The 55,387-nt window shown below is 33.7% G+C and overlaps 8 protein-coding genes and 1 long non-coding RNA gene across 12 annotated transcripts; 4 read left to right on the top strand and 5 right to left on the bottom strand.

Annotated features, from left to right (window-relative positions):
* Positions 1-2,644: 2,644 nt before the first annotated feature.
* LOC118058429 (uncharacterized) lies at positions 2,645-4,967 on the bottom strand. Of its 2 annotated transcripts, none has more exons than XM_073408520.1 (7): positions 4,761-4,967; positions 4,561-4,658; positions 4,275-4,365; positions 4,052-4,178; positions 3,770-3,953; positions 3,118-3,262; positions 2,645-3,022 (listed from the first exon to the last, which is right to left on the bottom strand). In XM_073408520.1, exons 1-7 carry the CDS (start codon positions 4,851-4,853, stop codon positions 2,873-2,875), a joined length of 888 nt encoding a protein of 295 aa, XP_073264621.1. In that variant the 5' UTR covers positions 4,854-4,967; the 3' UTR covers positions 2,645-2,872. The 2 variants fall into 2 exon arrangements, with proteins under 2 accessions (XP_073264621.1, XP_034927026.1); XM_035071135.2 differs by having other exon boundaries at positions 2,645-3,026; positions 4,761-4,966.
* Positions 4,968-14,156: 9,189 nt separating this feature from the next.
* Positions 14,157-20,103, top strand: LOC118058385 (protein STRUBBELIG-RECEPTOR FAMILY 8). Of its 2 annotated transcripts, none has more exons than XM_035071091.2 (16): positions 14,157-14,571; positions 15,030-15,162; positions 15,251-15,322; positions 15,423-15,488; positions 15,578-15,649; positions 15,737-15,808; positions 16,395-16,466; positions 16,586-16,651; positions 16,731-16,796; positions 16,890-17,200; positions 17,574-17,830; positions 18,202-18,473; positions 18,591-18,726; positions 18,863-19,002; positions 19,129-19,285; positions 19,604-20,103. In XM_035071091.2, exons 1-16 carry the CDS (start codon positions 14,469-14,471, stop codon positions 19,754-19,756), a joined length of 2,148 nt encoding a protein of 715 aa, XP_034926982.1. In that variant the 5' UTR covers positions 14,157-14,468; the 3' UTR covers positions 19,757-20,103. The 2 variants fall into 2 exon arrangements, with proteins under 2 accessions (XP_034926982.1, XP_034926983.1); XM_035071092.2 differs by lacking the exon at positions 14,157-14,571 and adding an exon at positions 14,702-14,850.
* A 1,189-nt stretch (positions 20,104-21,292) lies between these two features.
* LOC118058428 (O-fucosyltransferase 15) lies at positions 21,293-25,551 on the top strand. The gene is made up of 10 exons (XM_035071134.2): positions 21,293-21,334; positions 21,640-21,729; positions 21,866-21,959; positions 22,147-22,208; positions 22,516-22,604; positions 22,918-23,038; positions 23,141-23,284; positions 23,394-23,728; positions 24,509-24,749; positions 25,117-25,551. Exons 1-10 carry the CDS (start codon positions 21,293-21,295, stop codon positions 25,423-25,425), a joined length of 1,527 nt encoding a protein of 508 aa, XP_034927025.1. The 3' UTR covers positions 25,426-25,551.
* A 2,801-nt stretch (positions 25,552-28,352) lies between these two features.
* On the top strand, positions 28,353-29,939 carry LOC118058380 (uncharacterized). The gene has a single exon (XM_073408652.1). The coding sequence runs from the start codon at positions 28,353-28,355 to the stop codon at positions 29,937-29,939; it is 1,587 nt and encodes a 528-aa protein (XP_073264753.1).
* A 153-nt stretch (positions 29,940-30,092) lies between these two features.
* On the top strand, positions 30,093-31,210 carry LOC140955500 (uncharacterized). The gene is made up of 3 exons (XM_073408651.1): positions 30,093-30,429; positions 30,525-30,681; positions 31,123-31,210. The coding sequence occupies exons 1-3, from the start codon at positions 30,093-30,095 to the stop codon at positions 31,208-31,210; spliced, it is 582 nt and encodes a 193-aa protein (XP_073264752.1).
* A 379-nt stretch (positions 31,211-31,589) lies between these two features.
* Positions 31,590-33,093, bottom strand: LOC140955461 (uncharacterized). The gene is made up of 4 exons (XR_012169533.1): positions 32,965-33,093; positions 32,441-32,856; positions 32,100-32,342; positions 31,590-32,021 (listed from the first exon to the last, which is right to left on the bottom strand). It is a non-coding gene; the product is annotated as an uncharacterized lncRNA (long non-coding RNA).
* A 1,669-nt stretch (positions 33,094-34,762) lies between these two features.
* LOC118058394 (chromatin remodeling protein EBS) lies at positions 34,763-38,746 on the bottom strand. Its single transcript, XM_035071102.2, has 5 exons — positions 38,427-38,746; positions 37,904-38,246; positions 37,727-37,795; positions 36,550-36,688; positions 34,763-35,059 (listed from the first exon to the last, which is right to left on the bottom strand). The coding sequence occupies exons 1-5, from the start codon at positions 38,524-38,526 to the stop codon at positions 35,033-35,035; spliced, it is 678 nt and encodes a 225-aa protein (XP_034926993.1). The 5' UTR covers positions 38,527-38,746; the 3' UTR covers positions 34,763-35,032.
* Positions 38,747-39,879: 1,133 nt separating this feature from the next.
* Positions 39,880-44,070, bottom strand: LOC118058392 (uncharacterized). Of its 2 annotated transcripts, none has more exons than XM_035071099.2 (9): positions 43,904-44,070; positions 43,499-43,677; positions 43,355-43,416; positions 43,035-43,161; positions 42,048-42,196; positions 41,632-41,739; positions 41,405-41,524; positions 40,792-40,965; positions 39,880-40,304 (listed from the first exon to the last, which is right to left on the bottom strand). In XM_035071099.2, exons 2-9 carry the CDS (start codon positions 43,608-43,610, stop codon positions 40,203-40,205), a joined length of 954 nt encoding a protein of 317 aa, XP_034926990.1. In that variant the 5' UTR covers positions 43,611-43,677; positions 43,904-44,070; the 3' UTR covers positions 39,880-40,202. The 2 variants fall into 2 exon arrangements, with proteins under 2 accessions (XP_034926990.1, XP_034926991.1); XM_035071100.2 differs by having other exon boundaries at positions 43,499-43,669.
* A 2,583-nt stretch (positions 44,071-46,653) lies between these two features.
* On the bottom strand, positions 46,654-51,939 carry LOC118058389 (homeobox protein knotted-1-like LET6). Its single transcript, XM_035071097.2, has 4 exons — positions 50,496-51,939; positions 49,846-50,089; positions 47,531-47,775; positions 46,654-47,101 (listed from the first exon to the last, which is right to left on the bottom strand). Exons 1-4 carry the CDS (start codon positions 50,910-50,912, stop codon positions 46,898-46,900), a joined length of 1,110 nt encoding a protein of 369 aa, XP_034926988.1. The 5' UTR covers positions 50,913-51,939; the 3' UTR covers positions 46,654-46,897.
* Between the last annotated feature and the right edge of the window lie 3,448 nt (positions 51,940-55,387).

The raw sequence follows: 55,387 nt of genomic DNA, 5'->3' as shown, positions 1-55,387 counted from the left end.
GGAGAGGAGATAATATAAACAGTGAGTGCTTTTCAAAGCCCCCTGGCCGGGCACTTTTAATTCGACTGTGAATGTTAAGGTTATCTTTACCTGGCACACAGGCCGCCATGTAGAGGGGGGTTCATAAGCAGAAGTAATTAGCTGAACCATCCGAGCTCTCATAATTTTTGGATGTCAGCAAGTTTAAGCATCACTTCCATGCCACTTTTTCCAGCAATAAGTCTCCCTACAGGTAAAAGTGTTGTTTATCGCAGCCTATAGCAAATGCCGTAATGTAAGTTTTTAACATGGTTCGATGTGATTTTTAGAAACATAATAGTAATCAATCCTTATTAGTTCCAAGAGGACAATGGATGAGGTTGTGCACAGACGCATTAGAGTTTTGAAGGAACGAGAGGCATCAAGGATCATGTATCCATTATTTTATATGCTGGGGACTGGACCTGCAAACTTTTCAATGTTGTTTCAAAGAGGTACTTTGCAGCTTGCTTTGGACACAAAGTACTAATTGTGTAAGACATAAGAGGAAGTACAAACTTAATTAGGTTACAGGGCTTTCAGAATCAATCCTGACTATCAGAAGCAAGCCATATTTGCAATACTCTGTGTATGTGTTTTGTGTAGCTAGGAAAACCTATAAAAGCAATTTGAGCCTAAAATTGGTGAAAGAACAAGTTTTAGGGCTTCTTTGGGATTTGCTTGCATTAAGAAATAGCAAAGCAAGATAGTAAAAAGGTGAAAAAATGAGTTGCTGGGTGAGGGAATTAGTAAGTCTCATTATGTGTTGAGGGTCCGGTAAAAAAAATGTAGGATAATTATGGTTTAGAAAAGATCTAATGGTTTCGTGTATGACCGCTAGGGGTGAATGAAGCAAGAAAAAAAGGAAAATTTGGAAGGCAGGCTGTATTTTTATAAGAATGGTATTCCAGGATGCTACTGGGGGGAAAATATGTTGAGGTTTGCGCAGACTATCTTGGGGATAAATGTAATCTGCTGAATAATCAAAAGATTCAAAGAGACAGATAGACAAATAGAAACTTACGGAGCAGAATCAAAAAAGCATTCTTTCTTCAATCAGGTTCAAGTAGTTATCCTGAAAAGGTGAGCCAGAGATTCCACCTGTTTTGGTGGGGTTCCATGTTGTCAAACTTTTTTAAGCATACTGATTGAGAACGTCCAACTTAGGATAGCCAACCATTTGCATGAATCCGGGTGATTGGGGCTAGGAGTTGCAAATTGTCTTTGTAGAATAAATGACAAATGTCAGCATAACTAAATAAAAATCTCACACAAAGACAAACAACTTTAAGATTAAACCATGGCATTCCAGGTTCCAGAAAATGACAAAGAAATCAGTGTAACTTCTTCTTTTCCAATCACAAAAGCAAACTAATATCAAAAGGACTTTAATCGAGTGAAGAGGGGAGGTTCATACGGCAAGTAAACACAGTTGCTTACGCCAAGAAAAAAAATGACAATATTCATGCTTCAAACTGAATGAAGCAACAATGCTTACAGGGAAAGTTGTTCAATAAAGATACCAGTTTTTTTTAATTTTAATAAGAAGCGAGAATGAAAAAATACTGTACAGATATTTGTGGCATATCTCTTTTTCACCAATGTAATCATGCGTTTAATTAAGAAATTTCCCTAGATTGATCCCTGCAAGCCAGGGCTGTTTAACTTCTGTAGTATGTGATCAGGTAAAAGGAAAAGGGCAGATAATCAAAAGTTTTGTTGTTCAACACTCTGTTATGGATAAACAATAGCTGTCAACAAAGTAAATACGAGTGGCAACACCAAAAAACAACTTGTATTCTACACAAAAAACACTTTATTTTTCAAATTGCCAACGGTCTTATAAGTCCTCAATCAGTAAAAAGGCGCATGTGGTAAACAAAAAACAGCAATTGCTACAGGGGCACAATCAGTGGAAAAGAAGAATAGGCTTTCTTTGTAGGCCAAGGGTAGGTATAAAATATGCAGTTTGCTCTCACCAAAAATATTCTGGAGTATAGTTCAACTAAAGGCAAAAGGGCTCAAGCAAAAAGGGAGCAGAAATACTAGGTGTGGTAAGGTTTATTTGAGCTTTATACATTCCTAATTGATAATCACCATCACATGGCTTGTCAAACTAAATCTTTGCAACCACACATGCCTTCAATCTGAAATAAAGAGAGAATAGGTAGAAGTAATTATTCTTACCTGAGTTGACGATATAGAATAAAATAATGCCAAGCCAGCCTCATGTTGCAGGTAATGGGAAGGAACTCCAGCAAAACTTCCTGTTTACATTTTAAAGAAAGCTGTCAGCAATGCTCTAAAATAGCAAATTTCAATTTGTGAAATGAACGCTGTATTGTCTGAGGCCACATTCTTCAAGAAGCGCAATTCTATGAAAATAAGGGGGCTCGCCCTAAAAGAATTTCAAGATTGAGGACCACAGTGAATAAATAGTTAAAAATTCTGTTGAAATTTGTTTTTTTAAATAAAAAAAAGTAGAAGTAATCTATTAACTTCCAACTTCATTATTTGTTAATCAAGTCTGTGATTTCTGGGTTAAACATTTTTTTTATTATTTGCTTGAGACAGATTTAAAGATCTTAACTCAATAAATTTAAGCCGCACTCCAAATCCCATTTACTGATAAAGACACTAATCAACACCATTTTTATTTGCGAGGTATCTGCCTTTCTCGCATTGGTGAGGTTAATCTCCATCAAAAAATTCCCAATGACATGTGCAGGATATGAAACAGTTTATTGAACATTTACTACCTTTACATTCAATTTGAATGGAAGCCAAATAATTTGCACCAATGCTTTGAGGTACAGACTTTCTATCACATGTATGAATAACATTAGCCAAATGGTTAGGTAAAAGGATAATGACTGCACTGTCCATGCATGCAGTGAAAGATTTTGCTTAACCTGGTATTGCTGGGATGGAAATATCCAAAACAACGGCGGCCAACACCCAACCTTCTTTTAAGATCCAAAATAACGATTGCTGATTGGATGCACTGCCTGGACAAAACAGCACTATTAGAATATACACAGCCCAGACAAGGAAACCATTAGATCCATGAGTAGTGCAAGACAGGTTAAAGAAACATACCTCATAAGTCACAATTTTCTCCAGCAAAGAAGCAGAATCATCCCACGTAATCTGATGAAGCTCCAACACAGCTGGACTAAGCCAAGTACTAAGTTTCTCCTTTAAGCAGGAATCTAATGCTCGCAACGAGGCAATATTTTCCTCTCTGCACACAAAGAATCAACTAATGAAATTCTGAATTCCATCACCATATATTGCTATCGGTATACCACTAACTTAGCATATATTAAAACTTAATGCCAGCAGTAACAAACTAACAATAATGATCAGTAAAAGTTCTTCAAGAAAAAAAATGATGCATTCTGACAGTCAATTAATTTGCAAGACCTTGTAAAAAGAACCAATTCATTGGATGGAAAATGAAATTGTGTAAGACTGATGGAAGTGCAACATTAATGCATCAAAAGGTAGAAGCTGCAGCACTTTGACAACAGTGTTTGTGGCTGCTTCTACACACAGACATCTAAAAACTCAAAAGACAATCAAAATGAGAAGCAAAAATATTAAAGTTGGTAAACAAAATCGTTCTCTCTTCCTTTTTTCCATATAAGTTTCTAATAAATATATGTTTCCAATGACTCGAGTCATGCCGAGCACATCGAAATCAAAACAGAAAATCCATGCAAATATGCAGAAAAAACCATAACCTTACCCAAGAAAGGACAAAATATCTGCTCGAAGAAGTGACAAGAACTTCAATCCCCCAGTATAGTTATTAAGTCGTTCAAAAAGAACATTGTATGTTGGCTTAAGAGCTTGTCTCAAGTTTCTCTCAATCCGATAGAATGCAGAAAACATGTTCTCGTCATCAACATTACTCAATTCACCTTCATTACCTGAAACTCAAAACACCTACACTCGTCAATCTCACAAAACATCCATACAAACCTCAACACAAACATGACAACAGTAACACATCCAACAAAAACCTCACCACTACGAAGCTCAAGTCCAAGATATTGCTTCAATAATTCACGAACTTGTATCCTATTAAGATCATACTCTTTTGCAAGCACAATCACCAATTTCTTCCGATTTTCATTCGAAAGACTAAAATAACCCTAAAAGTCACACACACAGAGTTTACAATCCTCAAATCAGTACATCAAACAAAAACACTGATCACAAATTTCTTAATTTTATATATCTATATCTACCTGTGAGAAATCATCAAGTACAACATCCAAAGATTCAGTTTTGTTCAGCGATATCGCCAAGCCCATGGAGTCCTTCACTACATCTAAAGTCCTATAAATCAATGTGATAATATAAATTAATAACAAAAAAAATTAAAATTATAAAAAAGCAATCGAATCCCACTAATAATAATAATAAACAAAAAATCAACATAAATGATAAATAAATAAATAAAACAATCAAATCCCACTAAAAATAAAAATAAAAAAACAACAAATCAACATAAAAAATAAATAAAATGAAGACCTCTCGTAATGATTCCCAGAAGCACTGAAGTTGCTGCAGGAATCATCAGTAGACCGTTGATTTCTTGGAGGATCAGTCATCATTTGGTTAATCCCGTTCTGTTTTTGAAACAAATAAATTAAGTATTTGCAATACTTAACGATAATTAAAAACAAAATTCTCAATAAATTAAAACAAAAAAAAAAATCAAAATTACTTACAGATAGAGAAGGCGAGAAAGAAGAGATCTTTGATGGGTCATTATTGGGTCTCATTTTAGTTCGCATTAAAATCGATAACCCTTTCTTGTTCATTTATTCATATTACAATTTACAGTTTTTTTCCCTAAATTTCAGTTTAGATAAATGACTTTCGAGACAGTTAAGGCTGCAGTTTGACTCCGTTGTTGATTGGTGACGCATTGCTGTCCACGAACCAACCTTAATAACTGAAAAACTATTGAACCCCAATCCACAGTAAAAATATATCTTGATTACAATAAAATTATTATTTTATTCTTTATTTTTTTTTATTTATAAGGCTTTGTTTAAGGGATAAAATGATATTTGCATATAGTTAATTCATCAATTTTTATTTGTTAAGGGGGCAACAATATCTTTTTAATTTTTATAAAGTAATTTTTATAAAGTACACTTATCATATTGTCCAGAAATCTTATAGTAATTTTGATTTTTTAATAATTATTTTATTATTTTATTATCCTTACCATTAAAATTTATTAGCCTTAACTTTTATGACTTAATTATAATTTTATTATGGTTTTTTTATTATTATTATTTAGTTAGAGAGATATTTTTGTTTTTTTACAAATTAATGAATAGTATGTTTACTCTTTATCTTTACCATTTAAAATTGTTAGTCTTGGTTTTATGGAGTTTGTTATAATTTTATAATATTTTTTTTTGTTATTATTATTTAATACTAAGGGCATTATCATTTTTGTACAAATAAAAAAATTGAGACAAAAAACTATTGGCGCATGTTTTGGAGTGGCGTGTGTAGCTGATTCTAGTTATTTGAATCATGATTCTGCTGTATAATTAGATTCTTAAGCATTTTTTTTCTGTCTGGTGGTGCGTGTGTATGATGGTTGGGTTTGGTTTGACACTAATTTACTTTACTTTTTTTTCTTTCTTTTTTCCTTTTTTTTTCTCACATTGTGTGTTGGACATATAAAAAATTATATTAGCCCTTCAATTTCTTTTTTTTTTCTTTTGATTCACTCATTCTTCTCTTAAGTGCAATTGTTTTATTTACATTGATTATTTCTAATTGAATTTTATTTTCGATTTCATCTCTAATTGTTTGATTTTGTTAATTTTTATCGAATCTGGTCCTCATTATTTTATTGCTATTTTTTTAATCATTTTCTTGGTTGATTTGTTTTTTTTTTCAATTCCATTCCTAAGCATTCGTATTCATTTAATTTTTATGTCATATTTGGTCCTGATTCTTGTAATTACTATTTTTCTTAAAAAAAAATTTTTTTTTTTCAATTCCATCCATAAAAATTTATTTTATTTTATTTTTTATGTCGAATTTAGTCTTAATTCTTTTAATTGCTATTTGTTTTGTTTTGCATTGTTGTTTTTATTGATTTTTTTTTTCTCAATTTCATCCTTCAAATTTTTTAATTAAGAATCTTGCTTCTTAGATTTTTAAGGTTTACCTTTAATTGGGTCACCTTGGTCTCATGACTCGAATCATAGATCTGAAAGATTAACTCAAGTTGATTTTGATCTTTTTTTAAAGCGTTGTTTTTCAAATATTTTTTTGCCCATATTTTTTCCAATTTTCTATTTATGGGGTCATCCAAATTTCATGTCCTATATCATGTATTTGATCTATTGACCTGGGTTGGTTGTCGGGTTCTCTTGAGACTTTTTTGTATCTCTTTTTTAATATATCTTTATATTATATTGACAAATATCCATTCCTTATATTTTGTTGATATATTAGGCCTTGCGTAATATGTTTTATAGTGTAAATTTATTCTGATAGTTTAATTTTTATTTATCGTTTAAGCCTTGGGTTTTTTTAGGATGAATTTAACTTTTATTTATTTTAAATAAATAAGTTTAATAAACATAATCGATTGAATATTTCATTTTATAGTTTGTTTTTTATTAGTGTTAACGATTTTTTATTTATTTAATTAGATAATTGCGTACGCTTTTCAATTTATTTTAAATTTTTCATGTAAAAAAAATACTTTGAAGCAACCTACATGTATACTTTGTATTTTTTTGAAAAAGAAAAAATTATAACCCGCGGTCAAGCACAAGTTAAATGGCTAGTTTTACTCGTATTTGCATCTTCAGTGTCCGAAAATGGAAAGGATTACTTTTGATCCTTATACTTTTTTTATTCGTCAATTTAGGCCTCATTACATTATTTCCCCTCGTATTAAATTTTTCAAAATTATTTAAAGATGATTTTAAAGTTTAAACTTGAGATCTGGAGGGAGCAAACCTACATGTCCCAGCTGATACCAAACCCTTGAGGTTAATAACCGAAGACGAGTATTTCTGGGGGACCTTGAAAACAACAACAATGGATGGCAGCTATGCAGTATCCAGCAGCTGCTATGGCGATGATGCAGCAGCAGATGATGAGCACCAAACCGCGTATCGTATTTTCCTCTTGAGCAGTGCTTTTGCTTATTAATGGGAGTACAGTGCCTTGCCATGTTTCCGCAATCAAGACAGCCCTCCGTCTTGGAGGAGATTATCTCTGGCTTGCGTGTTCTGAGTTCTTAAGTCAGACTAATTGCAACACTAACAAAAATAATTCTAAGACGAAGACATAATCTTAGGAGAAAAGTGTTCTGAGAGTTGTTGTGCTGTTCTGTTGTTAATGATTTTTCCATGAATCTCATCTCTTAAAGACACTTCTTGTGATTGTCTTGTAAACTGCTCCTAAACAAACACCATCTTTCTTGATCATGTCTTATAACTTCTCTGAAGAATTTGAAATATGAACTGAACCTGCAGTGTCTTTGAGATTGCTGCTGACTGCCAGGATGGAAGATGAACACTGGATCGTTGACACTTCCTTTACTATTCTGATCTCTGGTATTTTCTTTACTGAATTCAAAATACGTGAAGCTTATCCTGAGCACCATAAAATTCTCTGTGTTGTTATACTGTTTATATATTAACATATTCAAGAACCTAAAACCTTGTTCGGCAGCTTTATTGCTTGTTGATTAGGAACTGATTGTGTGCTGTGCTGCTGGGCCAATTCATTTAGTAAGATCAAGACACATGACATCTGAATTTAAACATGGGCCAATAATCTCTCTAGGGCTAGGTTGCGGCCATTTCTGAATCTGTGTGAATTTAATGTTCGAAAATCTTATAGATCCGATGCCAAGTACATGGGCCACACGTGTCCTGTCAATTTTTTCCTATCAAAATCATAAAAAAATATTTTTAAAAATATGAATTTAATATTTTTCCAATAAAAAACATTTTAAAAAATAAATAATAATACAAAAAATAAACACTAACAAAGCGGTCAATGGCCATTGCATAAGAAATAGTAGATTCAAAGATTATTCAATAATAAAAAAAAATACATAGCGGACAAAACATATGTATTGCATGTTTAACCAATAACTACACGTAGTTAATTAAATTGTTATTAATTATCTCTACTAGAATTAATTACTCGACTGCTCATCCATGCATGGCATTAATATGAGTGCATAACTTTTATAGCGGCTCGTTTTTCTTTTAAATTTATTAAATTAAACTTGCTGAGCCACGAAGCAATATGTTGATCAACGAGCTCCTTTCTCATTTCCTCTTCTTGATAATTTCGATGGAAGATTCATGGTTAAACAATCAATCTGTGCTTAATTAATTGTATTATTATATATTAATTCACGAGAAACTATTCGTAGACTACTCTTTTCTAGCCCAGGTAGAGTGTATATATGGTGTTCGAGTTCTAATATATACCGTTAATGGATATCTTACTTGAAACTCAAGAAAGTGACAGATTTTTTGCCAACTGGTAGGATTCTTTTGCCTCCTCCTCGTTGCATTAAAAAAGGGTTGAATAATATAAAGTTTTTTGTCACTTTAATTATGCCCTTTTTTGTAGTTTATTAATTATAAACATGGTTTCTTTCACCTCCAGCCAGCCTTGCTAGCAACTCTTTCTCCCTGCATAATATTGTCCAAAGTGATCATTACTGAGCTAGTGGTAGTGTGTCAATCATCACCCCACTTCGAATAAAAAAGATTACAATAGGAGATCAAATTAAATGTGCATGATATGAATTATTTTGATATTGTCATTTTCATGAAAAAAAAAAAAAAAAAAAGAAATTTCTTGGTCACCGTCCAAAGAGTTGAAAACATTGAGTTTCTACACTGTTTTGAAATGGGCGGTGGAAGATCTCGATAGAAATTAGTCACCGACAGCAGGCTTAATTTAATTTCATTTAAGGAACCTGTTTAATAATTTATAATCACTACTAGTTGTGAAGTAAATTGTATCATTCTCTTTTTTGGAAGTTACAGAGATTATTATTTTAAAAATAAATAAAAACAACAGGGAATTTTGAGAAATACCCAGCACTATTTAATTTATTAATTAGATAGATATCGAGCTGAGAATAATGTCCACAACATCGTTCAAAGAATGCACAAGTCACGTATCAATGTGGTCCTTTGAATTAATAGATATACAGAAGCAATTTAATTATTATAATATTGTAATATCAATTTAATTAACTCCCATGTTGTCTATCATTGAAAAAGAATAAGAGGATGCCAAATTTGATGCAGAAAGGAGGGGCTAGGCAGAGCCAATCACTTCAGGAATGCGTCGTCTACCTCCATGACCTGCTACAAATATATATAATAAAGATATTAATGGGGCCTAGAAGGCAATGGTGGGTGACAAATAATTACAACTACTAAATCAAATGATGAGACTAGAGACCTGCTACAATGGACCCTTTCTCGTGGTCGCTTGCCGACGTAGCTAGCTCCACCTTGACTAATTCTAGGATTTACACGCTACTTGCTACCTGAGAGACTTGCCAAGACACCTCTGATCAGCAACTCTATCTCCTGTGTAAAGTTTAATTATTCGAGTTTTAGATTTGTTATTGGAAATTATCAGCTTGTGTACGTACCAAGAATATATATATATATATATATATATATATATATATATATATGCTAATTAATCAATTATATGGTTGATACCCTAGCTAGAGTTATTATAGGATAAACAAGGGTCTTGTATATGCATGGATCTGTCTATATATTAAGAAATAAGGTCAACTAGTGAGATTAATTATCTCTTATTTGCGACTGTATTATTATTATTATTAGCTAGAGAAGGAATCTAAGGCAGATCACAAGCACATTTTTGCCTTTATATTCAAGGAAAAAAAGAATATGATTTTCAATATTAGCAAGCAATCTTTGATTCTGGAATATTAATAAGACTGTCCCGAATCAACATTAAGCACCTTCAAGAGATCGAAATAATGCTTCCTAATGTATTAATTATTATGGAAAATAAACAAGCACAATCAAAGAAAAAGCATAACTCATTAGATTGCGATCATAGATGTTGCGGGGAAGAACACAATTAATAATTCCTAGATAAATTACAGTACTGTTTGAATAGCGCAAATCATAGATATATGTGCTTTCTTTAATTTCTTCAAATATTTGTGAGAATAATACAGTCCACTTTACGTTTCCATGCCTCACCAGTCCTCCTTCGAAGTTTATGATTAGCAACTTTATATACCAAGATGTCAGAGCTCTTTTCCACCACCACCCACAAGTTTATTTTTAATAATGCATGCAGTTCTTCCAGCCAGCCAGCCAGCCAGCAACCACCATCTCCACCAGCTCCCCCACCACCACCACTATTCGATTCCAAGAATGCATGGAAATAAAGTAAGATGGATAATCATTCATGAAAGGCAGCTGTGCAAAGGAACAAGACAAAGAATTGAACATCTCATTTCACTCCTAAAAAGCCACGAAGCAAGGCAAGTCAAAAAAAGGTAATTTCGCAGCATCAGCTCACATGTGAAAATATTATAGTCATTCTCACAAATTCTCTGTTGCTAGCCTCACTTTCTGTCTGCTATGGGCCATGCCTAGCTAGGAGCTGGTCAGCCGATCTGCAACTATCCTCTTCTACCCTTCGCAACAAGTATTGAAAAAAAAAAAAAAAAAAAGTATTGCAAAGACTTTGCTTTTAACCCGCGCTCTTCTCTGGTTATAAATTATTTTCTTTTTAAAAAAATACTGTTTATACAAGATTTTTTAACATTTAAAAAAATTAAAATATAAAATAAAAAGTCTATAAAGTATATAATTAAATAAATCGATAACTATTTATATAAATAAAAAAATCACTAGCAATAACCAAGAGAAAAATAAAAAAATCGAGAGATAAATACAGATCAAAATATTCAATAACATAAAATGAGATATTCACCCGATTGTTTTTATTGAATTTATTTATTTAAATCAATAAAAAATACATTTATACCATAAAAAAACTCATGACTTAAAAGATAAATACAAATGAAACTCATTGAGTAACCTCACACCATAAAAAATATCACGCAAGGCCAAACACATCAACAATATAATTTAAAAATAAAAATATTTTATTTTAAAAAAATAAACTTCATTTGTTTAAAAAAATTATAAATAAATTAGAATAATATCTTGAAAAATCAAACAGAAATAGAACAACTAGAAAAAAACTTATATTTAAAAAAAGGCATGCAAAACTCGTGATCTAAATCATGAAACCAAGGTAAATCCATAGAAAAAATTTGAAGATAATCACAAAACCAATAAAAAAAACTAATGTATAACAATAAGATCATACGAAATCAAATCTCCAACAAATTAAATGTGGAAAAATGAAACTAGAAAAAAAATCAATTACATAAAAAGATCTAAAACAAATAAGGTGAAAAAAAATTAATTAGAGGGATACAAAATTTGAATCGGAGGGTTAAATTGAATTGAAAAATAACTTAAATAAAAGGGAAAAAAAAAAAATGAGGGTCAAACTGAAAAAAAAATAAAACAACAAAAAAATTGATCGAGAGATGAAATTGAAAGCAAAAAAAACTTCAACAAAAGTGCCAAGAAAAAAAAATTTAAAATTAAGAACCGAAATAAAAAAACAAAACATATGAGAAATTGCAATTGAAGAATTAAATTGAAAAAAAAAACTTCTATAAAAAGAGTAAGAATGAAATAAGAAATTAAAAGAATGAGGACTAAAATTGTTTTTTAAAAAAAAAATATGAAAAATTATAATTGAATGACTAAATTGAAAAGAAAAAAAACTTTTATAAATGCAAAAAGAACAAAATAAGAAATTAAGAGGATAGGGATTGAAATTGAAAAGTAAGAAACAAAGAGGATAATGTTGTACATTATCTATTAAGAGAAGAAAAATAAGGCTAAAAAATCAAACGATCATCGATGACAATCCAACTATCGTAAACTACCATGCATCACTCCACATGAAAGAGGATACAATGACGCATCTAAAGATGGAGGAAGGTTAGTTTTGGTTACTAGGTGGCGTCATATGCATCGTTTAAATGACACAAACTATAGCAAGTGAAAAATACGTAAATACCCCATGTGACTATAGCAAGTGCACAAAATACTCATCTGAAAGTAGAAAAATAACCCCAAATCCAAAGCTTATTTTTTGTTTTTTAATGTTAAAAATGTACTTTAATTGTATATGGATATTTGAAAACCAAGAAAAACCCTAGTCCAGAAGCCTAATATTTTTTTGACCTTGAAGGCAAATGAGTAATTTTATTATTAAGAAACCTATGAAAAGTTAAGAAAGCTCTTGGTCAACAATTATAAATTTTATCGACTTTAGAGGTAAAAGAGTATTTTTACCTTGCTGAAAATTTTAAAAAGATATAAACATTTCTGTAGAATCTTCTAATAACTAATAGGCTGGTGAAAAAGACCAAAACACACCTACCCTTAAGACTTCATCTTTTTTCACCCAAGGGTAACATGATAATTTCACTGTAACAATCTACAGTAACTTATGTATTAAGCTACAATGATGTCTTACCCTCTTCACAGGAACGCAACGACCTTTTCTGGGTGTGTTCATGAGGTCTTTTATTGGTTTAGGAGTTGCCATCTAATATTATGATTACTAAAAACCCTAACTAGTCTTTTAGAGATTCTAGACAAGGAACTCATTGCATAAATGGAAGATATTAACACTCATAGTATGCCATATCTGAGGCAAGTTGCATTACTTTTTTCTTTGTTTGCTATGATTTGATGATGTTTTTATTTCTATCTGCCGATTATGATGAGTTTGCTACGATGAACAAACTCTAGTTTTCTAGGTTAAAAACTCGGTCTGGGAAGATAAAATGTCCTCAATTATCACTGAGACTTTTTTTTTCCGGATAAACTTGAATTTTCTTACTATTGCGTCATTTCAAATAATATTTTAGATAAAATTTCTTATAATTTTTCTTATCCTTATATTATAAATAAATACATTATATTATTTCTAATAATATTTTAAATACTAACCTCATATGATTTTATTTATTCTTAATGAATTATTACTATGGCTTTTAGAGTTTTAGTAAATGGTTAATAATTTACGGTGAACTTAACATTAATCTTTAATTTTAAAGGTTCTGTTTGTTTTTGTGTTTCAAAAATAATTTTGAAAAAAAATTGAAAATTTTTTTATCTTTTTTAAATTAATATTTTTAGATTATTTTGATACATTAATATCAAAAATAATTTTTAAAAAATAAAAAAATATATTATTTTAATATATTTTTAAATACTAAATATTTAAAAAAACAATTCAGACTTTCAAATACGCCGTAAAAGCACCGATGCTACAACCTGCCAGGAATGAATATTTTAATCCTGTACAGTCGATTCTTCTGCATCCTTTTTCTTCCACTGCGCTGACACTTTGCTATGTACAATAAGACATGGTTTCTGTACGCAGGTACAAGCAAAAGGACCCTGTTCCATTCACTCTCCAGTACACCTTTGATTGAGAATATATTAATATTTATTTATTCGGATTTAAAATTAAAACCTTCCTCCAATCTCAAATTAAAAGAGAAAAATAAATATTTTTGTCACTCAAATCAGGCCCCTGCTTATTAATTGCATAACGTTGCTCTTAATGTAATATCTTCTCGCATTGTAATAGTTATCTATCAATAATCTACCACCAAATTCATTGTTGGAATATTAATCCTTAAAGTATCTTGTTTGAGATCAATTATTTCCCTTTTCAACCTTCATTTATTAAACTCAACTCGGAATTCGAGTTGAAATTATTTTCCCAACTCATATTAGTTTGACTAGTTAATTCTATAATAGATGACTTGGAGTATGATTTGGATTTGGATCAAATTTGTTTTTATATCCTTTTAGCTGATCCAACGAAGTTCAAGTAAAATCTAAAGGTTTTTTTTTTTTTTAAAAAAACAATTATTTAAAATAATAATATGTTTCCAGCTCTTTCCTTTTTCGCCGACACCCAAAACAAAACATAAACTACAACGAGTCACACTGTCAACAGCCCCACTCTCTCTTAATTACTCTCTCAAGCTTGGAATCTCTCTCTCTCTAGCTATCCCTTTCTTTAATGACAATGTCTCTTACTACTGACTCTGATCTCCACCTCATTAACACCTTCTTCTCTTCTTCCTCTTCTTCTTGTTTGCTTCTTCTGTCTCCACAGTCTACAATACCATGAGCTTTGCCTCACTTGATCAAGCTGGTCACCACTCAACACCGCCTCTAAACTAGACTAAACTAAAACACCCCAGAAAAGAGAAACACCAAATTTTGATCTGTTTGTCAATAAAAACAATGACATTGAAGCACTTTGAGTTATTTTTGTTTGTGTCTGTGATTAAAGTTTTGATCTTTGGTTTCCCAGTTCTTGTTCAATGTACTACTGATGCTAATGATGGTAAAGTTTGCATTGTTTCTTGTTTTTTCGGGGTTTTTTTTTTTTTTTTTTTTTTTTAATGGGGTCTGGTTTTTTGATTGGTTGGTTTGATGGTGATTGGTGTGGTTAAAGTTATTGACTTTTGGGGTTTGTTTTGGTTGGAGTGAAGCTAGAGTCAAGAAATGAACTGCTACTATGACATATATTTTTTTTTCTTTGAAAATCTAGTTCTTTGTTTTCTGTTTGTTTCCGAGAAAATGTGCTAGATGATGTTCTACCATTTGTGTTTAGCTTATGAAAGTAAAATTGTTTTTTTTTCTCCCGACTAATCTATTGATTGAAATGCTGTCTCATTTCATTTTGATTGTAATTTTTTGCTTTCATTTCCCTGTGGACTAACCAAGGGTTTATGTCGGTGGTTTTTTTTAGGGGTTAAATTGATTGATTCTGAGGATTGAAAGTATTTGTTGTTGTTGCAGTTCAAGCTCTACAAGTTATGTACACTTCGCTGAATAGTCCTTCACAGCTAACCAATTGGAAAAGTAATGGTGGGGATCCATGTACAGAGTCATGGAAAGGGATCACTTGTGAAGGATCAGCTGTTGTTTCCATGTGAGAAAGTGCATTGAGATTTATGCTTTTAATTGATTTAGTGGTTTAGTTTGTTTGTTGAATGGTTTTGTGTTGCTGGTGTTGACAGTCAGATTTCTGGGTTAGGACTTGACGGAACAATGGGATACTTGCTTGCAAACCTCATGTCATTGAGAACATTGTGAGAGATTTAATGCTTTATTTCATTTCTTGGGTGAATGAAGTTATGTTGCTTTCATTGATTATTTGAGCCGCTGATATTGGTTGTTGGTGCCTGCCAGAGATCTAAGTGACAACCACCTTCGTGATTCATTCCCATATCAGTTACCACCGAATCTTACAAGCTTGTAATGTTCCATCGTGTCAATTGTTTCTGATGTTTTCGATCTGTTTGAATTGTTTGATAACGTGTTCATTCTATTCTTCCATGATGCAGAAATCTTGCCAAAAACAACTTGAGTGGGAATATTCCTTATTCAATGTCTAGCATGGTTTCTCTTAGTTATCTGTGAGTGGCATATCTGGAATGCATTTAAATTTTGTCGAGTAATTGCAGAATTTGGATTATTCCCTGATTCAACGTCTTTGGTTTCAGAAACATAAGCCGCAATTCACTCGCCCAATCAATTGGAGATGTTTTCGTTAATCTTTCTCTCCTCGCAACCATGTGAGATTTCTTACTTCAAAACAGATGTTATTTGAGTTTTAGTTTTTGGAATTTTCGTTGTTAAAATACATGTGCAACTGAGTTTTTAGTACTATGCAAAGAATCATGATGGTTGATGGAAAAGCCACATTATGATACTTTTTTCTTCACAAAATTGACTGTTCAGAGAATACAAGAAGGAACGAATTAACACAATAAGTTCAATAAAGGTAACCTTTTGAGGAGATTAGGGATATGCTGAAGTAGAATTCATATTTTTTTTTAGAGAAATATATTTTGTTACGAGAGATAAATGAATGGTACAGAAGGGGAGTGCATACAGGAAAAAGCTAAAATATGGTGTTGTGGTGTCTAACATGGTGGAAAGATAGTACCAATCAGGAAAGAGGGAAGAAACAAATTTTATTAAAGAGAGAGTGAACAGGAAAAAATATTTCATTTATGTGACTTGTATCCCAATTGCCCACCATGGGGGCTGCATTTGTCATGTTATTCTTTGACTCTCTTCATTTCCAGCACAATAATGCTCATATCTACTTTCCAATAAATAGCTTTCTTGGATCTTTACTATTGCTTGTGCATGCAGGGATCTCTCTTTCAACAGCTTTAGTGGAGATCTTCCCAGTTCTTTTAATTCTTTGTCCAATCTTTCTACACTGTGAGTAGAGTGCTGACTCCATTCAAAATTAACCAAATAACATAAAGTGAATAAAAGAAAAGGATTGCAAACTCTTGGAAAGTTTGATTAAAGGCTTGTGATATTCTAATGTGCTGCAGCAATGTTCAGAACAATCAACTGACTGGCTCTCTTAATGTTCTTACTGGTTTGCCTCTGACAACTCTGTAAGTTCCTTTAGCAATGGTGGGGTTTTAAATCTGTCATCTGCTACTATGCTCTTATTGCACCTTATATTTTCAACAGAAATGTTGCAAACAATAACTTTAGTGGATGGATACCTCAAGAGCTTAGTTCAATCCCAAACTTTATGTAAGTTTATTTTCTCTGTGTTTCTTCCTTACCAAATTTATCATGTTCTACTTCTGCAATATGTTAAATAAGCTCTTTGAATAATTAAATCAGATACAATGGAAATTCTTTTGACAATGGTCCTTCTCCACCTCCGCCACCATATACCCCACCACCTCCTGGTAAATCTCACAGAAACCGTACTCATCCAGGATCCGGTGCACCTGTCACCCCTTCTTCTGATGGTCAACCATCACAGTCAGATAAGGGAATTTCAGTGGGAGCTATTGTAGGTGTAGCCCTGGGTTCTGTTGTTCTGGTTCTCATTGCACTAGTTGCTCTTGTCTTTTGCATTAAGAAGCACAAAAGCAAGGAAATTGGTCCTCTATCTACCCGGGGAAGTCGCCCTGCTGATACAGATGACAGTAGGTTTTCTGTCCTTTGAATCTTTATTCTTCTGAGGTAACCTTTTGAATTTTCAGAATATGAGACCACATAAATGCGCAATTGGTTTCATGTGGGGTCATAGTATCTACAACACTGGTATCCAGGAGGCAGTTAAAATAGTGTTTTTTAATCCTGATATTAGTCAAGCTCATTTTCCTTAGACACCATAGTCTAAAATAAGTAAGATTGTGATTAGTTGGTCTGTCTGCATATTAATGCAAAATATAACGTTGAACCCCTCCTTCATTCAACAGGCTTCAAAATTTTGTTCCTTAATTAATAGATTGAAGCTGGAAGCTCTTGTATAATAATCCTAACCACTGAGGTTTATGCTCTGCTTTGTTTTTCCAGTTGATAGAGATATGCAAGAGTCAAGGGTGAAAAACATGTCTGCTGTTACGGATCTGAAGCCCCCACCTGCAGAGATATTGGTGGTTGAGAGATTACAAGGGAATTCTGGATCCATAAAAAGAATGAAGTCGCCCATCACTGCCACTTCATATAGTGTTGCTTCTCTACAAACAGCAACGAATAGCTTCAGTCAAGATTTTCTAATTGGTGAAGGTTCTCTTGGTCGTGTTTACAGAGGAGAGTTTCCTAATGGAAAGGTAACTTAAATCATTGGATATAAAGTAATATCTATGTTCTTACGGTCATGCTGGTTTCTATATTTGCATTAGTACGAGTCCATGGAGCTACCAGTGTCATGTGCACTTGAAGAGGTCCTATTGCTAGCCACAATGAGCATGCAATTTTTGTGCACGATGACTCACCTTTATCTAGTAAATTCCGGTTAATACATTGATTAAATTCTTCTGACCTAAAGTACGCTAAAAATTGATTTAAAGTAAGCTAAAAATAAAGCCATCATGACTGTGAGAGTTCTTCCCTTGTTGTTCTGGTTGGGTTGTTTTTCTTTACAGGTTTGCTAACCTCTGTTGCAATAGTTAAGTAATCAACTTCTGTTCTGTTGATATAGATGATGGCTGTTAAGAAGATCGACAATGCAGCATTGTCATTACAGGAGGAAGACAACTTTCTTGAAGCTGTTTCAAATATGTCACACTTGAGGCACCCAAACATTGTTTCCCTAGTAGGATACTGTGTGGAGCATGGGCAGCGACTCTTGGTTTATGAATATATAGCAAATGGGAGTGTGCATGATATACTGCACTTTGCTGATGATGGCAGCAAGACATTATCTTGGAATGCACGTGTTAGAGTAGCACTTGGCACTGCCCGTGCTTTAGAGTATGTTACATATATGTGTGTGTGTGTGTGTGTGTGGTGTTAGAGTTCTCTCATTCTCTCTTTCTCTCTCATACAGCATGCCCTACATCCTCTCTTAATTGTAGCCTGTTTACTCAGGTACTTGCATGAAGTCTGCTTGCCTTCTGTTGTACATAGAAACTTGAAGTCGGCAAATATTTTACTTGATGAAGAACTTAATCCCCACTTGTCAGACTGTGGTTTGGCTGCTCTGACACCAAACACAGAGAGACAGGTAAAGGAAAAGGAGTGAATAATATTATGTGCTGGCACTGCAAACTCTCATTAACTTCATGCTTTCTAGAACTTTTTGTTAACATACCTTTTGTTGCATTCGGACTGACCAAGTATAGTATGATTCACGTTGACAGGTTTCAACACAGATGGTTGGTTCATTTGGTTATAGTGCTCCTGAATTTGCTCTGTCAGGAATATACACTGTAAAAAGCGATGTCTACAGCTTTGGGGTGGTAATGCTAGAGCTATTGACTGGTCGGAAGCCACTGGACAGGTAACATTTCTCTTGTTTACTGATCAATTGTGTTTGTTTTCATAGACTTGTTTAAGCATTTATTTTTGGGGCTATTCTTGAACTTGGTTTAAACTTATCCCTTATCCAATTTTTGGGGTTTCATAGTTCGAGGGTGAGATCAGAGCAGTCACTTGTTAGATGGGCTACTCCTCAACTGCATGATATTGATGCCTTGGCAAAAATGGTTGATCCTACCTTAAATGGCATGTATCCTGCAAAGTCTCTTTCACGTTTCGCTGACATCATTGCCCTCTGTGTCCAGGTAAGTTTCTTTTTTCTGATAATAAGACTAAATATGCACCAAGCCTTAGCTTTCATGATATTTTTAAGAATTCCGGAATGGCTATCTAACAAGTATAAACCTTTTTAGCTTAAAATCATATGCTCCATCATATGGAGCCTATTCGTGTCATGGCCTACATTCCCATTTAATTTCGTTGGTTCATTTCTTTTGGATATGATTTTGGGCCATAACATTCATGTATACGGTTGCTTGAGTTGTTTGATTTTGGCTGCAGTTTTTTTATTATCACTCTCTTAACTGAAAATGGGCAACTTATGATTTTTGTTTTCTTTATAGCCGGAACCTGAGTTCCGCCCTCCCATGTCTGAAGTTGTGCAAGCATTAGTACGACTAGTGCAAAGGGCCAGTGTGGTCAAGAGGCGATCCAGTGACGAGTCAGGATTTGCATATAGAACCCCCGATCATGAGGCAATAGATTCATCACTTTGAGCGTCTTGGCCCATCTTGAACTTGGAAGTGAAGCTTCCGATTTTGCATACAACCATACAAAGATCAATGGATGACCAAAACACGCACAGATAAAGAGGAAAGAGGCTACAAAGCTATAAAATCAGATCAGATAGATATGTAATTATGCCTGAAACATTGTGAGTTGCATGCATTTAACTTATCTTTAGCTGTAAATAATTTAATACTGTATTCCAGTTGCATACATTTAACTTCATCTTTAGCTGTAAATGATCAAATACTGTATTCCAAGATCTTTTTCCATATTTTGCTGTAACATTCAATATATAATGCGGCGTAATAAAAGATTTTTCACTTGATCCTTGCAAGTTTGCATATTGGCAAAGATTTTTCACCTGCAGACAATTGAACTATCAATTTGAATATGCTGTTCCACACCAGAAACTGCCAACCACCAAAAACCAAAAAGGTTGGGAATCTGGGGAAAGACAAAAACAAAGTCATTGAGGCAATGGGTTCGTCCTTTCATGGCACATTTGAAGCATGGAGGAGCATGTGGATCATGAAAGAAAATATGAACTTGAAAACGACAATGAACAGGCTGTTCCACTTGCCTCTCGAACTCTTTTATGAAATTAGGTGTAGTTTTGGTATTTTGCAATTTCCTGAGGGACCGAACAAATCGTTTTCTGGTCACTCGCCTGGTATTTTTCAGGCTGCAAGAGGCTCGTCAGAAGAAAATCCACCATTTATCACTATAAAAAAAACCGAGTTGCATCATTTTCATCTCAGAACGTTTCACAGTTTCTGTAAATCCATTTCCAAACTAGAAATGCATTCTAATCCGCTTTGAATTTTTTTGAATATAAGAATCTTTTGAAAAGATTAGCATTATTGAACTTCATTGTAACAAAAGAAAAAACAAGAATATAGAGTCCTAAAGGCAATTCAATCTAGCACTTCTCAGTTAAGCTAGATTCTCAACTTGGTAATGCACAAAGGAAATCATATATATATATATATATATATATATATATATTCCAGCTCAACATAAACTAAAAAAAAAACAAGGTGGAATGGTTCAGAGGTTTGTGCTGGGCGCATGCAAAATTTTCATCAAGAAGAGGCTACAAATAGGATTACCATCTCAGGATCCTATATGTTCTGTCTCTAACCAATGCTGTTTATAGAAAAAAATAGTTGTAGTATCTAAAATTATAGCAATCATCCAGCTCGGTTTACACTCCTTAAAGGCCACCTCATTTGTGATGCCTCAATGTTAAAATAAATTTAGGAGTAAATTTTTCTGTTGTCAACCTTTTTAGCATGTCCTCATCAGCTGACCTCTCCAATCCACACTCATTACCGACTCATTCTCCTCGACTCGGGCAAAACAAATGGAAGAGAAAGAGAGAGAGAGGGAAGGTTGTTTGGTATCGAAAGAAGCAATTCAAAGGAATTCTGGGTTTGGTTTGTTTGGTGGGTTTGTTTTTTATTTTTAATGGCTTCATGCTTTTAAGGCTTCAACTTGATGATGAAACCAGTGGCAACAAAGACATGTCTGTTCAAAATTCTCCTTCAATTTCAGTTTCAATCAAGGTACATTTTTTTTTAAAAAATAAAATTATCTGTAGTAATGTTTTGTGAACTTGGAGAAGGAAATAGAGTGACTTTATGGATGCTATGGTTTGGTATTTTGTCGTTAATTAGGAAGATTTGAGCTTAAAAAGTTCATATTTTGATTCTTTATATTAATTTGGAAAAGTTAAAAGGTGTTTAATTGCTGTATTTCATTTTTGTTAATTTAGGAAAGATATATAAAGTTTGTGTAATATGTGTTTGATTTGGAGAATTTGAGCATTTTTTTTAAATCCCATTATTTTTTGTTTAATTTTTGAATGCAGGATGGATTGAAAAAGATTGGCGAAGGAAAAATGCCACGAAAGGATACTTATGATAGGATGTTAGCTTTGGCTGCCCATTCCCTTGCTAAGGTATTTGAATTGGCGAATTTTTATCTTGTTATCCAAATATATAGTTTGTTTTGGTGTGGTGAGTTTTTTGGATCCAATCCTCCTTTTTTGAGTTCTGTATTAATATTTTTTTTCCTGATATTAAACATGGGAACAGAATAAACATGAGCCAAAAGATTTGTGGCAGGAGCCATTTGTTCCTGCCTCTGCTTGGAGACCTTGCGCTGATCATCGTGATTGGAATCCTAGTGGTAATTACTTACTTTCTCTGTGTGCGTTTGTGTTTGTATTCAGTTGGGTATTTGACTTGATATCTGCACTGACGTGAGTTTCTGCCTGTGTGTCTCACGTGGAAATGTCTTGGATGTTTCACATTTGAGTAAATAGTGTGTTATGGTAGCGCAAAACTGGTTCTGACATGGTATTTCTCTTTCGTAGAGGGAAATAATGGTTACATTTTGGTCACTGCAAATGGGGGGATGAACCAGCAAAGAGTAGCTGTAAGTAATGCTTTGACCAGTTGCAGCTTTCATGATTACTCCTTTGCAACCAAGTTTCATAGTTTTGTGTGCATCTGTCTTTGCTTCAGAAGGGTGATATGCATTGTATTCTTTACCATTTTCAACTGCTTCAAACTTGTGTATAGTTTGAAAACAGGTTTGCAATGATGTGGTTATTGCACAGTTGCTGAATCCAACCCTTGTTTCTGTGCTGTAGTTTTGTATGCAACTATCTTTGCTTCAGAAGGGTCTGATATGTTCTTTACCATTTTGAACTGCTTCAAACTTGCTTCTATTTTAAAAACAGGTTTGCAATGCTGTGGTTATTGCACGGTTGCTGAATTCATCCCTTGTTATTCCTAGATTTATGTACAGCAGCGTCTGGAGAGATGTGAGGTAATAAATTCTTCTCAAAATTTCTCCTTCAGAAAAAGTCTACATATTGGTTGTTGGACAAAACATAATTGCCATTGATAGCTGTTGGCTGCCTAATGGTCCGGCTTGAAGCAATGCTTCCTTCAATTGAGTTGCATCTTTTAATAATTTGATTCGGTGGAATAATCTTGTGTATGTACCCAGATGAGTTAACTTCTGCTCCCATAAACGCCATGCTTCACCACTGCATATCAAAGTGATTTATTCAGGTCTTTCTTATGATTCTTACATATGACTTAGATGGAAAAGTAACAGTCATTTTTATATTTCATAGTCAATTCAGCCACATCTATCAGGAGGAGCATTTTATTAATTATCTTACTCCTGATATTCGGATAGTGAAGGAACTGCCTAAGGAGTTGCAGTCGCAGGATTTGGAGGCAATTGGTAGCACTGTCAGTTTCCTATCCTAAATAATTCTGAGGGCGTTCGTGCCTGATTTGTTCTTATCTTCTGTAATTTGTTGTTGATGGTGAGATATCGCAAATCCCATGCAGGTGACAGATGTAGATGTCCCCAAAGAATCAGAGCCAAGTTTTTATTTGAAAAGCATTCTCCCTATATTACTGAAAAATAGAGTAGTCCATTTTGTTGGATTTGGGAATCGCTTGGCATTTGATCCAATACCTTTTCAGTTGCAGGTAAATATCAGGTCTTTGGTACTCTAATGCGCTACAAATGATGGTAGATTGTCATCCTTACTTTCATTTCCTTCCTACTTTGCTCATCCTAATGTCGGACTTCATCTAGAGACTTCGATGCAGATGTAATTTTCTTGCACTGCAATTTGTTCCCAAGATACAAGAAACTGGCGCATTGCTCCTTCAAAGGTTGCGTAAACATGGTACCCATACAGGGTCACTGGATCGTTATCTTACTGGTCCTTTTGCAGAACCAAATCTGAAAGGAAAAGTGGGTCGTGCTGTCAAAGCTTCAAGATATCTGGCTATTCATCTGAGGTTTGAAATTGACATGTTAGCACACTCTTTGTGTGAATATGGTGGAGGAGAGGAGGAGAGGAAAGAGTTGGAAGCATATCGTGAGATTCATTTCCCTGCATTGACACATCTTAAGAAGACAACTGAGTATGCAGTTTTGCTTCTTTTTTCCTGATATGTTCATTTATCTTGTCTGTTGGCATGCATTGCAACGTGCTGTAAGTTATACATATCTTGTTCAAGGTAATAGTTTAGAACCCTAGTTTTTTTGTTTCCCTGTCTTCCAATTTTTTCATCTTTTTTATTTGTACTCTTAATAAGAAAACATCACACTCTTATATCCATAGAAGACCTGCCATCCGTTTTCCTCTTATGATGCCATCTGCAATTTTGAAGGTCTAAACCTGGTCATCATTTTGAGTAGATTATTATTTGACCTGTGTGTTTTTAATGAAATAATTAGTTTATCCCTTTTGTTAAGTCCTTGAGTTTTCATATTTTATTGTAACTTGGTCCTTGTGTTGGTTTTTTATCACAACTAAATTGGTTTTTTGCCTAAAATGTCTTCATTTCTAATCAAAATTTTCAATCTCACCTATTACAGACAAAATAAAAAAATGCGTTTAAAAGGGTAGTTTAGAAATTTCAAAAAAAACAAATAACAGTCAACTTTGGTCAAAGTAAAACTTTATGCTTTTCAAAAAACAGAGGGACTAACTAACAGAATCATAAAAACACAGATTAAATTATAATTTACCCCATCATTTTCCTGTTCGGAGGATAACTTCTTTTGAGAGATACTTTGTCCTTGAGTATTTAAAGAAGAGGGATATCCATTTGACTTTTTTATATTATTGAAGGGATAGCATATGTGCTACAATTGCTTTGGCTTATCTCCAGCTGGGCATGTTGTCTGATATTTTGCAGGCTACGTTCTCCGGCATTGCTCAGGTCAGAAGGCTTATGTCCCTTAACACCTGAGGAAGCAGTACTTATGCTCGCGGCTCTAGGCTTCCGTCGGAAGACACATATGTTCATAGCGGGTGCAAATATATATGGAGGGAGATCACGGTTAACTGCTTTAACCAGCTTGTATCCTAATTTAGTCACTAAAGAGAAACTGCTTTCAGCTACTGAACTCAAACCCTTCATGAATTTCTCATCTCAGGTACTAAAGTGGCATTTGTCACCACTTTTTTCTAGTGTAATTTTGTGGTTATCATCTGCTTAATTTGATATAGTTTATTAGGTGGAGATATGGAGTGTATATAGGAAGAAGTCTGAATCCTCGCATGCTTGTGCTTTTTCTTTTTTTTTCCTTTCAGTTTGCCAGCAATTGTTTTTATAGAGTGGAGCTTCCCCATTCCTAGATTCTCCATAAATTATTGCCGCACTTGCATTAAATTGATTGATACATGAACCCTAAATGCTGTCTTTGTCAATTGTTTTTATTTTATTTTTTTTCCCGTCATTCGAACTGTTTTCCCTAGCTTGCTTGTAAGTCTTGATGAATGATGAGCTTAGTACTTGTGTAGCTTGCAGCATTGGACTTCATAGCCTGCACTGCTTCTGATGCATTTGCCATGACAGACTCCGGGAGTCAGCTGTCATCTTTGGTTTCTGGTTTTCGAATCTACTATGGTGGAGGGAAGATGCCAACAATACGGCCAAACAAGCGGAGACTTGCTGACATTTTCATGAAGAACAACACCATAGAATGGAAGATATTCGAGCAGAGAGTTAGGAAGGCAGTTAGACAAGCTAAACATGTCTTTGAAAGGCCCAAGGCAAGGAGTGTTTACAGATATCCACGGTGTAAAGAGTGTATGTGTCTAACAGAATAATATGATCCTTTTAGCTGGCATTTGATTCCATTTGTAAGAATCATTCCTGGATCAATCTGATTTATTTCATTCTTTCTAATTTCTGTAAGCAAAAGATAGACAAATGGGGGGAATCACCCAAAATATAAATAGAGAAACACACAAGAGTTGATCTTGACAGAAAGTGTGCATGCTTACCCTTTCTTTTAGCTCATCATAAACCTTCTGTCGTTATGGATGAATGGGGGCAACTGTTCCTATCGCTTCCATGCATATTGTTCCTTGTTGCTTTTGATTTATGGCGCCTTGCTATAAAATTTCTTGCTATAAAATTTAATGCTCCGATTTTGTATGTTTTTGATGATTATTTTGAAGTGTTGAAATGTTTTCAAAAATTAAATTTTTAAAAAATAATTTTTAAAAATTATTAGCATATATTTTTGATACGAAAAGTTATTTGAAAAATAACTGCTACTATACTGCCAAACATATATCACCGACTGCTTGGATCACTTTGAAAAATAAAAGCAATGAAAATAAAATGTTTGGGTTTTTACGAAAAATAGCTAAAAAAATAGAAATACAAATAAAAAATTAAATGAAAATAATTTTTCAAAAAAAAAAATTGTTGTGACGTATAGTTTAATGAAATTTGAATTCAATTGTTTTAAGTCTGGTGTAAACCGATGTTAGGACTTGAAAATATTACCCTGAAAAATAAAAGATTTAAAGGAAGGAACATAAAGGGAATTTCTAAAATTGTTCCCTGTAATTACATGTAAGGTGGCTGGCCATTCATGGAGGAAAATTAAGCACGAAAAGTGTGAGAAAAAGTGAGAAATCATGTGAGATGATATTAAATCTTCAATTATCTCTTAAGAAAATCATATTTTAGGATTGAGTAAGTGAGATTTAGAAAGAATAAGTAAGGAGAGAAAGTAAGGAAGGTGAAGAAAGAAAGGGAAAATTGGGAAACTCTCATTTGGCTAGCATTCGGAGGTCACATTATTTTATAGTAAGAAGTTTTGTACTTGTTTTAGTGAGTTTGATGGAAAATCAACATCAATTTTGTCTAATTATTAGAATTGTTAATTAGGATTCTTAAGTGTAAAAATTAAGGATTTTGTAAATTGGTGGTTAGACATGCTTAAACATGTGGAAATGAATATTTAGGAGGTGAAGTTTAATGTTATCGAAAAAGAAATCCTGGGAAAAAAGAACATGTGGCCGGCCACACTAGAGAGAGAAGGAAGAATTTGCGCATAACGTTGGGATTCTACACTCAATGTATTGTCTTCCTTGTGGATCTATCCTAAACCAAGTTGGAGACAGGTTAACTATAGTCCCATTAGGTCATAGGACTGAGCAGGACTGTGTCTCTGGACTGCTGCCCACATCCTTCAGGCTCTACTTGACTGTTAGAGAGTTTCTTAGTGTCGATATCGTCACTGAAGGTACGTCCAGGTTGGCTAGATGGCTAGGTGATCACTTGCACCACTCTCGGGGTACGGACTCTTCAATATTAATTAAGATTGAAAACTTGGGAGGATTCCAATTAGTGGGAGCTCTTGATTGGTATATATGAGCAACTAGTTTTAAGATTTTGTGGTTTTGAAACAATATACGACTTATATCACCAAAAAATAATATGAGCAATTCTTGATGGATTATTAACAATTTTGTTAAATGTTTATGGACATGAAATCACATAGAGACGAATTATTAACAACTCCGGATATTGAATGAATAATTTTGTTGGTGTATTAAAACGGGCGATTTTTTTTTAGTGTGTATTTTCTGTCATTAAAATTATTTGTATATTTTTTTACTGATAATATTACAAATGAACACTTTCTATTCGTAAATCTGTTGAGAAATTTTTACCGACAGATTGTTAATGTAAATACTGACAGTTAGTATAGGATCTAAGGCACTGAGGTAGTGGCGGAGCCACAGTGGGTCAAAAGGGGGCAATTGCCTCCTTAGTTTTTTTTTTTTTTTTTAATGAATTATAATTTGCCACAGTGGGAAAGTAAGGAAAGTTATTATACAATTGTAAGGAAAGTAAGGAACGTTATTGCTACAGCTACGGAAAGTAAGGCAAGTTATTATACAATAGCTATTGTTATTGTTACAGGTACGGAAAGTGTGTGTATATATATATATATATATATATATATATAATTATAATTTACAGCTCCCCAATTTTCCCTCTTTTCCCTTTTGTTTATTTATCTTCCCTTGTAGGGTTTTTTTCTCAGCAGCCGTTCCTACCTTTCCTAGTCTCCTATATATAAATTTATCATCAATTAAGCTTTTCTGCCTTTTGCTTTATACTTTAGGTAAAATTTCTTCATCTTTTCTATTTATTTTATTGTCTAATTTTAGTTTTATTCTTTTATAATTAGTTATTAAAAATATTAGGGTTTATGATAATTTATGGGTTTTTGTTATGAATATGTTCTCTATAAATATTTAAATCTGTTAATTTAATCAATTAAGTGTTTCTTTTCTTATTATAAAAAAATAAATTAATATTCATGCAAAACCACTATTCTTGACATCTCTTGCATTGATAGAGTAGTTTATTGAAATTTAATATTTTCACATGATTTATTTGTAAGTAAAATATCAAGTAGAAAGCATGTTTTTTCAAGTATTGTTCCTCTTACACATACACTAAGCATTGTTCCTTAATTAAATGTCTAGAAATAATTAAGTATAATTTAATCAACATACTTATTATATGCATTTAGATATGAATTGAAATAGGTTTTGATTTTGATAAAATTGACATGTATTTTTGTTATTAATTTCATATGGAAGATTTAGAATTATTGTGTAATTCAATTGACTTTTGTTTAATAGTGAATTATTGTGTACTTGTGTTAATTATTATGTAGACACTAATGATGATAGAAAATCCAGCAGGTTCATATTAAATTAACATGTCACTGGACAAGTATTTCAAGCGTAAATCCCTTGAGGATGAGGAGTCAATCAAAGCTTCAAGTCAAGTAACTCAATCAAGTTCAAAGAAAAGTCATATTGAAATCAACCCCGACACTCTTCTAGCTGACCCTGGCTTAAGAAGACCAATTTATGAGTACCATATAAATGATAGGGATGCAATCCGAAGAGCTTATCTTCAAAAAGGTCCTTGTCAACCTTCACACTATGATTTTTCTCAAAAACAATTTGGGAATATATCAACACTACGACGCTTTAATCCGACTTGGTTTGGTGCATACCCAACATGGTTAGAGTACAGTATAGCCAAAGATGCTGCCTTTTGCTTGTATTGTTACCTCTTTAAGTCAAAAAGGGGTGTTGATTCATTTGTGGGTGATGGGTTTTCAAATTGGAAAAAAAGGGAAAGATTTGATCTTCATATTGGAAAGTCTAATAGTAGTCACAATACAGCTCGGATAAAATGTGAGAATTTGATGAATGAAAAACAAAGTATCATGTCTTTGTTGTCTGAGCAGACAGTAAAGAGTCAAAGTGATTATCGAACTCGATTGAATGCTTCAATAGAGTGTGCTTGTTTTTTGTTGCACCAAGGACTTCCATTTCATGGCCATGATGAATGTGAATGTTCAAGCAACCAAGGAAATTATCTAGAGCTCTTGCATTTCCTTTCTAGAAACAATGAAGCTATTAAAAGAGTTACTTTCAGTGAAGCTCCTAAACATAACAAATTGACTTCTCCAGATATTCAAAAAGACATTACTCAAGCTGCTGCAGAGGAGATTACAAATGTGATTATCAAAGATCTAGGTGAGTTATTATTTTCAATTTTAATTGATGAGTCACGTGACATATCAATCAAGGAACAAATGGCAGTTGTTATACGATATGTAGACAACAATGGACATATAATTGAACGTTTTCTTGGCATTCAACATGTGTCAGATACAACTACTAGTTCACTCAAGGCAGCTATTGAAGCTTTGTTTTCTAAACATGGGTTAAGTATATCAAGATTGCGTGGTCAGGGATATGATGGAGCTAGTAACATGCGAGGTGAATTAAATGGCTTGAAAGCACTTATTCTAAATAACAATCCAAGTGCATATTATGTACATTGTTTTGCTCATAGACTTCAATTGACTCTTGTGGCTGTTACAAAGAAGCATAATAAAGTTGGAGATGTCTTCAATTTTATTTCTAGCATTATAAACATAGTTGGAGCATCATGTAAAAGGATGGAGGTGATTAGAGAAAAACAATATGCTAGAATTATTGAAGGACTTGAAAATGGGGAAATTTCTAGTGGACGAGGCTTGAATCAAGAAACTTCTCTTAGAAGGTATGGTGATACTCGTTGGGGCTCCCACTATATTACAATTATTCGTTTACTTGCAATGTTTTCATCAGTTCTTGATGTGCTTGAGATTATAAAGGAGGATGGGATGAACTCAGAACAGAGAACGGAAGCGATTGTTTTAATAGGTATTATGGAATCATTTAATTTTGTGTTCATGCTTCATTGTTTGAGAAGGATACTAGCAGTTACTAATGAGTTATCATAAGCATTACAAAGAAAAGATCAAGACATAGAAAATGCTATGAGTTTATTGAAAACATCAAAGGAACGATTCAAATTGATGAGAGAGAATGATTGGGAATCTTTACTGGAAGAAGTGTCATCTTTTTGCATCAAACATGATATTGATATTCTAAACATGGATGATGAGTACAAGCTTCGTGGGCGTTCAAGGCAAAAATCTCAAGGGATTACAAACTTACACCATTTTCGTTATGAATTGTTTAACAATATCATTGACATACAACTTGCTGAATTGGATGATCGTTTTACCGAGACGAGTATGGAGTTACTTCTTTGTGTGGCATGTTTAAGCCCAAATGACTCTTTCTCTACTTTCAACAAAGAAAAGCTTATTCGTCTTGCTCTTTTTTATCCTAGTGTATTCTCTATAGTGGACCTTATGGTACTTGGTGACCAACTTGATACATATATTATTGATCTACGTGGTGATGATGAGTTCTCTGGTATTGAAGGTATTACTAGTCTTGCAGAGAAAATGGTAAAAACAAAGAAGAATTTGATATTTCCATTGGTTTATAGCTTATCAAATTGTCATTACTTCTGCCAGTTGCAACTGCTACAGTGGAGAGAGTTTTTTCTGCTATGCATATTGTCAAGAGTAGATTGCGGAACAAGATGGGAGATAAGTGGATGAATGATAGTTTTGTTGTATACATTGAGAAAGATATCTTCGATAAGATTGATAATGAAGCTATTATGAAGCGGTTTCAAAATATGAAAACTCGAAGAGAACAATTATAATTTAAGTTTTTTCATTTTAAAAGTATTTTTATATTAATTTTACTTGATATGAATTAATATATATGTTTTGAATTGATATGAATTAATATACATGTTTTGAATTAATTTTTAATACATGTCTATATAATATATTATTTGTTAATAATTTACCCTCTTATTTAAAAATTTCTGGCTCCACCACTGCACTGAGGGATCTAAGGACAACAATAATATTTCGCTCAAGTACATCAGAAGGATTCCTGTTATTGTCAACAAAATCTGGTCCCCTGGAAGAGAATCTGCAGCTGACAATAAGTGCATGGCCCTCAAAAGATGCAACTCTACGTACCCTCTCCTACATGGCTGCTCTAGCAAAATATTGAGTTACAATTCCTCTCTCATCCTTCTGGATTTGTTGCTCTTAGTACTGAGATATATGATCTGCATATATATAGACGGCGTGATTTCTCACAGCACAAAGTGCTCACAGTGCTTAATCTTTTGGAATCATGAGATGCCTGAGAAAGCAAAAGCAAAGCCCATAAATCGTAAGAGTTCTTGCTGTATCAATAATTAATGGGATTGATATTGTTTGATGTCGCATTATAAAAGCCTGCTGAGAAGACGCAGATAGCAATCCGACCTTGCACAAGAATTGGGTCTAATATATATATAAAACATTGTTAATATATATATTTATGGTAGCATTAAAAGTGGATTCTACTTATTTTTAGGTTTAAAATTTTGCTAAAAATTATTTTTTAACAAAAGTACTTACTTCACATAGAACATTAAATTATTTAAAATAATTTTTTGATAAATGAAAAATTGATAAAAAAAAACTTTTAGTTGATACATATATTTTATAAACCTAGAAACTCTTAACCGCGCATTAAAATATAACAAGCTTTTCTTGAAGAGAATTTGAAAGTTAAAATTGGATTGTAGGGCATGGCATCAAAGCTTTTAGGCCCTAACTATATGTTTAATAACTCTACGTTTTTACATAAGTGCATGAAATGTGTATTGATGAATGCCAACCATACTCCACCAGTACGCCATGCCTGGTAAACCTGCACCTCCAAGTTTTTGACCATTTCCAAGAAGAGAACTGAGGCAGCTTCTGTATGTGCTGCGAGCAGCTATACACAGCAGTTGGAAAGGCTGGCCCGTGGTTGCCTGCAGCTTGTGCAACGAGAGCTCCTGCTCCTCGAGCAAATAACATGAAAACATCACACACTCTTGAGAACGGAATGTCATCTTCTGGTAGTTCATCTGGTCCAACTGAGAGTGTTAATATGTCCGCTGATCCATCCATTGTTGCCTGTGCCACAGAGTCAGCAGCGCGGAGATTAATTAAAAAGATCCGATGAAGAATATTAACAGTACTGTATATATTTACCCATTACAGCCTGGTAGTTAAAGCCTCAAGGATCAAGACTGACTTGATCTTTTGCTGCAACCACTTGTGTTAAGGTTCCTGTACTGTTGTATATACAGCTTTATAAACAATTAATCCCACTGCATACAGCAAATATATAGCATACCGTGCGCGTGGAGCCATCTCACTAGCTTTCCCATGATAGAAGCCAACCACGATCACTGGAACCCTAGCATTTCCAGCGCAGCAATTGATGCCACATTACTAAAAAAATGTATATTTACTTCTATCAGTGACAACTTCAGCGGATGGCTATTTGATTATATTCAAGAGAGTAATATTCGTAGTGATCATTGCATTACCTGCCATGCCCAACAACATCGAAGGGAGAGAAGAAGTCCACTGAAGTGTTAAGATCAGTAGCAATTGCTTGAGCCTCAGCTGAGAAGTACCTAGCTAGCTGATGCTATCTTCCCATTTCAAGAACTAGAGATGGGGATCTAGGGCCCGTTTATAGAGCACCCGAAAAATGAGAAATATTTCATGTGAATGGATTCAAGGGATATCATAGGAAAAACTAGGATGGTTTATTGAGGTGACTCCTGTGTCAACAAAACCAATAACAATCCCTTCACCTGCATTTTTGTCTCCTCCTTCCTTTACCCATACTCCTTGCGGTAACCCTAGGAATCGAGGAGTGTAAGTTGTCATCACTTAATTTGGCTCCTCTACCTTTCTCCACCAGCTTCACTCTAGTAGCATCTTGCAATTTGTTTGCCTGGAATTTTCAACCAGAAAACTTAGATTTACTTTTACCATCATACTTTTCCTTTCACCTTCAACTTTGAGAAAATATATAGAAGGCTATAAGCAACTGGGAAAGAACCTGAGAGGGGGTAGTGTGGACTGATTTTCTTCCCTCGTGAGATAAATGGCTTCCATGAAATGCAAGTGTCTCTCCTTCCAATAAGACCAAGTATACTGATATTTTCTTCTGCATAACAAGCACCAACCATAACAAAAACAAGAACAACAAGCAGCACTGCGCAGAATAACTCGAAGAAAGCACGATCAACCTTGTTTGTCATGATCATTTTCAGTACTGAAAGAAACATGAGCTCAGGCATCAGGGATGCTGATAAAAATAAGGTGCCATACGCCATGCACACACATGAAGTAATGATTCTTAGTTAGTCACATTGTCAATGTGAATAAAGCTGTTACAGTTTTAGCTAACAAGGAAAGGAGGACTTTGGATTAAAATCATTACTATTACTTACGATTATTACTTGTAATCTTGTATGTAATGGACAGTAGCAATGGAAAGGGTGGGCTTTTAGAGGTACTTCTTGTGCTTGCTACCATTCTTATCAAAAAAACATTATTACACCGACCAGATTCATGTTGATTTTCTTTTTTAGAGGTGATGATCCTTTCTTGTGTTTCGCATCATTATTGCTGTTAACATTTAAAAAATAGATTTAAATTTTATTTTTTTTTTGTAACCAAAGTTTTTAATGGAATTCATACAAAATATATATTTTGATTGATTAAATATTTTTAAAATTATAATTTGAAAAAAAAAATCAACCATTAACATCCATGCAGCCCATATGATCCGTACTGATCTATTGTTTCCGTGTGCAACTTGTTTTGCTCTGAATTGGTAAAATATTGTTGTAGTCTTTCCGATTTAATCTTTTGCCAAATGAATAATATAAAGAAACAATAAGAACACAGCCAGGCCCACTGACAGTTCAGGCTCAAAATTCTTCAGGTCAGCTCCCAAAACATGAAAATTGAGTAGGGAAGGGTACTCATGTCCCTCTGCTGTCCATTTCTTATTCATTCAGGTTGCTCCCGGTGCTCCTTTCTCAAACCAGAACAGTTCTCTGAACGTTAGGGAAGATAAGAGACGGCAGACCACCCGAACAAACCGATCGAATGGACTTGACTTATCCAAACCGAACTATAGCAGCTTAAAGCTAAGCCTAGAGCAGTGTCACTGCTTGATCGGCGGTGAGGAGCATCTCCAAGTATAGCATGGGTTAAAGGATCAAGGATCAAGCGCTTTGACCTTGTCCCCGGGATCCACCATAAGTAAGGTTTTAGTGAGAGCTGTGTGATAGGTGACTATCCAGCACGGTTTCGAAGAGCACCTTTTGTAGTCCGCGCTGATGAATGGAAGCCCCCTATCAAGCAAGAAACAAGTGGCTCTTTCGACGGCGTTGTCACCATTGACTCTCTTATGGTAAATAAGTGTATCAGAAAGTCAAATTTGAGATCTTATTTCCTACGGGACGAAAGCCAAATGCGAGTCCCGGCAGGTATATTATTCTACATTTTTCCGTAAGAACATTCATTTTTTTCTTCCCGGCCGTTTGTCCAAGTCCACATGGTTTAACAGTGTAAAAATGAAAAATGAAGTTGCCCTTCCTGCTGCAACCTCAAGGTCCTCATTGCAGTTGCGACCATCAGTTCGGACATGAGCAACGCAGCTCGGACATGAGCAACGCAGCACAAGTCTATAATAATACTGTAAGAGACATGTAGTGATAACACTCTGCGTGTGAAACAAAGTCAACAATGAGCAACGACAGCATAAATTAAGATGGTTGCTATCAAACTGGCAAGTGAACCATTTGGCATAAATGGTGTTCGCTGTCTTGGCTTCACAAAGGGAATACCAGAAACCCGGAATGTCTACTCCATGCATTAGGTTCGATGTCAAAAAACATCCAAAATGAGACCTTTTTCAGGGTAGATTTATGAAAACTTAACCTAGCATAACTTACATATTCCACAAGACAAAAACACATGAAACTACTGACAGCCCAGTTTGAGCAAAGCACACCACGGTCATTTGGACTATACATCACACACCAACAATCTACAAGCTAATCCTGCAAGAAGATTTAGGTCTCCCTGTGCAATCACTGACCTACTAACTGCACTTATCTCTTCCGGCGCTTGTTTTCTACCTGTAAAGTTCAGAGACTTCAATAGCCGTTCATTTCATAGAAAAATAATGAGGGGAAAACATGAGTGTTTTTGGAGAAAGACAGAAAACCATCTCTCCATTGACAAAAGAAATCCCTTGGCATAGACAAATAACTTAATTCCAATAAATAATGAAGAACAATGAAAGTTGTTTTGGGATGATGGCAGTAAGAAATTGGAAGTGACTGCAAACAAAATTTCACCAAACCAATTGTCAATAGATTACATTTACAAAACCAAATGAAATAGTCAAAATCTGGCTCAATTTTATTGACATGCCAAAAAGGAAAAAGAAAAATGAAGACAACAAGAAGTTGATATTTCCAACTAACTATATCATCATATCCATTTTATTTTTTTTTCCAAATAACTCTGCCACAGAAGAGAATTTGTTTTCAAACAGGAATGTTAGAACCCAAAAGGAATCAACAAGCAGCAGTATTAAGCATATAAGGGATCAAATTTGGTAAAATATATCACTGTGGATCCTGATATAATGGCAGACCAAACCTCTAAATATAGTCTGTAACCACGGACCCAGATTTGGATCTATAGTTCAGGATTTCTCTCATACATTGAACAATTGAACAGAGCAATGAATGTAAAAATCATTATCAAACAACTTCCAACATTTGCACAACCCCAGCATAGTCCCCTACATCACATCAATTAAGATGAAGAGGACATCATAGGACCCAAATCCATCTTATCCAAGCAACTCGATACAATAACTCAAATTTTCAAATGGTGATTTTTGCATCAAAGTTGCAATCTTCTGAGCATTATAAGCCAACCAACTCTCCATATTCCAGAAGAAGAAGATAAGGGATCAGGAAACAGTGTAGAAGTGAAAATGGTATTCCTAGTGTAACACAAACCATGGAGCCATATAAGAGCAAGATATCTTCTAACACAAGGTAATAGAAATATAAATACCTTGATTGGTCAAAGGCCATAACAAGTAAAACTCAAGAAAGACAAATCAATAAACATAAGCATGAAGCCAAACTGCTGTGTAGAATATACGGATCATGCTTATTGCAGGTTAAAAAAAAAAAAAAATTGCTTTCAAGATCAGCAAACCACCATGACAAAGCTGCAGCCCAAACTCATATTCAGTTACATGCATGAAAGCAGCAGTGCATCCTACAGATGTATCATTTTACACCAGCTAAATCTTCAGTAGATTTTAGCCAAAAGGATGGTTGATGCCATAATGGTAATGGAGACTCATGTATTACTTATCCACACCATACGTACGTCCAACATTAGAGAGCATCAAAACACTAATACAACAACCTACTCCACACAAAAGTTGGTGTGTTAATGAATCATGTTAACTTCTAGCATCACAATCAAAAAATTGTCACAGAAAACAAGCTCATAGCATGTCATGCACAGTAAATGGGGTATATTAAGGCCATAAAAATGATTCTCCAGAAAAAGGGAAACAGGTTATGAGAAGTCTCACCTTGACATCAGCAACTGATGACAATGAAAACCCATTTTGTGATCTTTTGACATCATCATCAGATGCACATTCAGAACACACAAAGTGATCCAATTTTTTTGCCTCTTCAATTGTCATGTCCACACAAGCAGGATGATACCTACAAATAACATGAGAAGCGTAACTATAAAAGCAGGTGGCTGAACCTTTTTTTAGCACCGCTATCACATGTGCACATATATATACAATTCCCTTGCTATTCACAACGCCTCCAAAAGGCCTTCATGTGTCGCAGACAAAGATACTCATCCACTCTGAATTGGTCACTATTAAACAATAAGGGACAAGAAATATTCCGTTCCCTTCAGCATAGCAAGATAACAGATTCATGTGCATAAGCATACAGGCATAATTATCTCCCGCCGTTCAAACTATATCCAGAAGGCCTGAATTTGGGAATATAACAAGGGGACTTACATTCACTATGGGTTAGTAAGCACTAGACAAAGCGCGACCAAGAACACTGTGTTTCTTTTACTCATGGGTGAGTCAGAGTTTAAAAGCAACAGAACTATGACGTTTAAGATATAGCTAAGAGCATAAAACCCCACATAAATAATAATGATCTTATATGGAAAACGGGAAAACAAGAAAGATCACACTTTGATAAGTGTTCTTGACTTAACTCACCATACAAAATAGTCTTGAACAGCAAACACATAAGGTCTCAGAATGATACAAATATCATTAAAAAAACAACAACTAGAATAACCACCCACTAAAGTCCATATTCATGACCTAAATGGCAAAAGAGGACAGAGGGAAGATAACTCTTGATGGGATCAAGCTATCAGCTAAAATAACAGTCAGCACTCACACATCCAGCAACACAATTGTTTCTTTCCAATCATTGAGCTTCTTTATCTGTTTAAGATTCAAAATAATAGCTGAGAAGTTCACCTACAAAACTCATTTTTCTTTAATCGGTGAGCTTTCTTTTGGAAAAAAGTATGAGTGGTAGTACTTGGCTCCTTTGCCTTGGGACACAAAATTTCACCTTTTTTTTTCTCAGTTTTAACATCTTATAAATTACATTTTCCTGATGTTTAGTCTGACACAACCTTGGAGAAAACTAACAGACTAAATAACCAAAAAGAGAGAACAAAATCAACACACAACCACAAGAAAGCAACATTACCAGTCCTTGCAACCCTCACATTGCACCATAAGATCATCTGGGTTATATGGCATCTCACATTTGCAATACCTTCAAAATCAGAAACCAATTCGACCTCAATCAAACAACAATACACTAACCAACTATAAAACACATTCCAACACACTCAACTCTAAACCATACTGAAAAGATACTCACACAGCAACACGGTCCGGTGTGAAACCTCCAGTAGCAGCCTTATACTCAAACCTACAATAATAATCCTCAGCTCCAACATTTTCAAGCTTGGTATAGTTCTTAAAAGAGTGAACTATACACTTCCCTTCAATAGTGTGAGCACTTTGCACGTCATAATGATCTGATAAGAACAACTCTTTCGCTCCATGAAACTGCCTGCGCCCTCCTAAAGACTCTTCTGGCCTATAGTACCATCTCACTCTAACCTTCACATTGTTTCTACTGTCAGCCTCCATCCCCTCAATTCTTGCCACGTATGAAGGCCTACCAGTATCAGATGGTCTCATCATTACACAATCCCCCACTACATAAAACACCAACAAACACGCAAAAAGATCAAACCTTTACAGCAACCAATTATCAAAAACACCAAAAAGACAACAACCCATTATAAGAAAAACCACAAAATCAGACAACAAAATCAGAACTTTACTGTACCCAGATAAGGATTAAGTGCAAAAATGCATTTTGATAATGTTATTACCTCTGACAACTTTGGTAGTGCCGCGAATTGTGTAGGAGTCAAGGTCCCTCTTGCCTGTTTTAGGCTTGGAGATGAGGCCTCCTGGTCTGGTTTTAGCCATGGAAGCTTAAAGCCTCAAGTGTCTCCTCTACTTGAAAGTGATAGAGTGGGATTTTGGGAGAAACAGAAAATGGGATTTTGGAGGGAGAGAAACCCTAGCCTCTTGACATTGAAGGGAGAGAGAAGACAACAGAAGACGATACTGTGACTCTTCACCTGTTACAGTGACTTCTCTTCTCTTCTTTTTTTTATTAATATGTGAATGTGTCAGCTTAATCAATGACTAACAGTTTAGTTTAGCTGTAATAACATGGTTTTTGATTTGGTTAAGTTGGTTTGGCTAATGGGGTGTTGCCATGTAACCTAGTTCGTGTAATGTCGGATTGATTGCGTCTTCTCTGAGTCTTCGTCCATCTCCCATGTACTGTAACGGACCAACGGTAATAAATGTGCGGTAGTTCAGCCATTTTGTCCTAACACTGTTCATCTCTCGGAATATTTTTTTATATACAAGATAAAAATTTTTATATTTTGTTTTAATACCTTCCCGATCAAGTTATTTCATGGTATAATATTTATAATATTGGATCTCAAGTAAACATTGAGCATGAAAATTTATTACTCACTCTTACTCAAATAATACAAATAAGTTTATAAAAGTAAGTATAGATTAAAAAAATATTAATTTATTATTTTTTCACCCTATAATTACATCAAATTAAATCAAATCAAATTAAATCAAATCAAATCTTTAATGATGAATATTTATTCCTAGTTAAATACAAATTGGATAATAAGATATAGATGATTTTACAAAATTTGATTTAAATTAAAAAAATATTAATTTAATATTTTTGATAAAACAACCCATTTGAATTAAAAACACTTTAGTTTTATTATTTTTTTCAAATGTTCTAGATAATTTTGACGTTTTAAAACTTTGATTTTTCTTTTCTTTTAATAATAACAAATCTTAAAAAAGGCTTTCAAACCAAATATAAAGGTATTAACCAAAAGATCCTTGCAACTTGAAAGTCTTTTGCTTGACAATTTTAGGATTCTAATGGCCACACTCATCTTGACCTGGTTATGATAACTTTTTTCCAATTTGCAGTTGCATAGACATCTTGTCTTTGAAAAATAACAAATCCCAAAGGTGTGAACTTCCTCCAAAAGAAGCATATTGAGCTTTATGCACCCTCAACATGTACGACATGTCCAGATCACATCACCACAATTCACGATGTGAAACTGACCTGGCAGCCAATCTTTTTCAACTCTTAGCCTTGTGTTAATGACCTGACAATGGTAATTGTTTTGCCAAGCTATAACGTCATCTGTACCCATAATCCCGAGTGGGATTCCATGTGGCATTGGGTGTCACTTCATCCTCAACAAATCTCACAGCATCAAATGCCAAATTGCATCTTGAAATCCACGTTTCAGAAAAGTAAATCAACAAATGGATAAAAATCTAGAGCAATGTCTTCAATTACCGATGCACAATTTGCCAAGCCATGTTCCGAAAAAGAAGTGGCCATGCCAATGTTTGAAGTCCACCAAAACTCAACTATAAAAATTCCCAAGTCGAAGACAACTAGCATTCATGGACTGAGCATCTTGGACACGTATTTGCATCTTATAACAAAAACAACACAGACATGAGTTATTTTGGTTGGAGAACGAAGGATTCCTAATGGAGTAGAGCATACAGTACAAACTACATCGTGTACGCCCTCATCGTTTGATTGGAGTGTTCATCCGCTCAACAATTTTGTTTACGGCATCACGGGACATCACCAGGGTATCGTGCTGCAGGATGCTATACACATTTAGACCCTGCAAAAACAGAAAACAAGAAAAGAATTGATAGTGAGTCTTTCCAATAAATAATTGATCCAAACATCTAGAATAGAAATCTTGGGCATGGAGAATAATTCAAAAATTAAAGTGGCTTGAAAATACCATCGGCTAGAAAAGAGGGTGCTTAACAACAATTGATTCGCACTATCATCTATAGGGTAAGCAAAATAAATCAACGAGCAGTTTTTAAATGAAAGAAAACATTTCAATGACCAAACTACATTATACACAGCTAAGAATGAAAACAAAGCTATAAATGAAGCTTACAGCCAGAAATCATAATATAAGGGTTTGGTAAAAACCAGAAATGATGTATTGATTAGATTATTTGTAATTCACTGCTCCCTTGCATGTAAGAGCAGTCAAATTGCATTCCCAAAGATGAAATTTGACTGAACTTTAACCGATCAGTACCAAATTCAGAGAATTCATGGAAAGGAACAAGGATAGAACCACAACTTACAATCGACGGTAGTAAGTTTACATAATGTAGATTCTGTGTTGCTAACTTCAGCTTCTCATTAATGGGGCCACCATCCACCACCAGTAATTTCTTGGTGTTCTCCATTTCACTGACATAGTTCACAATATTCTTGGTTTTATGCGTAGGCACCTCCAAATCCTCAAAAACCAGAAGCTGTGCATTCAAAAAATCAATCAAGAGTATTGCTCAGTAAATGCAAAAAGCTCAAACAGTTAGAAACTAATGTGAATATCAATTATGAGTGAAAGAAGAGAAGGTGTTGTTAGCATTGCAGGCAATTGAAATCAAGAGTAGCCACAATAATTCAAATCAACAGCAACCAACCCAAACAAGGCCTGGGGATGCCAAAGATAATGATGACAAAAAAGAGCCAGGATCTTCCCCAGGGCGTAAGTTAATGATGCATTGTGTAATATTTAGATAAAGCGCCTAATGTGCCAGACTATGAACACATTAAAACAAATAAATCCCATATAACCTGTGCTTATAGGAGGACATATGTGGTAACTACACATGCCGCTTAAAAGAAATTCTGGCCTTTCAAAGACAGGCGTATGTATAATCAAAGATTTGGAGACAGAGAGAGGCATGCCTTTCCTTCTGCTGCACGAGCTGACAAAGCAATCTTCAGTCCCAAACGCCTCACCTTCTTGTTTAACTTAAAAGCATGACTTCGTGGTTTAGGGCCATGCATCACAGCACCACCTCTAAACTGTTATAGAATCATTAAAGTTAGGCCCACCTAATATATATTCATGATACAGCAGCATTGGTAATCAATTAAACCAATTATCAACGAGGACAAAATAGGCTCTATACCTGGGGTCCACGCAACGTTCCATGTCTTGCTCGGCCAGTGCCCTTTTGTCTATATGGCTTTCTGCCGGTCCCACTAACCTCACTGATTGTTTTTGTTGAATGTGTTCCCTATTGACAACACAATTGATATTAGTATCAAAGGTATCCATTTTATAAAGATGAAGTCCTAACATGCAGGCAGCAGATTTTTTTCAAGAACATGAAAGTTAATCCAATTTAGGAAAACAACAGTCGTCACAGTTCAGGACACATAGCAGATAAAATCTAGCAAGTCATCAGGCAGTGTTTCTCAATAAGCAAACCCAACAGGTTTTATCAATGATATGGTTGGGAATACTGTTGTACATTTTTCAAAATCCATTACTGTTATAGGGTTACAAGCTTCAAAGATTTAAAGAATGGTGGTTTGAGACTACCTGTTGTCGTTTTGCAAGCTGCCATCGCACAACACGGTGAATAATATCCTTCCTGATAGGGACATCAAAAACATCACCAGCCAAAACCATTAAACCCTTGTCCTCATTGTGAAAATTTGTCACTGGAATTACCAGGTCCTGATAAAGTCCTGTATCACAACATCATGTCAATATAATATGCCTGAGTTGGAATCATTAAAAAACCAAGAAAAATGGAAATTCAGTGCAATTAAGCCTTAAGCAGTGAATCAATAGGCCAAATAAGGAAAATCTCACACTTCTAAATATTCTGGGAAAGAATAGAACTAAAACTGTATTTACAAGGTCTAAATCACACCCAAGAGTCGAACCTCAGGTATGCAATGTCAACAGCAGGAAAAGTAAACTTCTATTGGATTGGATTTGCATGATAGCACAAGTTCCATGAAAAAGATTAAATAAATCCTATCACACACAACACTAGGTGAAGTGGCAGAAGGAAAAAAATCTTGAAAAAGAGTTAGAATCAGCTTAAGTATGTGCTAGCTTTTCTTTTAACTCTTCTTTGTAACTTCAACAGGGTTGAAGTGGTAACCGTTAGCACAAATCTAATGTAAGATGGAACTGTTTATGAACTGAGGTCAAACCATTCTTCCTACCTTTTCTTTTCTTTTCATTAAATCAGGAAACATCCAACTAAAAGATCAATCTGGAAAAATTGCTAGCTAGTAGTGTAACTAGACTTCCCAACTAACTGTTTAAGATTTCATAATGGCAACCACACCAAAAAAGTTGAAAACAGAACAAAATTAAGTTTTAGGTTCAAGATTCTTTTCATCGGCAAGTTCCAAAAACAAATGTTATGATCTCAATTACCCTTCAATAACCTAAAATATGGGGAGAGGGGCTAACCTCATTTAACTAAATGTAGATAAATGCAAAACAACAGCAAAACTAATAAATGCATTGTCATACAAGAAAATTCTCAGCTCTCTTCCTAGTTTGTACCTATCTCACGTTGTGGTGTTACCACATTCTTTGCAGATAATAAATCAGAAGGAAATGATCCATTAGTAGATTCAGAAGTCACATTGGATGTCGAAAGCCTCCGGTGAGCAAGGGAAGATACTGCACCCTGCATTATAACGTGACATACCATCAGCTCATAAGTTCATTTCCAATGCAAGAACAAAACACAAGGTCATCTATCAGTCAAAGTAGACCCAAATAGAGTTCGACAAGCTGCATATAAATAACCCACACCCTAAAAGTTCAGAATTGATGTGCAAGAAGAAAGAAGGAAAAAATTACGCTCAATGTGTACGTACCTTGATAACGCTAGCGGATTCTGAAGAAAATAAGCAATCCCCAGAAACGTGTCCATACAAATCTGTTACAATAAATTCAAACAAAAGCTAAAAATCTGGAAAAAAAAACCCTCAAATCAATTCCAGTGAAGCAAGTTCCTTTACCATGAGAAGCTCGAAATGACTGACTGGTAAGACTAGAAGAATCACCACAGCGACCAAACCCAGACAAGGACCCAAAAGAACGCAAAACCCTTCTCGAAATCGACAAAGCCATAACTCCTACTGACTAGAAAAAATAGCCCCACTGATCCAAGTAAGCCAATGCCACGTCACCTGTTCATCTATCAATCAAAAAGTTCAGATTTTTCATCGTTTTTTACTACTAATAAACAAAACTATTGAAACACAAATTGAGTTGTTAACCATCGATTATGATACGATGATAAAATTCCAAACTTCCATAAAGGAATTGAAAGAAATATTAATGAATGCAAGGAGTTTGATAAAATGCTTCAGATAAAGAATACAAAAGTAACTTAAGATCTGTTGAGTTAGAAAGAAGAGTACCGTGATACGGAACCCTGAATGTTGAAATGAGGCCCGTGATTAACAGCACTCGATCCTCCTCCAGCCGGAGAGGTTAATTTTTGGAGAAAGGAGGCACTATGAGAGTGGGCGCGAGAAGAGGACAAAGCAAAACCCCAGAGGCTGGTTTCCCGTGGGGTTTAATAAGCAACCAGGTGCTTGAGAAGGCGAAATTGTAAAACACCCCTGAACAAAAACTTCTCGACTTCCCACCCTGAAGTTTATGAGTTTTTTTAATTGGCCCCTATTGTTAGGGTTCAATTAAGAAAATGTCAAAAAAAAGCCCATAATTATCCATTTAATTCCTCTCACCTTCTTTGCCAATAATAAATTATATGTATATATATGAAAATAAATATTTAAATTTTTTATTTTACTTAAATATTATCATTACAACCAGCGAAAATCGATTCAAACCAAACCGAAATTTAACTTTTAAAATGCAAATTCATATGTAAAATCAATATTGAAAACATAAAATAAAATAAAAAAGATGAAATTTTTTTTTGTAAAAGAGTTATTTATTAAATGGTTTTTTAAAATGTATTATTTATATTTTTTGTTATTAATTTTCCCAGTTTTGTGTTCTTAGTAATTTTATGAATTAATAAATGACATGGATTGTAGTTGTTATTAAAATAAATTTTGTATTATTTTGTTGAATTTTATTTATTTTTTAAAATTTATTGTTCAATTTCAATTAAATGTGTAGAAATAATTTTAATTATTATTTTGTATTTATTCCATTTGGAATATATTTTTTTGTAAATTTAAGATTAAAAATATTATCACTTAATAATAATTGTGTTGAATTTTAGTTGTTTTTTTTTTCAATTTTGTTGTTCAAGTTCAATTAAATGTGCGGGAATAATTTTAATTATTATTTTAAATTTTTGTAAATTTATAATAATTTGTTGTGAATTTATGATTAAAAATATTATCATGTAGAAAATAATTTTTTTTATGAAATTAAAGTATGCTAAATTGTTAGAAAAAATTGAATAGAATCAAGTGGTTTTGTGGCATATATTTTGTGTACAGGGGAGATGTTGCAAAAAAAATTTAAAAATAGAAAATCATTTAATTTTTTTAATTCATTAATCTGTGTAGATACCTAATGAAAAATCTATTACATATCAATAAAAAAAAAAATTCTTTTTAATTCTTCTAGCAATAATGTTGACAACCATGAGTCATTAGATGCTGACCAAGAACAAGCATCTGGAGCACATAAATTTACTTACCATGCAAGCTTGTCAAGTGCAATGTCGCAACATCTAAAGAGGTCCCTTCATAATGGGATTAATTTGCCTCAAAGTACAAGATTTAGTGGATGAACAACATTTCAATGGAAGTTTGTTTTGCTTTCACACTTGATATATTTAATAATTTTTTAAAAAATAATATCATTTAACGAGTGCAATTTCAAGTTTGTAAATATTAAGACTACTAAAACAAAAAAAATCTGCTTTTAAATTGTCAATGAAAATTCCATTGTTTAAATAAAGTCAGTTTTCCAAACATCCTGAATGGAAATCGCAAGTTGATGCATGGTTTACAAGATTAGTATTAACTTAAATATTTTTGTATGTTAATTTGAATTGTTTATTGAAATTACTAATTTATTTTTATATATTTTTATTTTAAGGGGAAATTTGAATAGGAGAGAGCTAATGATAATGTTGTGAGGAGGGTTTGAGAGAATTACGCTGAAATTAGATAAAATTGAATTCAAGATATTTTTTTATTTCAAATATTAATTTTTTCATTTACTAACTAATAATTAATTTATACCATATAGGTTGCTTGATTTTTTGTATAAGATAAAAAAAAAAGCCAAAAAAATATAAGGATAGAGTTGAAAAAGAATTACTGTAAATACAACTGTTAATACACCAACGACATTAAAAATAATATTCTTACAGTAATATGTCATATTTATAGATGAATATATCAACAAAATAAAATGGATAATTTTTTTGACGCGCTTTGTCCATCTATAAAACTATTGATATATTTTTACCAATAAATTCACCAGCAATTCATAAATTATTAATGAGAGTTTTTCCAACAAACTGTTTCCATCCATAATTTTGTTGATAATATACATTTTGATGGACTATTAGTTTAAATTTGAACAAGTAAAACCATGTACTATTATTCTTTATTTTTTTACTGTAGGGATAAATGAGATAACAAAGGAAAAATTAAAGTTAAGTTTTAACGTGAGTTATATAGTTATGTTTTAAAAGAATTTAAATGGTAACGGATAAAAAATATATTTTTAGAAAATACTTGTATTTTATTTTAATAATTTAATTGCATAATAAAATGCAATTAAATGAATTAGATGTTAGAGTTAAAATGAGCAGAAGATATTTTATAGGAAAAGAGAGATAAGATAAAGATAAACTATGCTGTGCAAACAAGTTTTGTTTTCCAATATTTTCTCCATTTTTCCGTGCTATTCTCTACACGTAACAAATTATTTCTTATCTCTACATATAACAAATTATAAGAATAGCTGTAAGATCATTGAAAACTTATATATTCATAAAATCCTTAGAATTAATCAAGATAAAATAATAATAATAATATTATTATCATTGTCTTGTTTACGAATTCCATGTATTAAATTGTCTTGATTTGTTTGTTAATTCTATATACTTGTAGTTATTACTAGATAATAAGCTAGAAGGTATTGACAAACAAGTTATGTAACCCCCAGAAAAAAAATAAATTTAAATTAGGCATTTCTTGATGCACTGCAATCTTAAACCTAGCAGGAACTAGGCATCTGCTTAACGACACACTTCCGTCTAGAAAGAGAAACATGCTATACTGGATATAGATAAAGACGAGGTCAGGTTTAACAACATGCGGTTACATTAGATAGGGGCTCCGGATGCATGCCAGTACACAGCATAAATAAGCATGTCAAGTGGAGTGATGATGATCAGTCAAGTATCATGATCTTCAAAGCAGTGTGTGAGAGATGTCCATTGGGAAAGGATTACCCAAAACATTATCCATGTAATAGTGAGGATGGCCGGCATCCATCACCACAAACTGCATGTCTTCTGATGGTTTCCAGTGGCGTTTCCTCTGGTTAATGAACCAGTTGTTTATCTGCTTCTGATCCAGACCAGTGGACTCTGCGAGGGCCAGCTTCTGTGACTCCTGTTGATACAATGTCTCATCGCATAAAATAACTTAAAATTATATGAACTAAGAATGTTAAGATGCATGTAACCTGTTATCTGGGAGCATAAGCAATTGTGTCGAACATAATTTGATCTCCGAAGCAAAATGATGCAGTGACTACTTGCTTCTGTGTGTTTCCAAAGAGTTGGTTTACTTTTAGCATGCACTTCAATAAAATGCCGTTCAGAGCCAAACAAACCAGAAGGAAAGGGTTTGAAAAATCATCTAGCAGCTACGAAAAAGGTTTTTTTAAAAAACAATCAAGAAGTAATTAACAGAGGGGAACTAAGCAAGGGGCTGATTGAGCTCCACTTCAAGTTTTCATGAACCACTTGCAGCACACAATATATATACTTTAAGCATCTGTGGTGCTATGACATGAAAAGCAACATGAAACGTGCATACCGATGGATATGGCCATTTGTGATGCCTGCTCCACCAATCCAGCAGCTGCTGCCTCGCTTCTTTGGGCAACTTCCCTTTCTTTCTCTTTTTCATGAACTCCTTCTTGAGACTGCCTAAATATCCACTGTACTTGCGTAGTAGCTGACCTTTCAATTCTTGATCTTCTGCTTGAGGATCTATGAATTTGTTGTTCACATCAAGCTCTTCTTCGGATGATGCATTCCTATCATTGCCCTCGCCCCAAGCTGATGGAAACATAAACGGGTTAGCAGCTCATAATGCAATAAAATAACACATGAAAGGTTACTGCAGCAACTAGCATCACATATTTTTGCAGTACTTCTACGTTGACAGATACTAAAACAGCTTCATAACTGCCATTGCATCATACAAAACTTGATACTTTACCACCTATATATGAAACTATATAATAATTTGACTATCATCATGAAAATGGAGGGTAATGACATGTTTATATGAAACTATATAACAATAATCTGTGCATTTGTCAATACTTACAGGCCAGCATTATCTGTACAAGCAGAACTACAAAAGACCAAAAAATCCTTTACGAGATGCATATCTTACTCTCTTATCACTTAGAACGGGGACGCCAACATAGAACAATGCACCATTTAACCAAGTAAAACATCGCCTTATTAGACTGTCGGGCATAAGCTTACACGGCCTTTGCATAGTTCTGTGTGAATCAATTGATGCAATGCATGACAGAAAGTACTGTAATATTTGAGGCTACATGATTTGCTTCAATTCATATGACTTAGGTTACTTGGCATCATTTGGTCTCCTAGGCTATTTCCTTTAAAGAACTATATATGGTATGATTATTCCTAAATTGAATCCTTAACCAGATGTATACTAATGAGAGCTGTTATTAATTTGAACAACGGTGGATAGTAGTTGGGTAAGAAATTATCGGTTGTTTTTCAGAAATCTTCCATTGGAGAGAGACAACAACAACTCCCTTCAAGGCATGGAGGACTAGTCGACTGGATGAGCTTCCTCACAGCACCTACTTGTAGATGCTTCCCTCTTTATCCCAAAAGATAGCAATGAAAAGTTCGACATGTTGACTATATTCTCATATCTATCCATAAGCTATGCCTACAGACAGCATTTAAAGAAGTTCAGTCCCTTGATTAATACATGGTTATCGTTACGGTTCATCATGAGAGAAGATGGGAAGATTGAGAATCAAAGTATGTGAATAAAAAACCCTTAACGAGTACAATAATTGAAGTATCCTACAGGTGCCCCTACTCCAATTCTAGTAATGCTTTTGACTTAGCAATGCAGAGACTAAAATAGATGTTAGAAGCTATCGAAATTCCATTAAATATACAACCGCAGGAGCATAAAATCCCTCGATATTGGACAGTACAGCTCACTTCCATACCTCACAAATCCATGCGGATTCCAAATATCATCAAATGATCCATACCTGTACTTGTGCCCTTAGTTTCTTCAGATGATTAGATTCAATCCACCTGTCCATGCTCATGATCCAACGTATGAGAACTCAAAATCCTACGGAACCCTAAGAATCTAAACAAAAAGTAGAACGCCTATGTCCTTCAGCTCAATAAACAAAGCCCCATTTACTAAACTTCAAACATCAAAACCTGCAATTTTCCATCTTATCAGCCAGTTGTATGAGGAGTTGTTTTCTATGAAGAATCTTCTATGCAATCAAGAATCTAGCGGCCAGACATCGAACTAGCAATCTCTAAAAGGCTTTTCAACCAAACGTACTTACATTGCATTGCAGAAACGCATATAAATATAAAAACCTAGTTTTATCAGCATCAACAATAGTACAACTACAATATTGATTGGAAAGAAATGTGACAGGCATTAACCAACACAGCAAGTAGAATTGACGAGCAACAAAATAAAATACACAAACACCAAGGAGAGAGTCAAGTCAGGGAATATTTACTCTACCATCCCATCTATGTCCAGCAAGAAATACTGTCTTCTCTATGGTTACCCTACCACCTCAAAGTGTTCCATCTAGGGAAAGAGATTAAGCTTAAAAACGTATAGACCGGGGAAAAAAGATAAAAAGAATAGCACCCACTTTGGGAAACAAGCTCTCGTATATTGTTAATTAATCCGTCTCCGAAACAAACACATGCATGAATTACTGTTGGTCCTTCAATAAAAAACAAGTCCACAAAAAATAAAGAAGTCTAAATTATTTTTGGAGCTCAAAAGACCCGAACACACAAACCAAGAGAGAGAGAGAGAGAGGATGGGGAAGGGAGGGAGAGTGGGAGAGAGATTATGATCACCAGAATTTGGAGAGGAAAGAGTGAGGGCTCTGAATTGGCATTCGACCCTCTGAAGAAAAACCATGGCTTCCTTCAAGGGCTTAGAGAGTTCTTGCTCATACTTGGTCAGCATCTCACAGTAGGCCTCCATGAATTGGTCAAGGGCTGGATCTTCACCGATGCCGTCTGTATTTGCAGGGCCCATTGAGGCAGCAGATGCACAAGCTTCTTCAAGTCTAGCCACGACTTCAGGTGGTGCTCCAACCTGAAGAAACACTGACACATGTGAGCTATGTATTTTTGTCTATATATATATATATATATATATATATATATATATAAGGGTTGAAGGAAAGGAAAAAGAAGTAATTGAGCTCCTGTCCCTATCATGTGGATTGCTTATAAGGGTTCTGACCCCTACTTTCTTGGCAACAGAATTCTTCTTGGATGCATCGAAATAACACGCACACAAAAAGTTTGAGAATTTGGGAGATGTTGATCACTTCTTAGATCCGTAATTACAAGAATTTTTGGAATGTATGAGGGCAACTGAGTTAATCTATTTCCCACAAGAAGAGGACTTCTGTTACCGGACATGCATGAGAGGAATAACAAAAACAGGTATTTATTAGTAGGGTTACTAGGGCTGAAAATCCAGTGTCTTTCTTCACCTTTTGACAGTTGGCATAGGCAGCCAAGAGCCGATGGTAGTGAGGATGAGCCATAATTTTAGCCTTTACAGAAGTAGAGCTACTACCACCATCATTGTTCTCCATGAAATAACACCCAGTCGCAGTGACAGTGTTGTTGTTGTGGTTGTGATCGTCAAGAATCATAGAAGAGCCACTAGCGCTATTATTAACACGGTTTTGACTTTGATAGTTGGTAGGAGGTAGAGGAAGGAATAGGGTATTTGATATTGATGAATCCCCCGCATTAACATGTTGTTGCTGATGGTGATGCTGATGAGCAGAAGATGAAGAAGACATTAGAGGCATCATCATCATAGGGCATAGTCCATTACTGCAGTCTTCAAAAGCCATCATAAGTGAAGTGGTACTTGAACAACCAGCACCACCTCCCTCCATTATCTCTCTCTCTCACTTACTATCTTATCTTTTTCCTAGTTGTTCTCTTGTGTGCCTTGCAACTTGGTAGTAGCAACTTGTGTAGATGTAGTAGTAGCAGTACTAAAATTTAACCCTCTCTCGCCCTCCCTGTTTCTTGTCTTCTCACCAACCTAGGCAAACTCTTACTTCCTTTTGCTCAAAAATTGGGGTGTGGTATTAGTATTGTGCAGTGCTCTCCCGGGATTTATGCTACAAAGAACACACGTATTACAGGGAAATCCTAAATAATGAGAGCAGCAGCAGCAGCAAGAAGCAGAAAAGGAGTCAGTATTTTGTTGTGTTCTTGTGAAGGGTTTTGTTCAATCTTGGCAAGAGAGAGGTAGAATCTGTCTGCAGAAAAAAGACTGCAAAGATTTCCTTTGGAAAATGGGTGTTTTTTCTTGCCGAATTTCTGGTCTTTAAAATGAAAGCGAATATTTGGGTGATCTCTGAGGGACTGACCAAAAACGTTACCTTCCCGATGAAAACTCAAATCTCTACCTCCCTCTTGTCTTGCACTGCCATTACTGTCAGAGAAAAGGAGAGAAAGCGAAAGTGTTTGTTTTTCTCCAATTTGTGAAAGAAGCAGAGAAAGAAATGAAAGATCGAAACGAGGAAGTAAGAGAAACCAAGCAGGAAAACGTAGTGCAGTGCAGTGTAGTGTTGTAAAAGGGAGGTGTTGAAGGGGCACGGATATCAACAGACTCCTACGCTACTCTCTCTCTCTCTCCCCCCCACTCCCTCTCAGTATCAGGAGATTGTAGAGTACTACAGAGTCTTTAATTTCATTTCATCTCTAAGATTTTGACTGAGGTGGGGAGTTTTGATTGGAATCTGTCCACTCAGTTAATTAATATTCTCCCAAACTTAAATGTTGTTGTCCTCTTCCTTCCCCTTAACCCTAGAGGACAGGCCCAAGAGGCAAAAACTCCAATCCTCCTCCTCTTTTCTTTTTAGCTGTGACTGTGTGCCCATTAGTCTTGCCTTTACGTTTTTGGTCACTATGCTTTCGCTACCTCTTCTTCTTCACTGTTTTTTTGCTGCCATTACCTTCAACCTCTTCGGTGCCACGACTCTCGGCTGGTATCTTATTTGTCACAAATCTTTTGCGAAGGATTGTGATTATAGACTATGAGTGTGGTGCTGAGTTTTTTTTGTTTTAAAATAATTTTTTATTTTCAAAAAAATTTAATATTAGTATATTAAAATTATTTTAAAAAATATTAATTTAATATTTTTAATATAAATTATTTTAAAAAAAAATATCTAAAAGCAATAACTAATACAATCTCAAGATAAAATTTGGGTGTGTTTATTATGTAGTGCAAGGTGTCAGGTAATACATGAGAATGTTTGTAATATGATGTAGGTAAGCTTCTTTTAATTAAAAATATATTAAAATTATGTTTTTTAAAATTTATTTATCTTTCAAATAAATATATCAAAATAATAATAAAAAATCAATTTGATATTTTTACAAATAAAAAGCAAAAATTACCTCAATAACAAAATAAAAACTAACTTGTGGGTGTTAAAAGTCTTAATTGGTGAAATGAATGTCCCTTCTAAAGAGTAATTTTAGGTTTTATTTGGTATTGAAGTTCAATTATATTTTTAATATTTTTATTGTTTTGATATGTTGATCTAAAAAATTATTTAAACTATATATTTTTTAATATATTTTTAAATGAAAAATATTTTAAATAGATAGTTAAATTCCTAAAAAAACCATGGGTGCTTTTTTAACTGAAAACAATTTTTACATTCCCTTTTCAGTTTTTTTTTTAATTATTGTTTTATATTTTTAATAAAAAATTTAAAAAAATTTAATTTATAAAAAATGAATACCATTTTTTTCAAGAACAAATTAAGATTAGTTAGTATTAGCTGTCTTGATATTTTATATTTTTAATAATAGCACTGTATTTTCTTTGAAGTGAAAAATATGAATCCTTTTTAAATTTATAAGTGTTTGAACATAAATATTTTTTCTGCTAGTTTCAATCATGTGATGTCATGGAACTTGATAGATTTAGGTAGTGTTTGTCTAAGAATTTGGGTTTATGTTTTGTTTACAACGCAAATACAACAATGCTTGGTAACAAAAAAAACATAGGTTATTGTTCATGGATCTCATAGAATTTTGTGTTTGAAACGCATGGAAAAGAAAAGCAAATAGGAGCTGCTTCTTGTGCAGATGATAACATTGCACCATGCTGCACTGTTCAGTGAACACTGCAGCATGCCTCCACTGTTGCATTGTTCATTAAAATGAACAGTTTTTTTTTTTTCTCAAAAAACTAGTGCAGTTAATTGATTTTACTCGCATTGTTCATGTGAACATGAAAAATAAATTTTTTTGTTTTTTTAAAAACTTAGTTTAAGGTGAATTAAATTTACTCGTACTGAAATCTCAATTTTATTCCTGATAATATTTTACCTAATGTTATTGCACACTCAAAAAATTATGGAAATTGTAGTTCTTGTTAGATGAATTTTGTATGTAATGGAATTGTAGATAGTTTAATGGAACAATAATTTTTTTTATATAAAAGTATGATTTATTTCATGATGTAATAGCAATAGTTAAATCTACAATATTTAAATTAAAAATCATAAATATTAATATATACTTTGTAAAAATATTTTATAACCTCAATTTTAAAAGTATTCTTAACTAAACACAATAAATTACTTTTTGTTGAACCTCAATCTCAACCACAACTTTAACCAAACATATATTTTTTCAAACCAACTTCAACTAAAAGTATTTTTTATTAAACAACTTTTTTCAAACCACAACTACAACAACTACCGCAACAACTGTTGCTCTCTGTAAAGTGCTCACTATGTGAAGATTTTTAATGTAATCGTATTAATGTCTACCTGCTATCTATGTTATTAGACAACATCCTGCGTGCTGTCGCTAATTTATAAAAATATATTTGATAATATTATAATTGTGAATCAACTCTAGATAAGTAATAAAAACTAAAAATGCGATAGAGTCAATATTCCATAACAAAAAAAAGTTGTGTTGATGATAAAAAACTTAGAAACTGAATATAATGATTTGTATTAATCTATAGTGTTTTGTAAATAAATATACAGTACTTTCTCCACATAATTTAGCTTTTTTATTAATAAAAAGGGGAAAAAAATACAAAACTAAACTTTCTACCAGCTCAATATTAAAAAAATAAAATCAACAAAGATAATTTAAAAAAAAACAAACCATGAAGGGAAACAAATTCTTGTAGCAATCTGTAGTGTTTTGTAAAGAAAGTTACAATGCTTTCCCCGGTAAAATCAACAAAGATAATTTTAATAAAAAACATAAGCAAAAAAAAGTATATAGGGAAATACTGTAGCAATCCACAATGTTTTGTAAAGAAAGTTACAATGCTTTTCCCACATTTAGCTTTATTATAACTATAATTCTCAACAAATTCAATATTAATAAATAAATAAAATCAACAAATATAATTTTAAAAAAATCATATTAAAAAAAAAAACAATGTAGGGAAACACTGCAGCAATCCATGTTGTTTTAAAGTTAAATTTTTAACCAACTCAATATTAAAAAACATACCATGGTGGAAACACTAAATTTTGGAAAAAACAATTTGAAAAAATCAGAAAAAAACACAAAAAATAGGGGAAAAAACTATAATTGAAATACTATAGCAATCTACAATGTTTTGCAAGGAAACTTATAGTACTTCCCTATATGATTTAGCCTTATTTGTAATTATATTTCTCAACTAGCTCAGTATTAAAAAAAATAAAATCAATAAAGATAATTTTAAAAAATCATAAGGAAAAAAAACCACGTAGAGAGACACTGTAATAATCTACAGTGTTTTGTGAGGAAAGCTACAATATTTCTCTGCACAATTTAGTTTTATGGTAATTGTAATTTCCAACCAATTCAATATTAAAAAAAATGACAAATATAATTTTAGAAAAAAATCATAATAAAAAAAATCATGCGGGGAAACCTGTAGCAATCTACAGTGTTTTAAAGAAAAAAAAATTACAAAATTAAATTTTAACTAGCTCAATATTAAATAAAATAAAAGCAAAAAAATTAATTTTGAAAAAAATAATAAAAAAAAAAATGAAAAAAAGGGAAAAAACCACATGGAAAAACACTATAGCAATCCACAATATTTTAAAGAAAAAAATTACAAATCTAAATTCTCAACCAGTTTAATATATATATATATATATATATATATAATTAACAAATATAATTTTGAAAAAAATCATTAAAAAAAATATGGAAAAATATTGTAGTAATCCACAGTGTTTTGTGAGAAAAACTACAACTGTAATTCTTAATTAACTCAATATTAAAAAAATAAAATTAACAAATAATTAAAAAAAAACTATGTGAAGAAATACTATAATAATTTACAGTGTTTTGACCCCGACACAAGTGCTTCGGATTA

The sequence above is a fragment of the Populus alba genome, chromosome 4 (genome assembly GCF_005239225.2).
Source record: "Populus alba chromosome 4, ASM523922v2, whole genome shotgun sequence".
Taxonomy (NCBI): Eukaryota; Viridiplantae; Streptophyta; class Magnoliopsida; order Malpighiales; family Salicaceae; genus Populus; species Populus alba.
The sequence above is the reverse complement of the archived record's forward strand: the minus strand, read 5'-3'. Positions and strand labels throughout refer to the sequence as shown.

Bases quoted from the DNA above. Each gene is read 5' to 3' on its own strand.
- LOC118058385 (XM_035071091.2), top strand. From the start codon at position 14,469: ATGACATTGAAGCACTTTGAGTTATTTTTGTTTGTGTCTGTGATTAAA. The intron at 17,831-18,201 runs GTAACTTAAATC...CTGTTGATATAG, and splicing joins GAGAGTTTCCTAATGGAAAG to ATGATGGCTGTTAAGAAGAT. The intron at 19,286-19,603 runs GTAAGTTTCTTT...TTTTCTTTATAG, and splicing joins TCATTGCCCTCTGTGTCCAG to CCGGAACCTGAGTTCCGCCC.
- LOC118058389 (XM_035071097.2), bottom strand. From the start codon at position 50,912: ATGGAGGGAGGTGGTGCTGGTTGTTCAAGTACCACTTCACTTATGATG. The intron at 50,090-50,495 runs GTGAAGAAAGAC...GTGTTTCTTCAG, and splicing joins CCTATGCCAACTGTCAAAAG to GTTGGAGCACCACCTGAAGT. The intron at 47,776-49,845 runs GTGATCATAATC...TGTTTCCATCAG, and splicing joins TCTTTCCTCTCCAAATTCTG to CTTGGGGCGAGGGCAATGAT.
- LOC118058394 (XM_035071102.2), bottom strand. From the start codon at position 38,526: ATGGCTAAAACCAGACCAGGAGGCCTCATCTCCAAGCCTAAAACAGGC. The intron at 38,247-38,426 runs GTAATAACATTA...TGTTTTATGTAG, and splicing joins CACTACCAAAGTTGTCAGAG to TGGGGGATTGTGTAATGATG. The intron at 36,689-37,726 runs GTAATGTTGCTT...TGTTATTTGTAG, and splicing joins TGTGAGGGTTGCAAGGACTG to GTATCATCCTGCTTGTGTGG.
- LOC118058428 (XM_035071134.2), top strand. From the start codon at position 21,293: ATGTCTGTTCAAAATTCTCCTTCAATTTCAGTTTCAATCAAG. The intron at 21,730-21,865 runs GTATTTGAATTG...ACATGGGAACAG, and splicing joins CTGCCCATTCCCTTGCTAAG to AATAAACATGAGCCAAAAGA. The intron at 22,209-22,515 runs GTAAGTAATGCT...TTTTAAAAACAG, and splicing joins TGAACCAGCAAAGAGTAGCT to GTTTGCAATGCTGTGGTTAT.
- LOC118058429 (XM_073408520.1), bottom strand. From the start codon at position 4,853: ATGAACAAGAAAGGGTTATCGATTTTAATGCGAACTAAAATGAGACCC. The intron at 4,659-4,760 runs GTAAGTAATTTT...TTTCAAAAACAG, and splicing joins CTTTCTCGCCTTCTCTATCT to AACGGGATTAACCAAATGAT. The intron at 3,023-3,117 runs GTATGTTTCTTT...TTGTCCAGGCAG, and splicing joins AGAAAATTGTGACTTATGAG to TGCATCCAATCAGCAATCGT.
- LOC118058380 (XM_073408652.1), top strand. From the start codon at position 28,353: ATGTCACTGGACAAGTATTTCAAGCGTAAATCCCTTGAGGATGAGGAG.
- LOC118058392 (XM_035071099.2), bottom strand. From the start codon at position 43,610: ATGGCTTTGTCGATTTCGAGAAGGGTTTTGCGTTCTTTTGGGTCCTTG. The intron at 42,197-43,034 runs GTACAAACTAGG...GTTGTGATACAG, and splicing joins AACACCACAACGTGAGATAG to GACTTTATCAGGACCTGGTA. The intron at 40,305-40,791 runs GTAAGTTGTGGT...CTGTTTTTGCAG, and splicing joins TAAACTTACTACCGTCGATT to GGTCTAAATGTGTATAGCAT.
- LOC140955500 (XM_073408651.1), top strand. From the start codon at position 30,093: ATGGATGATGAGTACAAGCTTCGTGGGCGTTCAAGGCAAAAATCTCAA. The intron at 30,430-30,524 runs GTATTACTAGTC...TACTTCTGCCAG, and splicing joins TGAGTTCTCTGGTATTGAAG to TTGCAACTGCTACAGTGGAG. The intron at 30,682-31,122 runs GTTTCAAAATAT...TGTTGCTCTTAG, and splicing joins AATGAAGCTATTATGAAGCG to TACTGAGATATATGATCTGC.